Here is a 72,089-nt window from a genome sequence, read left to right as displayed (position 1 = left end):
ACTGTAACTTAACATCCCACCCCAAACCCATATGGAGAAATCAAAGGCAAATAATTAAGACCAAAATTAAGAAAATAGATCATATTAACCGCAAGAAAGATGGTATCATATACAAGAAATCCTATGATTCTCAGATACTGCAGCTGTTCAACTCACATAGAACCAGAAGATATCACTTTAAGACATGAAGAACGACTATTAAGGGGAAATATATGTGTTGGCTCCATCATCATTGGCACAAACCAAAGAAACAAGTTAGAAATAAAGCTTACTGTTCGTAAGGAACATCTGCAAGCCCCACAATAAGTCCAACGAACCACTGTACCGGTTCCTCTTTTGATCAGTGAACAACAGGGGAGCAAACATGAGCGTCCACGCGATGACAAAATTGAACAATCCCTCAGACATCTAATGAGAAAGAAAATTCTATCATGACAATGGTGGCATTGAGTGAAGAAAAATGAAGTACTGAGGTCAACAATTTGAAAATAATTCTTACAGGGTGAAGAACAGGAGCATCGATCAGACGAATGCCCACTGTCCTGCCAGAAAGTTTATTGCCAAAAATCACAAAGGAATCAAAATTGTAAAGTGCATTCCCAAGTAAGAACTATATTGAGGCCAAAGGGAGCCTAATTAAGCAGTAATCAACATGCACTCCTTTCCTTAAGATTGGAGGTTCAATCCCCCATCTCCACAATTATTGTACTTAAAAAGAACTATATTAAGGCAAGTATTCTATCAGTGTAAATAGGTTTTGCCAACTTGAGATTTGAGTATAATTAGACAAAAGAAACAGGAGTTTTAAAAGGGGTGTTTGGCCCACTAACTACATAAGTTGGTGTTAAACAAGTTAAACTATTGAAGTTTGCACATTTATCGAGGAACTCTATTCTTTCCTTTTTCTCTATTTTGCATATTTATCGAAAAACTCCATCTTATAACTCGACACCCTAAACACAAATTTCCTAACTCTAACATATTAACTCCAGACCTCAAAATTCAATTCAATGCCCCCAAACACAATCTAAGAATTTAAGATATCGAACTATTAAGTGGGTTCAAACTTGGTATCTTTGAAGATATACCAAATGAACCCATAGCAACCCCCTAGAACCTCTGTACCTTATCTCCTCACCACAGCTCTATCCATTGCTAGAGGAGGGATTCCCTTCCTTCATTTTAGTTTTCAAAAAAAGAAAAGGAATATTTGAGGAGAGACAGTTCCAAATACCAAGACAAGTAACTGTACAAAACATAAGACATACATTTTTTAATCGATTAACAGCGAAGTAATAACAAAAAGAAGTAGTTATAAAGTGAAGGAAACAACAAATCAAGCGTACCAGAGTTCATAGCAGGCAATATAAGGAAGAAATTCAGAGAAAGACCCAGAAGAGAATTCACAGTTTCTGAACTTATTGCCCATACAGGATCTCCCTGTAATTATGAAAAACCAAGAGAAATGAACTTTTTAATCGACGGAAACTGTAATCTACTAGAACAATCTTAATCTACTAGAACAATCTGAGTGTTCGTTTGTCAACAAGAGCTTAACAAAGTAAAACCTCAATACCCAACACAGAATTAAACTTAATTATACATGAAATAGCGATTAAAACAAACCGGGGCATAAGGAAGGATAAACAGCCACAAAATGTAAACGGCCTCAGTAGCCCAGAGCAGAATTCGAAGCAACCGTCGGACATCGGAATCACCCTCGTCGGATAAGCCCGCAGAATCCATCAATGTGGGTTTCCGGCGAGCGGCGGGGCGACTGAGAGAACAAAATCGGCGATTGGGTGAGGGTGAGAAGGGAGTGGGGGTGGAGATTGAAGGAGAGAGCAATGGTTGTTGTGGTCTGCAGAATCGGAAAGGAGAGACGGAGGATGTTAGAGTATAGGGTTTAATCACTGGAAAAGAGTGGTTGCAGAGTAATGCTTGTGATGCAATCATGGCCGTCGCCATTTTCTCTCCGAAGAGCGGTGCGTGGCAAAGTTATGGCTGCTAACTTGGATTTCGAATCTTGAGGCTTTCTTTTTGTAGGGAGGAATATATATATAGATATTATTTGAAAAAAAAATGAAATTTAATCGCCCTTTTCAAAATAGAACTATCTAATTTCTTGCTAGTTGCTACTGAGGTCTCATACTGACATTAAAGGGTTCTTTGGTGCACTTAGATGATATAAAATGTAGGGAGTTTTGATGTCTGAAGAGTTCTGATCGAGTATGTTCAAACACTGAGATGATATACGATACACAGAAAGAAAATGACGTTGACATATGAAAGACATTTCGAAAATGGGTCCATAAACCATTAAAATCGATGAGATAGGATAATGGCTTCCAAACATTAAGATGATATAGAATGTGGGGATATATCATCTCATGTTGGGTCCCCAAACAACCTAAAGAAACAACTCTACTCGTTGTCGTTGCTAAATATGAAATATAGAGAAGAGATCTAGAGGAAGAAGACAAGGTGTTTTAGAGAACGAAATAGAACAAGAGTTGGCAAAACAAACATAACTCAACTGACATATAAAATATGTTAGTGACCAAGAATTTTGTCGTGCAATCCCTCTTCCTCTAATTACCTAGATTCCTAATTGAGTATGAACTTAATGGGTAGAAACTTAGAACCTAGTATATATATAGAGATATTAGGGTTATGGTCACTAATATACCAAAATAATACACACTCAGTCTTTCTCGAATCCTGTCTAGTGAGAGATCGGGCATTTAGAAGACAATAGTCATCTTAAAACTATCCTAATCTCGAAGCCATTACCAATCTCTCAAACAGAATCCGATATGTTATTCATTATTGGCAATTTGACATGAATGATGCTAAGATTAATCTATTCTATATAAATTTAAAGTAATTATGCTAAATTATTTGAAAAGGTTATTTTTCAAATTGATGTTTAAAGAATTTATTAAAAAAAAATTAGTTTTTCTTTTTCAGTTTGCATGCTTCTTCTTCATGCTGCGAAGGTCTCTGCTGGTCGACAAAGGTCGCGGCGAGCCGTTTTAGATGCGTTGGATCTGAGCAGTCGAACGGTTCTTGCGCCGTCCATATAGTCGGTCCATTTCTGGTGTTGTCGGCGGAAGATGGGTGTGATACAGTTGCTGAAGATGAATACAAAACAAATTTTTGGTTCTTTTGTTTTATCATTTTTTTTTTTGATAATTTGATAAAACCAATCTAAATTCAAATTCAAATTTGATTGATAATATGGTAAATTTAAATTTAAGTTTGATTGATATTTTGGTAAATTTAAATTTAAATTCGATTGATGATTTTTTTGGTGATATTAGATTAATCATATTGTGAATTTAGGTTTAAATATGATTAATCATTTGTAGATTAAGTTTAAATTTGATTAATCATGTTGTGGATTAAACTTGAATTTGATTGATAGTTTTTGGTGATATACAAATGTTTATGTTACTTTAATTGTATTCTATGTACTCAATTATTGATTGAATTTTGGTAAAGACTATTTGGTGGTATTCTCCCATTATTTATGTATAATAATATATTCAAGAGTATTATATTATTGTGTCTTATATTTTGAATTGAATTATATTGGTCAAAATAATATGTTACTAAAGTAGCCTATGTTATCTGGATTAATTTAATTCTAAAATATAATATGTGCATATTCATGGGTTTATGCGGATAATTATCAGCCAAAAGAAAGATAGTTATTTGGCCAAATTGTGGTTATGCACGTGCTAATGAGTATGTGACAATTATAAGGATTGCTCATATGAAAAATACTTTGATTATTACGTTGAAAAGTATCATTTACAGTTGCTATTTTTGCCCAAAGGCTAGACGTCAATGTTGTACTAGGTATCACTACAAAAATTTTCACCTTTTCCTGTGCAAAAAAAAAATCAAGGCAAAGTACTTAAAACGTTGGGATAGATTATGTCAACACATTTTTTTTTGCCTCGGCATAATCATCATTGTATCCATGTCGAGAGAAGTGCCTCCCAACAAAACTATTTTTGTCGGCATAAATACAACTTTTGACAACACAATTGTTTCCATCGACAATCGACATATGTATTTTCCTAACAAAATACAATTTGCGTCAGTAAAAGCATATTTTTAAACAACAAAAATTTTCAGTTCAATAGACTGATTTCTGTCATCGTTATTTACATCGACATAAGTTGTTTATAATTTTATATATTTTTTTTGTAACAAACAAATTACCAAATTTTTATTTCCCGAATACTTAATTATGCACAAACAAAAATTAATCTTCAAACAAATCAATTGGGGACAAATATAACAAAAGTAAGCTTATATATTTAAAAATAAGATTAATATTCAATACACAAGTTATAAAATTCTACAAAAAAAAAAAAAAAAATTGTGTATGTAATTAAATTTGAACTTTTCTAGTTTCTTACAAATCACCTACAAAAAAAAAAAAAAAAAAAAAAAAAAAATTTAATCTTTCCTAAGCAAAAATACAAACCCAAATAAGTGAGATACTAAACCAAACTAAGTAATCATCCCAAAATCTTCTCACAATTTCCAAAAAATTATCTTTGAGAATTTACATGAACGACCTGAAATAGGAAAAACAAATATTATGAAAGATTTTTTTAAAATCAACAAAGAAAAATACACAAAAAGATCTTAACAATCACACAAAGACTTAAACAAAATGTTTAAAATGGTTATGAGGAATGGATCCTCTCTCAAACTACAAATATGTCGTGAATATAGCAAAAGAATAAAAAAGATTTCTACAAAACTACAAACTTGCCTTAAACACACCTAAAACGTAGAGAATGTTGGAATAAAAGTATCTATTCTATAGCTGCAGGATAGCCACATAACAATGTAACAAGTTCCTAAATCTACTAAAACACACATATTTAACATAAATTTACACATGTATAATATAATACAACATATATATGTATCTTTGGCGGCTTTGCTTACCCACCCATATTTCTTTGAGAAGTGACTTTCGTGAAACAATTCCACGAAGCCGACATCTTTATCATTTTTTGATGTCTATAGTTCAATAAAAAAAATTATTAGTTTGATATAATAAGATAATGAATAAAACAATAATGAATTTGCATCATATTAGTTCATTTTGCACTTATAGAAAGGATTTTGATCCACAACAATGATTGAAGTTGAGACATTTTCTACTCTTCTTTTTCGTCTCCTTTTTTTGGTACACAAATTTAAAATTTATTATTACCTAAGTGAAACTTTGACTCTAAAAAAAACTCAAAAGTTTCTAAAAGTCACTTTAACTCTCAAAGCCAACTAAAAAAGCTTCTAAGGAGTGTCTAAAAAGCATTTTCACTCTTAAAATAATCCAAAAATGGTTAAGTGCCACCTTGATTCTCAAACACAAACTAAAAAGTTCCCAAGTGTCACTTTCACTCTCCAACTAAAACTAAAGGGCTCCTAAAATTTGTCTAAGTGATACTTTGACTCTAAAGAAAAAACATCAAAAGTTCCTTTAAGTCACCTTGACTCTCAAAACTAACTTAAAAGCTCATACATAGTATCTAAGTGGCACTTTCACTCTCAAAACCAAACTAAAAAACTCTTAAAAAGTAGTCAAATGACACTTTGACTCTTAAAGCAACCTAAAAAGTTCCTAAAAAGTATGAATAACAAACATATTACCCAAAGAAACTAGATAACAATTGAAATCTATCTTGTAACTCCATGTCCACAAGAATAGTTTTTGACATACTTTTTATATACGATATTTTTTTACAAGCTTTTTGAACTTACAAATACTCGTGGAGTCCCTCTAGCCACAATCTAAAAACAAATTAAGTTCCAAAACATACACTTTTACATTTAGTTAAATAAGTAATTTAGTTTCTATCTCTAACTTTATAAATCTTACTTTTTATTTTTTCCATCAACATAAATCACATAATAATGGAATGTCAAAATTCTAATCATCATCCATGTAGTTCAAATCTTTTCACTCCATTTTTTTCCAACTATTTGTAGAAAAACAATAATTACAAGACAAGTGTTTAAAATTGATGCTACAAATATAAGTAAGATAGAGAAAAAAGAGTATATTCAACTACAAGTTACAACCTTTAGTTAAAACTCATTAATGTACTGTAAAAAAGTGTGTTCTCTTTTTCATTTCATTTCTAATGCATTCATTTTAATCATTTGAAAATAACATTTGAAAAAGCGGAGAAAAAAGTTGTTGGAAATGATCTAATGTACCATTTAGAAGTTTCAATTAGATCTTTATTTTAGTCAATGACACTTTAATACCTACCATTTAACTTTTTTTTAACAAGAAAAATAAATGTTAATAAAAAAAAAAGCATCGTGTTAACACAATAGGTAACTTACAATGTGCAACTGTCGGAGTTGGAGTAGCGTGTGACGCCAGTGTCGGAGGAGTGTGTGGCTGCCGACACTAGAAGAGCAGCCATCGGACCTCTAAGCTTGTAAGGAAAAAAGTGAATGGGGGAGGTGGAGAAAAAACGTGGGGGGAGGGGAGGAGTGGAAGGAAAAAATGAGGGGAAAGGAAAATGGAGGGAAAAGGAAAAATAATTTTTTTAAAAACTTTGGCCGAATCATTGTGCGTGGGATAAGTGTCTAGTTATGTTGACATAAATATGTTAAAAAAATATAGGTCTTGCTTCATTTTGGCCGACAATTAAAATTATGTCGGGAGAAACCAGTCTATGTCGAAGAAAATTGATGCATCGGGAAAAAAAAGATCGAAATAGGTAAAAATTCTAGTAGTGTATCTTGTTAAAGGGGGCCCATCATATATGTGAAATTATTTTGTCATAATTTAATTTATGACATATTGTATTAATTGTAAGTCTATGCTTTATTGTTTATTGTTTCAATGGTCTTACTCAAATATCTGGAAATCTTAGTTCAATTCCTAAGTTGAATGGATCGAACTTCAAGATTTGGAAGGAAAGCCTGGAGATATTTTTCGGATGTATGGATTTGGACCTTGCATTAAGGATCAATGAACTTACTTCTACTGAGGACTGAGGAACAACCGAATATGGCTAATATTGAGAAGTGGGAATGATCAAATCGCATATATCTGATAATCATTAGACACTCCATTCCGGAGTCTTTTTGGATTCTATCATGGAAAGTGAAAATGCCAATAAGTTTGATCTTGCATTATCAACTGTCAAAGTCATTACCCTTTCAATGCCCCAATCCTTCAAATTCTTTTCAATGGTTTTACCAATAGTATCACCTTTATGATTCTCAGTTGGACAAAAACTAAGTATCATTTTATGTAATCTCCAATCAATTGGCATTTAGTACCATGTAATTTATATTTTGTCACGATGTCAAACAATCCATAGTGAGAGAAACTCTATACTTCTTGTTTGCAAACATGTCTTTCAAATATTTTTTTTCTCATTAACATACAACTTAAGTACATCTCTAGCCATAGTAAACCGAGACAGAACAACAAATCTAGGTTGACTTGCACATGTTAATCTATCGAAAAATTTCAACAATTACCATTTCAACCAACGCTTCCCGAAAACTCTCTAAACTATATGACTCACATATAAGTTGTGAAGTATTATCCCCAACATTGTCTTTGTCTTTAGTTTTGAAAACTAATATTATTTGGGTTGGATCTCTCTTTTTCTGGTAAGGGTACTTTTTACAATTTTCCAAATGATTCTTCATAGTCCTAGTAGAATTATGTTTAGAAACATGCATAGACAACTCCACATTATTTACATTGAGCATGAGGGTCTTTAGGATCACCTTTTAGTCTCTCAAAATGATCCCAAAACATGGATTTTTTTCACAACCTTCCTTCTTTTCGGTGGATCTGGAATATCTGATGTCTCATTTGATGAATCAACCTCAACGATATTTGTATTGGCATTCGTTTCTACATCTTGTTCATTTTTTGAAGTATCAGTTACAGTTCCATCAAACTCCATATTTGTTGAATCCATGTAAGTCAACAGAATAAAAACTTATTTGAAAGTTTATTGTTATCAACTGATAGGAAAGCAACTGCATTAACTAAAGGCAACTTCTCCCCAGAAAGAGTATTAGCTTAAAAGTTTGAAGCTGAACCACACCATGTCAGTATCACACAATAATTTTCTTCTCAAGTTAATAAAAGCTATGTTAAATATTGATTCTTTTTCATATACAGAGTATTGTTGAAACCAATGAGGCAAAACTAGACCCAACAAGATCTTCATAATTGGTTCCCTTCAAATTTTTGGATCATCTTCTTCTAAAAACATTTGAATGATGGAAGTAATAATACATGTAATTCGTAAATGTAATCTCTAAGATACCTATTTTTCTAGAAATCAATAATCCAGAACATAAAATCTTCCATAATAGAAATTTTCTTGCTTAATTAGTATTTCAGTCAACCTTGATTCCAATCTTACAGAAAATTGATTACGTAAACCCAAAATAAGAAGAGATTATCAAAAGACCGAACAAGGGATTGCCTAGAAAAATCCATAATATATAATCCATGAACGAATGATTCGATTGTATCAGCTCAGAATTAAAAATAGAAAAAAACCCAAACAAATTCCTATTGCTCTAATAATATTCATTTTTGCAACCATAACAACTCTTTTAATTAAAAAATAGCATGAATAAGTTCCCCCAACTACTAATAAAACCAATCCGTTGACTATCACAGAGAGGAAAAAAACTCAAAGTAATAAAACGAGGGAGAAAAAAAATTATCAAGTTCTTCAAGTTCAATGGACGGATCAATGGAGGGGAGGCCGACAGTGACCGAGGGTAGGCTGATGGTGAACAGATGGTGAACGAGGGGAGATGACGGTGAACAGGCTGAAGATGAACGAGGGTAGGTGGACAGATCATTAGGGCTGGGCTGCAACGATGGACGCTGGACGGATCGATGGATGGAGTCACTGTGGCTGAAGACCCTACACGGACAGATCGATGGTCTTCACGGCTCATGTTGTCGCTGGCTGAAGAGTCGAAGACGAAGAGTCTAAGAAGTAAGAAAAAACCTTACGCACGTGTGAACTCCAATTCAAAAATCCTACGCGTGAAGAATTTCATTTTAAAAATTATATCAGTTGGGTCGGTTGAGACCCAACTGACCATCTTCACCAACCTACGTGAAGGTTGGTTCAAAAAACTCTAAACCGCCTCCGATAAAAGTTTATTAATTATCGATTGTTCGACTTAATTTCGGCTGGTTTGGGTCAGCTGGATCGGTTTTTCGGTTTACCATGCTCACCCCTAATCTTAGCAGAATAAGAGCAAGAAACATGTTACTGAAAATCTTTGTTTTTTCTGCAAAAAGGAAGGCCACTTCAAGAAAGATTGTCCCAAGTACGCCAAGTGGCATGAAAAGAAGGGTAAACTTCTTGCTTTGTTTTGTTCTGAAATTAATTTAGTTTTATACCTATAGATACTTGGTGGATAAATTATGGTGCTACTACTCACATAAGTATATATATCTATGTAGGGTTGCATGTGGAGCCGAACGCTAAATGGTACTGAAAGATTCATCTATATGGGCAATAACAAAGCAGTTCATGTTGAAGCTATTGAGAATTTTAGATTACTTTTAAAATCTGGTTGTTATTTGGATTTGAAAGATACTTTTGTTGTACCGTCTTTAGACGAAATTTAGTTTCTATTTCTAGTTTGGACAAATTTGGTTTTTCTTATTCTTTTGGAAATAATAAAGTTAGTCTCTTTCTAAATTCCAAGCTTATCGGCATTGGTTCTTTAATTGATAATCCATGTATGCTTGATTCCTTTGCTTCATCTAATAAGATCCTATTATTTAGTTCATGTAGTACAAAGCATAAATTAAATGAGAATTTTGCTATTTTATGCCACAAGTGTTTAGGTTACATTTCTAACTAGAGAATTCAGATACTTGTGTCAAATGGAATTCTTTATTCCCTTGATTTAGGTAACTTTGAAGTTTGCGTGGAATATATTAAGGAAAAACAAACAAACATAAGAAAATCAGGTGTCAGATGCTCATACGTATTAGAACTGATATATATAGACATTTGTGGTCCATTCCCTATAGCTTCTTGGAATAGACAACAATATTTTATTACGTTTATAGATGATTATTCAAGATATGAATACACTGAGAATACATTATCGTCATGGAAATCGCCACAAAAGACAATTTAGCTGATTCGTTTACAAAGACCCTCATGGCTAAAGTGTTGGAGGGTTACTTAGTTAGGCTAGCACTATGAGACTTATAAATCTAGGGCAAGTGGGAGAATTTATGGGTATCTGATGCCCTAGTTTATTGTATTTATATTTTATTCTCTCAAACTCAACACTGTATATATATGTAAACTCATTGGAGTTTTAGTCCAAGTGGGAGTTTGGTGGGTTGTATGTCCTAAAACTTGTAGTTGGTAAACATTAAATATATTTTATTTGCAATAAAGATGTTATTAAGGTTTGTTCGGTAAAATTATTATTGAATATGTAAATTGCACATGTTAAAGCCTAAATCCAATAAACTAATGAACCCCTAGCTACAACATGAATACTTGAACTTTTTGTGGAGACATAAAAGTTGATCAAATTTAAGTATATAGCCAAAACAGTCTATAAGTATAAGGATAGGGTTTGGTACTTTATCCTAGGGATACTATGGATGCGTCACGCTTTGTATTTGATACAAATGATGTGATCCTGAAATTGTTCATGTAGAGACATGCGAGTGGGGACATCTTATGCAAAAGATGTTTGCATAAAACCGGACCACGAAATAGTCACTTTTCTTTATAATACCGTTTACTGTTAAAACTGACTGTTTCACTTCGATGACCTAAGGTAACTCGATCTTAATCTTGAGCTAATTATGAACTCCTGTTTATTTAGGATTATCCTTTAATCTGCATGGGTGAAAGTGGCTCAACAATGCCGACTCAATAAGCCTCACATTTTAGTGGTAAGACCGGGTAGATAGCTAGGGACATAGTCATGCAAGATGGAATTCACTCCTACATGATTTCAAGGTTAGTAGATAGGTTGTACTCTTAAGTATTAACTCTTAGTCTTGAGCAAGGGGCCCTGCCCTCTCTATGATTGAGAGGGACTCAGTTTAGTGGCAGGACAAATATAACTAATGGTCATGACAAATATATGTTTTTGCTAAATTGATTGGATTATTAAGTAATAGTTTAATTAGGGTTCTATGGTTACATTTGTTTTTGCTAAATTGATTGGATTATTAGGTTATGACAAATTTTTCTCATTCAAGATTATGCCAATTTGTCGGTTACCCTAAGGAAACGAGAGGTGGTCTGTTCTATGACCCTTAAGAATATAAGGTGTTTGTATCGATAAATGCTATATTTTTGGAGGAAGACCACATAAGAGATCATAACCATGAAGCAAAATAGTATTAAGTGAAGCTACTGAAGAATCAATAAGAGTTGTTGATGTAGCTGGTTCTTCATCAAGAATTAATGAAGATGCCAACATTTTAGGTTAGTATCATTCTTCTCAATTGTTAAGATGCCTTGACGCAGTGGGAGGGTTGTGATACAACCTGACCGTTACTTAGGTTTAACTGAAACTCAGGTTGCCAAACTAGATGAAGGTGTTGAGGATCCATTGTCCTAGAAACAGGCAATAAATGACGTAGACAAGAACCAATAGGTCAAAGACATGGACCTGAAAATGGAGTCTATATATTTTAGTTCAGTATGGGATCTTGTAGATCCACCTGCAGGGATAAAACCCATAGGGTGCAAATAGATCTATAAAAGAAAGAGAGATAAAGGTACAAACTTTTAAAAATAGACTTGTAGCAAAGGGTTATACTCAGAGGGAAGGGGTTGACTATGAGGAAACTTTTTCCCTTGTTGCTATGCTTAAGTCTATAAGAATTTTCTTGTCCAGCCATATATTATAACTATGAGATATGGTAGATGGATGTCAAAACTGCTTTTCTAAATGACAATCTTGAAAAGAACATCTTTATATCTCAGCCCGAGGGGTTCATAACCCGAGGTTAAGAGAAAAATTTTTGTAAGTTGAATCGATCCATTTATGGGTTAAAATAGGCATCCAAATCTTAGAACATTAAATTTGATACAATGATCAAATCTTTTGGTTTTTATTAAAACGTTGATGAATCTTGTATCTACAAGAAAATCATCAACAATAAAGTAGCTTTTCTAGTAATTTATGTGGATGATATTCTACTTATTGGGAATGATGTAGAGTACCTTACTGACATTATAGTTAGTAGGTACCGATCGAATCTAAGGTTAGACTACTGGACTACGGTTAAGAACATCCTCAAATATCTTAAGAGAACAAGGGACTATAAGCTGGTTTATAGACCAAAGGATTTGATCCTTACAGGATATACTGACTCTGATTTCTAAATAAAATGGATTCTAGGAAATCCACGTCAGGATCAGTGTTTTCTCTAACAGGGGAGCTGTAGTGTGGAATAGCATCAAACAAGGATGTATTGCAGATTTCACTATGGAAGTTGAGTGGAGGAACTCTTATCCAAGAGAACCCATGAGCGGAAGCAAGATCTTTCCAAGTCCATTGTGAAAGAATTAAATGCATTCACAATCATACAGAATAGTTATGCATCTTTGAACAAATTACAACATGATTTAATAATTAAATACATAAGGAATGAGAGACATACCTTTGAAGAACTCTTCTTCTGTGAATCTCTTGCTCTATTGAAGAACTGGACAACAATCTCTCGCTCTCGCTCAGATCGCCTAGCTAATCGCCTAGCAATCACGAATAATCTTCTCCTTGAACAAGCACCCTTCGACACTACCACTTGGCAACCTTGGTATTCTTGGAGTGAGAATCCAAGAGGTGTGGATAAGTTGAATCCATTGAGCTACCAAGAGGACCTTATGGACCTGTAGTTTGAAGCTCCAACGGTACGTGAATAACTGATTAAACTCTTTAATCACGAAATCCACCATCCATTAACTGTCGGGCACTCCATGAAAGACCGACAACTGCACTCTTCTAACTACATATATATTTCTGTGTCCATTGGATATAACCAATCAATAGTATGATAACCCTTCACAGATCGTTCGTAAGTACAGTTGGACCAATTTACCGTTTTTCCCTTGTAGTTACATCTAACTTCTTAAGTACCACTGATTCCTCTAATGAACAATACATCATAGTTCTACTATGAGTGAACACCTCTCAAGCCATGAGAAAGTGTGTGGCTCCACATCGTTCAAGTCCCGGAATCAGCCTTTAAAGGAGCAATCTATCTACTTATCCCTGCTTCAAGGAAAGAGTGAATTCCATCTTGTGTAGCTGAGTTCCCAGCTCCCTAATCAGGCAAATCCCTAAAGTGGTACATTTAAGTCGGCAATCTGACCACTTGCACCCATGCAAATCAAAGGACTACCTTAATAGGCAAGAGTTCCCAACTCACTCAGGATTAAGGTCATGTTACATATGGTCATCTTAGTGAAATGAAAGTCTCTGTCATGAACGACATTATATAATGAGACTAAATATTTTGTGGTCCGATCTTATACAAACTTCTTTGTATAGGACACCCCGCTTGCATGTCTCCACAAGAATGATCAGGATCAGACCAGTTGTAGTACTTTATAACACTTGTAACATCTATAGAGCGGGTCGTATCCGTATGTCACTAGGAGAAGGTTTCCCTCCTTTATCCATATACTACAGGCCATTTAGGTTATCATTTAAGGCATGATCCACTTGTATGTCTCCATATACGTGCTTAAGTTACAATGATAACCAGGGATCTTAGTTTATTGGTTTGTGGTTAATACAAATAAAATATCTCATATTTTATAGACAACAATGAAGAAAATATCTCATGTTATTACATCACAATCGTTTTTTCATACAGGTGTTTAAAAGCTATAGGACCCTACGAGATTTAGGGCATCAACCCAAACATTGAGTATGTAGCTATTTGTAAATCAACAAAGGAAGCAGTTTGGCTCAGGAAGTTCCTAAGTGATTTGGAAGTGGTTCCAAATCTGGACTTGCCCGTCACCCTATATTGTAACAATAATGGGGCAGTAGTCATTGCTGATCTATTTACGAAGGGTCTCTCTCGGCTAGAGTGTTTGAGAGTCATCTAGAGAGTCCAGGTCTCATTGTATAATTTAAGGGCAAGTGGGAGATATGTAATGGGTATATGGATTGCCTAGTTTATTGTATTTTAGCATTATTTCGCCTTTTGGATTATGATATTATGTACAACCCACTGACAAGAGTTTTAGTCGAGTGAAATTTTTTTGGGTTTTATGTCCTAAAACTTGTAGATAGTAAATGCTATTAATTGACCATCATCAATAAAGAGTTATAGATGTTAATTCAATAAATGTTATTGTTTATGTTGTTTGTCTATTTTTGTCTTAATAACCCTAAATTCAATAAACTAACATCCAAGGATGCGTTATGAGTTTTGAACTGTATGTGGAGACATACATGGATCAATGTTCAAGATACAGCCTGAACGGTTTATAGTATATGGATAAGGCTGGGTATCATATCCTGGTAAAACTATGGATACAACTCACTTTGTATTTGATACAAACACAATGATCCAATGTGTTCGTGTAGTTGACATGCGAGTGGAGGTATTCTATGCAATGAGTTTGCATAAGACTGGACTGCGAAATACTAATCACTAGATGTAACATCGTTAACTAGTTAGGTTCCTATGTCAATAGGATGACCTAAGCAACTTAGTCCTAATCCTGAGTATTATAAACTCCTGTTGACGAGGGATTGTCCTTTGATTTGTATGAGTGAGAGTGGCCAGTTCACCGACCCAATATATCTACCATTTTGGGGACAAGACTGAGTGAGGAGTTGGGAACATAATAGTACAAGATGGCTTGAGAGGATAATAGTATAAGGGTAAGTAGATGAGTGTTCTCTTAAGTAGTGTCTCCAGGACTTGAACAAAAGGCTCTACCCTCTTATTGGCTTGAGAGGATTTCTATTTATTGGTTGGACCATAAACATGTTGTTCATTAGAGAAGCACCAATAGTTTAGGAACCAGAGGTAACCCAAGAGTAAAACGGTAATTTGAACCAATAGAGTTACGAACACTCGTGAAGGACTAACTTGCTGTTATTGGTTTATATCTATGGACACAAAAATATATCTATAGTGGGAAGAGTATAGTTGTGGGTCTTTAGTGGAGTGTACCCATAATTAAATATTGATTAACTTAGTTAATGAGTTTAGCCAATTAATCTCATATCGTTGAAACTTCTTATCTACAGGTCCACAAGGTCCCCTTGTTAGCTCACTAGAAGATAATTAAGAGGGATGATTTGAATTGTTCAAATTTATTTGAGGAAACCATATATTAATATGATTAATATATAATTGATTATAGATATAATCTATAATTCAAATTAAATTGAAAAAGTAATATTTGAATAAGATTCAATTAATTAATTCAAGTGAATTAGATTTACAAGAAATTAATTAATAGAGAGGTATTGCACATATACATACGATGTTTATGATAATTATATATACACACATTAAATTGGATTTAATATATAAATAGTTATTTAATTAATGTGCAAATTAAATTAAATAAATATTATTTAATTGTGCTAATTAATTAAATAAGTGTTATTTAATTAGTTGGGCTAATTAATTAAATAAATGTTATTTAATTAATTAACTGTGGAAAAAGGAATTAGGAAAAATATTAGGAAATGGGCTTGGCCCTTCTCTATATAAAGACCTCCTTATGGTCCCTTTGGGAGACACTGATACGACACTGACAATACACAACATACAAGTGTTATTGTGTAAAATTTTCCCTAAGCCACAAAGAGAATTCTTTCTACTCTCCAAAACTCTTTTCTCTTCTCCCTTTCCCAATAGTTTGATACCACCTATCCCGCTATGGGAATCCTAAAGAATGACGAGGTTACTCTTGTGATAATGTTCGAGATTGTTCAAGAAATCGTTCGTGATCAAGATTGTTGGAGGTCCCATTCGTTGAAACTTCGAGAGGATTATTCGTAAAGCTTGGGAATCTATAAAGGTAAGAATAGTTCTAATCTTTTCCTAAAGCATGCTAATTTACATGTTTATATTCTGTTTTAGTATAATGAATTTGTTTATGTAAAAATCGAATTGCGGGATGCAAGGCATTCAAACAAAACGCTTCCAATGTAGGATTTGATCCCTTCAATGTACTAAGTTGGATATTTGCTTTGCAGTGGGAATAGTCAGTAGATATCAATCCAATCCAAGATTTTATCACTAGACGATAGTTAAAACTATTCTCAAGTATCTTAGGAGAACGAGAAACTATATGCTTATGTATGGTGCTAAGGATTTTATCCTTACAGGATATATTGGCTCTGATTTTCAGATTGCTAAAGAATCCAAGAAGTCCACATCAGGTTCATTGTTCACTCTTAAGGGAAGGGCTATAGTATGATGTAGCATCAAGCAAGACTGTATTGTTGACTCTATCATGGAGGCAAAGTATGTAGCTGCTACAGAAGCTGTTTGGTATAGGAAGTTTTTGACAGATTTGGAAGTTGTTCCAAATATTTCAATGCCCATCACCCTATATTATGATAATAGTGGTGATATGGCAAACTCCAAGGAGCCTCAAAGCCACAAACGAAGAAAGTACATCGAGTGCAAGTATCATCTCATTAGAGAGATTGTGCAACAGGGAGATGTGATCATACAAAGATCGCTTCGGAGTATAACATTGCTAATCCTTTTACAAAGACTCTCATGGGTAAGGTTTTGAGGGTCACCTAGAGAGTCTAGGTCTACGGGATATGCGTCATCTTGTCTAGAGCAAGTAGAAGATTTTAGGGTATAGAGGATGCCCTAGTTTATTATATTGTACTTTACATTGTATCTTGTATTATACTCCTCACTCGCTTCAGCACAAGTGGGAGATTGTTGGATTTAGTGTCTTAAATCTCATTCATCTTGTTGTTTTTACTTTTGTAAATATAAATTATTTATTTTATTAAATAAGAAGTATTTTTTGAATTTTAGATAACATTAACTCAATCCAATAAACTAAGATCGAAGGTAGTTTTATGAAACTTGAGTTGTATGTGGTAGACATACGAGTGGATCGTGTTCAAGTAATGACCTACAAGATCTCTAGTATATGGTTTAGGTTGGGTGTTTTATCCTGGTGACATTGTGGATACAACCCAAATTATTTATGGGAATTTAAGTAATTAGTTATATTAATATGATTACTATAATGTATAATGTATATTGATGCATTATAATATACAGTTAATTATAAATATGATTTATATTTAAAACTATATGAAATGTGCGAGAAATATTTGAATAAGATTCAAATATTTTAAATAGATTCATAATTAAAACTATAGGTTAAAAGAGGAGATTGCATTTTAATATGATTATAAATGCATATAAGATAGTTATTAATGATTATTTAACCATATTGTAAAAATTATATTAATATTATTTATTATAGTTAATATAATATTAACATATAAGTAAATAACTCCCAATTAGGGGAGTTATTTCCGTAAAAACGTGGGCAGTGGGGAGTTAAAGTAACTCTCTCCTATTCCCTTTCTTATTCCTTCTCTATGTAAAACACAGTACATAAGATAAAAAAGAACATCTCTCTATAATTGGTTCTCTCTCAGACTCTCACATTCTTGCTCTAAAATTCCAGATAAGAAAAATTCCCTCTCTTAAAATCTGTTTGAAGCCCACACTTCAATTCCTTGTGTCCTGAGAATAACAAGGACTCTAATGTGGTGTTTTTATTGATGAAAGATTTCTTGGGATTTCACAGTAACTTCGTTCGTTACCTTGGAGGAATTTCTTAAAGCTTTTGGTTCTACAAAGATATATTTTTTTAATTCTCTGATTTTTCTAGATTGAAAAATCTCTATGCTTAGCCTAATTTATGTTTTGTAAAAATCATTTTTGATCTTCCCAATTGATGTGAATTCAACCATTGAACCACTGCATGTACCTAAAGGACCAATTACAAGAAGCAAGGAAAAGAAGCTTCAAGAACCATTCACATTACATTTTAAAAAACTAGCAAATTCACTAGAACCGACAAATAATTTTGAGACCAAAGTTTTATATAACGTTAGTTCAATGAGTCAAGAAGAGAATGGTATAAAGATGACACGGGAAAAGTCCTATAGTTTGAAGATGACACGACAGGAAAAAAAAATGTGTAGATTTTGTGAAGAAAAGGCTATCAAGTGTGCACTGCAGGGAAAATGTAATGTTAAACTTTGTCAAACGTGTACATCTACTTTGTCGCCTTCTAGAGGAGATATTTAAGGAAATTTGAAGACTTTCTACATTTCTAGTTTTGCATTTTGACTTATAATTTAGTATGCAATTAAGTTTCAAGTTTCTAGGTGTTATTTTCTACAATTTGCAATTAATTGTATTTGAATGACTTTTGAGTTTCTTGGTCTATCCACGACCATTTGGCCTATAAAATGGCTTATAATGATCTTCAAAACTTAGATTATCCATAGTAAAACAACTTGTGCTAAACTCTTTGGTGTTGTTTTTTTCTTTCAAATCTTGCTTTAGATTTGATAATTAAATCAATTCATTGGATTAGTCTTGATCAAGCTAATTCTGGAGTGAGTTGTCATAGGATCTAAAAGTGACCATCATAGATTCTAAGGTGTGAGTGTTTGCAAGGATCGTGGAAGGACCTCTAGCTTTCCATCAAACAAACATCATGGGCGCTTATCACCAATCCCAATTTAAAGATAGAACGATCAATTGCTTCTGCATTGGGATTCAGTCTCTGCAGATATTAGTGTGATGGAGGATGATCCGATCAATTTTCAACAAGCTTTACAAAATTATAACTCTCAAAAGTGGATAAATGCTGTGGAAGAAGAAATAAAATTCATGAAAGACAATGACGTTTAGGAACTTGTCAAATTACCATAAGGAGTGAAACTTATAGGTTGTAAATGGATATATAAATAAAAAAGGGATTTACATGACAATACTAAAAAGATATAAGGCTCGTCTTGTTGCAAAGAGTTTTACTCAAAAGGAAGGCATTGATTACGAAGAGACTCTCTCTCCCGTTTCATCAAAAGACTCTTCTAGGGTAATCAAGGCATTGGTAGCTCATTTTGATTTAGAGCTACACCAGATGGATATAAAAACTGATTTTCTCAATAGGAACATTAATGAGACGATTTATATGGTGTAACTAGAAAACTTTGTGTCTGGTAATTCAAAGTCTATAGTGTTGAAATAAAAGAAATCCATCTACGGTCTCAAGTAAGCCTAATTGTATCACAAATTCTATGAAGTAATAACCTCATTTGATTTTGAGGTGAATATAATGGAAGATTGTGTATGTCACAAGTTCAATGGGAGTAAATCAATCTTTCTGGTGTTATATGTCGATGACATACTCATAGCAAGTAATGATGTAGGTTTATTGCATGACACTAAGAGGTATCTTAAAAATAATTTTTAGATGAACGATCTTGGTTACGAATTGAAATATTGCAAAAATGTTCTCAAGGTATTTTGGGATTATAAAAAAAAAAACTACATTGAAAATATTTTGAATAGATTGGGCATGAAAGATTGTGCACCAGGGATGCTCCTATTTCTAGAGGTGATAAATTTCATTTATGTCAATGCCCAAAAACCATACACGAGACTAAGAAAATGCAAAAGGTTCCCTATGTATCGGCTGTTGGAAGTAATGTACACTCAAGTATGTACGCATCCAGATATTGCTTTCATAGTTGAAGTGTTAGGCAAATATTTGAGCAATCCGGGGATGAATCATTGAAAAGTAGCCAAATGGGTTATGAAGTATTTACAGAGAATAAAAGATTATATGCTTACTTATCGGAGATAAGAAATTTTAGCGATCATTGGGTATTCTGATTCCGATTATGCTGGATGCCAAGGCACTTTACGATTCACTTTAGGCTATAAGAAATGTTGGTTATTGAAGTTGTATCCTGGAAAAGTGTTAAACAAAACTTATGATTTCTTCTACCATGGTTGTAGAATTTATAACATGTTATGAGGCATCCAATAATGAAACATGGTTGCGAACTTTTGTCACAGGGCTGCGGATAGTAGTTGGCATAGAAAGACCATTAAAATTATTTTATGACAATAAGTCGACAGTGATGTATTCCAACAATAGCAGAAGTAATATGAAGGCAAAACATGTAGACTTGAAGTTTCTAGTTGTGGAAGAAAGAGTTTAAAATGGTCAAATTTTGATAAAACATATAGAAATAAACTCTATGGTGGCAAACCCATTGACTAAAGGATTACTATCTAAAGTATTTCATGAGCATGATGCTCACATAGGTGTTAGTCACTTTTTTGATTCCATGGTTTAGTGGGAGTTTTTTATTGAGGATATTCTTTAACTTTAATTTGTTTATTTTCTATATAGAATAAAGTTAACGGTTTATGTTTATTATCTGAACTTGTTTATCATGCATGTGGTTTAGCAGAAAGTTTATTTATTTTTTCTTTTTTCCTTTTAATGAGCGATCTCACTAAAGAATTTGGATAAGTTGGAAATAGACATAATCTAGATCACTTTGCATGTAGTTTTCATGTTATCCATCCGTACTTGATCTACGTTATTGAATGTGTTGGAATTGGTGATCAAGGAAGCTTTAGTTATAAGGATAGTGACAAAAGCCGCTTTGATTCCATGTTGATACAGGAGATTAACCAAATTAAATTAAAGGGGAATTTTATTATTGAAATATCCTGATTATGCGCGCTTAAGACTTATGTGATTTAGTTACATCAGGCATACATACATAACTAAAATGGGAGATTATTAGACGTATTTTAAATAATAATATGTATAATTAATATGTGGGCTATGTTTGTAAATTAATATTTTATCACATTGGGTTATTTTATTAGATTGAGCCCTATGTGATCTAATTAATTAATACCCTAGATTCCTAATTGAGTTTGAACTTAATGGATAGAAGCTCATTCCTAGTTAATTAGGGTTTAGTGAAGACCTTAAGACTATGATCTCCAATATACCAAAACTATATACACTGTCTTTCTTGAATCTCATTTAGAGAGAGATCCCACTAAGAGCATTTAAGATTTTGGTTGAGGAAGACAATAGCTATCTTAAAACTATCATCAATCTCTCAATGGAATATCATATGTTATTTATTCTTGGCAATTTGACATGAATGATCCTAGGGCTAATCTATTCTATATAGATTTAAAGTAATTATGCTAACATTATACACTACAATTGAGTTCATTTGCCCTCTCTAGTTTCTCTCTTCTACTTTTCTCTTTAGTTGTTTTTTTTTTTGTTTGCGTATTGTCTTTATTATTCTTGTGTTATAACAAGAAAAATATTTTTGGATACATTTGATCTTTGTTTAATTTACTAATTTAAAAATGTCATTAAAAGTTAATTATAAATATTATTAATTAATGAATAATTAAATATTAATAATAAATGTATATGATTTTCTGAAAGGTAAGTTTTCTTACATTTTTCTTTCGATTTAATTTTAGAAATTATAGAACTCAAAAGATTTTGTAACTTTTATATTATTATACTATTTAAAATGAGCAATTTATCACCATTTTCTTCACCAATATTTGGAGTTTCATCTTTTATTTATCTTTTATCTTTTTGTGTTTTCTTCTCTCTTAAAGTTTTTCAATCTTCAAAACATCTCAAAATGTTGGTACTATATTAAAAATTCAAGAGTTACACGTATTTTAATAGTATATTAAAATTACATGAGATGCATGTGTAAAATCTATAACCTGAATATTAGACTTATGACACTACAATAGTCTACTTTTAAATATGAAGTTGATCAATAATGAGATTTTTCTATAAATATTTCTTAAGTAAGCATATCTATTTTGGATTTTTATTTTGTTATTGTTCGTTTATAATTAGCACATTTTTTTTGTATTTTTGAAAACAATAAAAAATTATTGATCCATTACAAGCTTAAACTTGTGTTTTCTTTGTTGAGTAAAATAAATCATATCCAATTTAATACCTCATAAATTTTCAATTAATTATAGATATTAAATTAATTGATTAATGACATATATCAATAATAGATTATAAATAAATTATAAATTGTAAATTAAAAAAAAATTAATTATCAACAATAAATTTTATGCCATCTAAAGAGTTGGAATGCAAAGAGATACGTTATTTCATTTCGGAGAAGTTAAATAATTTTCCTTTAATTATAATATGAAATCAAACCAGCTTTTAATTTCATTAAGAGACATAATGGTTAATTTAATATTTATTAAGGTTGAACATACTGTACATATAATAAAAGGTTAGGTTCAAAATATTAATTAGTTTATTAATTAATTATTAAATAGAGAAATTTTCATAGATAGAAAAAATGCTAAACTATTTATAAAAGTAAGAAAAAAATATTGACTGACACTGATACTTCTATCAACCTCTATGAATGATAGACTTGTATCAATTTCTATGACTGACAGTATTAATGATAGACTTCTATCAGTTTCTATCACTGATAAACACTGATAGACTTCTATTAACCTTTATTAATGATAGACTTCTATTAATTTTATCGCTGATAGATTTCTATCGGCGTCTATCTGTGTCTATCACAATTATAATTAAATTTTATTATTTGTGTAAATATTTTCTTTTATTTTTCTATTTTTGAAAATTCTCCTATTAAATAAACAATATTAAATTATTCACTAACAAATAAAAATCCAAGGTTATTATATGTAATGTTGAATAGTAGGTAGTTGACATACATGTGGATGAGGTTGAGTGTCTTATCTTGGTGACACTATGGATACGACTCACTTTGTAATAATTACAAATGCTTTGATCCAAATCGTTCATGTAGAGATATGCGAGTGGAGTATCCTATACAAAGAGTTTGTATAAGAACCAAACCGCAAAATAATTAATCTCTTTTTATAAATTTGTTAACTGTAGAAATTTATATTTCATAGGATGATCATGTGTGATTCAATCTTAAGCTTGAGTGAATTATGAACTCTTGTTTGTGAGAGCTTGCCCTTTGATTTGCCTAGGTTAGAGTGGCCTGAGTCGACGACTCATTACGCCTACTATTTTGGGACTTGACCAAATAGGGATCTGGAAATATAACTTCAAAGATGGACTTCACTCCTTCCTATGGAGGGTAATCTGTAGGTTCATTAAAACCCTTTGCTAATCTGTACGTCCATTAGAGCCCCTTGCTAATCCAACACGGACCAACAAGGATAAAATATGTTAAAAGAAAATTTAAAGCATTAAAATTTATGAGGAAAATTATTAGTTGTATTAGATACAATTTAAACATATTTTATTATAAAATTTATTTGAATGAGATTCAAACCACAACTATATAATATGGAAAAGTAATTTATTTGAATGAGATTAAAATAATTAAATTATTTAATTTGTGTTACAAAAAGACTCAAAATCAAGAAGAACATCATTGCAGGTAGTTGAACCATTGTCGACATCTTTCTGTTATGTGTTATAACCACCAGAGCTTCATCGTTGACCATTGCGCTTGTAATAAAGAAAAACAAATATAAGAATCATATAGAGGGAAATCAAGAGAGGGCAAGACATTCGTTCTGTAATACTTTGAAGAAGAAGTAATAAAAGAGACCCTCCTGATTTGCACAGTGGACGTAGGCCTTCGGTCGAACTACTTAAACTCCTGTGTTCTTTCTTTCTAACTCTACAATCGTTTAACATTTACTAAAGTATCGTTTACACGATCGTGTAGTTCCTATCGCATCGTGTACTCGATCATTTAGCTCTGCATCCAATCGTTTATACAATTGTTTAGCTCTTCAGCTATCGTCTACACGATCACCTAGCTCCAGTCAACTATCATCTACACGATCATCTAGCACAACAACCTATCGTTTACATAATTGAACTATCGTTTAGTTCTTGGAGCTTCGTCTACATGATTGAGCTGTCATTTGGTAAACGACGGAAGAATTTCAAGCCTTAGCATACTACCTCCCTGACTCTTGAGTTGTATTTGACCGTTAAATCTAAGTAATTTGTGATTGTGAACATGAAGATCATAGTTATCTGGGACAACAAGTGGTATCAGAGTTCAGTGAACAGTTCAAGACAGATCCAAGATTTGAATTCTTGCATACTTCGAATCAGATTATTCAATCTTGAAGAAGAAGAATGGCAACTACCAGATGTGAAATTGAGAAGTTCGATGGTAAGACAAGCTTCAAACTATGGAAAGTGAAGATTAAAGCAGTCTTGGGATAGCAGAAGACTTTATTGGCCATTACGGACCCTGCAAAGTACCCTAAAACACCCACTGAGGCAAAGAAAGATACAATTGAGGTAAACGCGTATGGAACCATTGTCTTAAATGTCACAGACAGTGTTTTAAAGCAGATTGTAGACCAGCCTACTGCCTATGTCCTATGGAATAAACTAAATGAGATATATCTCAACAAAGACCTGCCTAACAAAGCTTTCTTGAGGGAAAGATTCTTCACCTACAAGATAGATGCAACAAAGTTCCTCACGGATAATTTGAACGAGTTCAAGAGATTGTCTTCTGAATTCAGATCAATAGGAGACAATATTGGGGAAGAGAATGAGGCGTTCATATTACTAAACTCTCTACTAGAATCTTTTAAAGATGTCAAGACAGCCATGAAGTACGGTAGAGAAAGAATAACCACATAAGTAATTATATCAGCTGTGAGAGTCAGAGAACTTGAGTTACAAATGAGTAAGAAGGATCAACAAGGAGGTGAGGGCTTATTTTCAAAGGGGAAAAACAAGAACACGGGAAGGGAAAACATAATGGAGTAGATAAGTCCAAGATTAAGTGCCATTTTTGTCACAAAATAGAGCACATGAAAAAGGACTGCTATGCCTTGAAAAGGAAATTAAACCAATAGAACAAGGGTAGAAAACAGATTGAGGTTGCTGTAGGGGAAAATTCTCTTGTCTATTCAGATGCATTGGCTGCTACTGAAGAAGGCGGAGACCAGAATACTATGAAGACTCAGGATTGAATGTTAGATTTTGGTTGTTCAGTCCATATGACACCATCCAAGGGATGGTTTTGCACCTACAAGAAGTGGGATGGTGGACTGATCTATATGGAAAACAATAACACCTACAGAGCTGTTGGAATAGGGTCTGTGTCCTTGAAAATGCAAGATGGTTTAGTGAATTGATTAGGAATGTGAGACATGTTCCTACTTTGAAGAGAAATCTCCTATTTTTTGGGATGTTCGATACTATTGGCTGTGAGTATAGGGGTGTGGGGGCACCTTTGAAATAATTAAAGACTCTAAGCTAGTATTGGTGGCAACCAAGGTGAATGGATTATATGTCATCAAAGATGTGCAAATAGCACACTCGGCCTTAATGGCAATTGATGAAGAACCTACAGAAGATGAGTTATGGCACAAAAGGCTTTCTCATATTAGTGTGAGGGGGTTGCAAGTACTCTCTAAATAGGGGATTCTTCCAAGGGGTGTTAGAGACAGCTTAAAATTCTGTGAACACTGCATATTAGGCAAAGCAACAAGACAAGGGTTCCCCAAAGGACAACACACTTTAAAAGAAATCTTAGAATATGTGCATTCAGACTTGTAGGGGCTATCTCACTCTCCATCTCTAAGTGGAGCAAGGTTCTTTCTTTCCTTTCTAGATGATTACTCAAGAAAGAGTTGGGTTTAGTTTTTAAAATCCAAAGATGAAATGTTTAGTAGATTCAAAGAATGGAAGACCTTGATTGAAAAGCATACCTCTAAGTAAATTAAACATTTGAGAACTGATAATAGTTTAGAGTTTTGTGGAGAAGAGTTCAACTTGTTTTGCAGGGAGCATGGCATAGTAAGGCATAGAATAGTGAGGTATACACCTCAACAAAATGGAGTAGCTGAAAGATTGAATAGAACATGTTAGAAAGAGTTAGATGTCAGCTGTCCAATGCCTTATTGTCTGAAAAATATTGGGTTGAAGCTGTTTCCTACACAATATATACTCTCAATAGGTGCCCACATCAATCCATAGAGCTGAAAACTCTTGAAGAGAGGTGGATAGGGCAGCCACCTAAGTTGGAACACTTGAAAGTGTTTGGATGTGTAGGCTATGCGCATTAAAGCCAAGGGAAGTTGAAACCTAGGGCTGTAAAATGCATGTTCTTAGGCTTTACACTGGGAGTGAAGGATTATAGTTTGTGGCATCCTGTTGAAAAGAGATGTGTGAATAGTAGAGATGTGATTTTTATAGAGAATGAGATGTTTATGATGTTTGAACAACCAACTACTTCAATGACAAAGACAAGTAGCACAAGATTTAAGGTGGAGCCTCAAAATGATCATAAAGCTTCTACTTCTTCTCAAAATCTAGAGTTAGAAGGTGATGAGACTATTGAAACCAGTGAACATGTGTCAAGTGAACAAGTTGAGACATATGGAGACTTACACAATTATTCATTAGTAAGAGACAGACCTAGAAGAACTATTGTGCCACTGGGTAGATACCAAGAGCCTGATTTTGCTAGTGTAGCATTAAGTGCTGCCATTTCGCTGAGTAACAATGAACCTACCAGCTTTGAAGAAGCAACAAATAGCCCGGATGTTAGACAATGGATTGAGTCAATGAATGATGAAATGAAGTCCTTCAACCAAAATGACACTTGGAGACTAGTACCTTTGCTTAAAGGGTACAAGTCTATCTCATGTAAGTGGATTTACAAATTTAAAGAACAGATTCCAGGTGTGCAAAAGTTTAGGTTCAAGGCAAGGTTATATTTGCTAAGGGTTTCACTAAAAAAGAAGGTATTGACTACACTGAGGTATTTTCTCCAGTAGTGAAGCATACATCCATTAGGCTACTCATTTTCTTAGTTGTGCAAAAGGACTTGGAGCTAGACCAATTGGATGTAAAGACAACCTTTCTACATGGGCTGTTGAATGAGACCATTTACATGAGGCAACCTCAAGGTTATGTGAAAAAGAGAGAAGAAGAATTAGTATGTTTGCTAAATAGGTCTATATATGGCCTCAAACAGTCATCGACATGTTGGTATGAGAGGTTTGATGAAGTGATCTCCAAGATGGGGTTCAAGAGAAGCTCATATGATTGGTGTGTCTACACAAACTCTAGTAACTTCAAGGAACCAATCTATCTACTTCTCTATGTAGATAACATGCTGTTGGTCGGGAGTTCCAAAGAAGAATTAAGGCAAGTTAAAATTCTTCTTAAGAGAGAGTTTGATATGAAAGACCTATGTGAGTCAAGAAGAATCTTAGGCATTGAGATTGAAAGAGACAGAAAACAGGGCAGATTGCAAGTTAGTCAGTTTGAATACTGTTCCAAGATATTGCAGAGATTCAAAATGGAGAGTGCTAAACTAGTTGGCACTCCTCTTGCACCTCACTTCTGAAGGAATGATATATCATGCAACGGAAGACTTCAAAATCAATAAGCACTTAAACTATATTTAATTTGAGTTTTAAGCATGTTGTTCATATGATATTCATAAGAGGGTTTGAAACACATATTACCTTTGAAGATTTCCTTCACGAATTTAGTTGAAATCCACCAAGATAGAGTTTGAATCTTCAAGAGGACTACCACCGAGATCTTCTCCACTATGCTCAAGCTGGAACGTGTGGTGGAAACACTTAAATCAAGTTGAATTGATGAAGAACAAGTGAGGGATGTGTAAGGTTTTCAGGTTTTCACTTCAGCAAGTAAAACTCAGATTTCTTAATGATTTTCATGCATGAAGCTTATATATATAGGTAGAATTCATGCAAATATACAGGGTTGCATGGTTGGTAGCTCCAGCTTGAAGATCATTACAATATAAAATTGAAATTTGGTGATAATTCATCAACTATGTTAGTGGGTTTTTCCCAAAATGGAAAAACCCATTAACTTAAAATGATTTAAAAAATCATTTTATTTTTTGTAATTTAAATTAGTTTTATAAAATTAATTCAAATATAATTATTTTAAATAAAATCTAATTTTAATTAATTAATTTTTTAGTTAAACTTTTTAATTAAAATAATATTAATTTAATATCTAAATATTAAATTAATAAAGTATCAATATAAAAAATAAATAAATTTTATATTTAAATCATAATTTAAATATTAATTGATTTTTCAATTTCATTTAATTTCGATTAAACGTTTTTAATTGTATCCCATATAATCAATCGAAAACCCTAAAATTGAATTTGAACATTTCAAATTCATAACCCTAATTTCATACATCAATACTCGATTTGTTATTCCAATTTAATGAGCTAGTAGAGGGACCTATGGACCTATAGATCATGAGCTCCAACGATATGTAGTTAATTCGTTAAACTCTTTAATCGAATTAATTATATTCGTTAAATATCAAGACACAACTATAGCTCGATAATTGCACTCTTCTCACTGTAGACATATTTCTGTCCATATAAGCAATAATCAGTAAGTCGATCCTTCACAAATCGTTCATAATTACAGCTAGGTCAAAATTACCGTTTTATCTCTGTAAATACATTTTGTTCCTTAAGTTCCCACTGACCCTCCAATGAATAATTTGATTCATAATACTACCTATGAATCATGTTCTTCTCTATCTTGAGAAGGCGGGGCCACGATTGTTTAAGACCTAGAATCAGCACTTAAGAGAACAACCTATCTGCTAACCCTAAAATGGGTAAGAGTGAATTCCATCTTGCAAGGCTATGTCCCCAGCTATCCATCCGGTCTTATCGCTAAAATGGAAGGCTTATTGAGCAGTGCTATTGGACTACTTTCACCCGTGCAGATTAAAGGATAATCTCGAATAAACAGGAGTTCATAAGTAGCTTGGCATTAAAATCGAGTTATCCTAGGTTACTATAATATGAAAGAGTCAGTTTTAAAAATAAACGTTATAAAGAAAAGTGATTATTTCATTGTCTAGTCTATATGCAAACTCATTGCATAGGATGCCCCCACTCACATGTCTCTACATGAATGATCCATGGATCACATCATTTTTTTTACCTATACAAAATGGGCCACATCTAATTGTGTTAACAGGATGAGATATCCAATTTCATCTATATACTTATAGACCATTTAGGCTATATACTATTAATTTGATCTTGTTTATGTCACCACATAAAGTTAAAGTATTCATACTATAGTCATGGATATGTTTATTGGATTTTCATGATAGAGTGAAAAATCAACAACTTTATTGAATAATGTACTCAACAATATTTTATTGATAAATAGAATGTTTAACACAAAATTTACGAACTGCGAGTTCTTGGACATTCCCAACAACTCCAAGCTTTCAACTACAAATAGTCCACAAAGTATAGATGAAGAGCATTTAAACCATATAAAGGTTGTTCCCTATTCCCAAGCAGTGGGTTCTCTGATGTATTTTATGACTTCTACCAAACCAGACCCGTTCCCTATTCTCAAGTAGGTACATGGCAAACCCTGGTAAAAGACATTGGGAGGCGGTCAAGTGGATAATGAGGTATCTATGTTCATTCAAGGATGCAAGAGTCTTATATAGACAAAATGAGCCATCTAATGGTGAAGTATATGGTTATGTAGATGTAGATTATGCAGGGGACTTGGAAAAAAGACGTTCTCTATCAGGCAATATTTTCCTATGGGGGAACAATTTGATAAGCTGGAAAGCAAGTTTGTAGCTTGTTGTGGCCCTTTCCACAACAGAGGTTGAGTTCATCGCACTGTCTGAGGCTGTGAAGGAAAGTTTGTAGCTGAAAGGTTTACTAAACGATTTCGGCATAACACAAACAAAGGTCAGAATCTATTGTGATAACCAGAGCATAATTTACCAATTTAAAAACCAACAACTTCACAACAGAACCAAGCACATTGACATTAAATATCATTTCATCAGACAGGAGATTGAGAAAGAGGAAGTCGAGGTAGTGAAGATTCATACCTCAGACAATGCAGCTGATATGCTAACCAAATCTGTTCCATTAAACAAGCTTGGTCGATGCTTGGACCTTCTCGGGTTTGAGTTACCTGAAAAAAGTTAGCTCAAGTCAGCTTAATAAGCAAAGAGGGAAAGGTAATTTGGATGCTTACAAAGGTGGAGATTGTTACAGAAAGACTCGAAATCAAGAAGAACATCGTTGTAGGCAGTTGAACCATTGTTGACATCTTTCTATTATGTGTTGTAACCACCAGAGCTTCATTGTTGACCATTGTGCCTGTGTATATAAAGAAACATGAATGTAAGAATAATATAGAGTGAAATCAAGAGAGAGCAAGGCATTTGTTTTGTAATACTTTGAAGAAGAAGTAATAAAAGAGACCCTCCCGATTTGCATAGTGGACGTAGGCCTTTAGCTGAACCATTTAAACTTCTGTGTTCTTTCTTTCTAACTGTAGATCATTTAGCATTTATTAAAGTATCGTTTACACAATCATGTAGTTCCTCGCATCGTGTACTCGATCGTTTAGCTCTGTGTCCAATTGTTTATACGATCATTTAACTCTTCCCCTGTTGTCTACACAATCGTCTAGCTCCAGTCAATTGTCGTCTACATGATTGTCTAGTGCTTCATCCTATCGTTTACATAATTGAACTATCGTTTAGTTTTTGGAGCTTTGTGTACACGATTGAGCTGCCATTTGGTAAACGACAGAAGAATTTCAAACCTCAGCATATTACCTCTCCTGACTCTTGAGTTGTACTTGACTGTTAAATCTGAGTAATTTGTGATTGTGAACGTGAAAATCATAGTCATCTAGGACAACAATTTGAGTGAGATTGAAATCAAATGGATAATGAGAGAACTAATGCGTATTGGAATATGATTCAAATATTTAAATCATTTTAATATGAGATATTAAAATGGATAATTATGATTATATTTTTAATATGGGATATTAAAATGAGATAATTATAATTAAATAGGCTATTCTAATAGGATTAGGATTAACCTATTAGAGTCATATATCAAGGCCCATAGGGAGTCCTCATAGGAGAAACTACAAACATAATATCTACAATTATTCTGTAGAGATTTTCTCTAGAAAACCTTATCCCAAACTTAAAGAAAGGTTCTCTAACATTCTCATTCCCTATTCCCTTCGTATCTTTCAAGAGAGCTTCCCATAAATTGGATCCTCACTAGAGTCATAGCAAGGAAGAGCTAATGGAAAAGAAAGATCTCAAAGAGGAGAACGACGATTCAAGAGAAGTTTTGCTCCAGTTACGTATCGAAAAAGGTATGGTGCTTAACCTCTTTTATATTTATTTTATTTTTAATTCTTTTAAGAAATCAAACAACGCGATTCTATCGCTTCCCCTATGGGATGAACACTAGGATTATCATTCGTCACACACTCAATGTTACAACAAGACCAATAATAAGTAATAAAACAAACAGTAAAAATAATTAATAAAAAGAGTTACAAGGTTTGGTGACCCAGTTCAATGTAATATCATCTACATCTGGATAGTGGTGTGCTCAAGGAAAGATAATTTCACTAATACATAGTTACGAAATTGTATTATTGTACTTATAAGTTCATTTACAGTGACAAAAGAACAACCTATTTTAGAAATTTTAGGCTCTCCTTAAATGCAAGACTCCATCTCAATTGTAATTTTGATCTTTTCTTATTTCATACGAAGTATTCTTCACTTGAGAAATTAACACTCCTTTAGTATGAATCCAAAGTAACAAATAAGGACTAAAACAACCCAACACCTATAGAAGGAAAGAATCCATAAAAATAAGATTCACAGACAAAACTTTACAAAAGAAAAAGTATTTCTAGACATAAATGGCATCGAGAGAGACAACTTATGTAACATCATAGAGGACAATCTGAAAGATATGGTCACCAACGTTCAAGCTAGTAGAAACAAAACATATGGCCAACGCCAAAACACTAATAAGTATTAATATAAAATACATTGTATTAACAATTCAATTTATAAATAACGCAACACTAAGTAACACATTAGTATTGATTGAGCCCCTTGAGAAATTCATAGAGCGTTAAACCTCAAAATAGATAGACTATTAATATTACAAAAATATAGTAATTCCATAAATATATCAACGTCTGTGTTTGCGACTTGAGCTGCGGGTTTGATAGGAGTTTGTGGCCAAAGTCTCACTTCGGTTTTGTTGCCTGCTTCGCTTTCTAGTTTGAATCGAACTACATAGTGCATCCTGTTTCAAGAAAAAAAGATGGAAAAGAATGATTTAAGTAATACTGATAGATGTTTATCAGAATCTATCACTGTCTATCAATGATAAACAATTATATTTTACTATATTTGAAAATTTTTCAACAGTTTTATCAGATTTTGAAGAACAATGATTAGGTACAATCTAAATTGTAGATTGTACCTACTATATGTTCCTTTTCTATTTACCATACACAAAAAAAAAAATAATAAATAAAAAAAGTGATTAAAAAATATATATATTATCACATGGCAATATTTCATTGGATGCAGCTTGAACTACACACAAGATAAGTATAGCACAACACCTAAGTTTTTTTCCTATTTAAAATTAAAAACGAATATCGAGGAGCTTTAGAATTTATTGGCTCAATTTCTAGATAAGAATATTTGTTCTTTAATTATCCTTAAAAAGTGGTTTACCTCTTCGTTGAGTTGCAAAGTAATACCATTATCAGAAGCAATGACTTTAAGAAGATTCATTTTACTATCCATATTTGGCTTCCTTGTAGATAACTTTTGCATTATCTATCCAATAAAAATTGAATATATTAGTACAACAAACTAGAAAGAAGACATTTTTTTTACGGATAATTAAAAACGAAATTATTACTAAACAGAATTAAACTATTGTCAAACGAGTCTTACCGAATCATTTACACTATTGTTGTTGCGTAATTCAACAGCACGACCAGTAAATTCTTTGCCAAATTGAGACGTCAATATTGATTTAATGTCTTCAAGTTCGGAAAAATCCTTCCATCTTGAAGATGCAAATACTACACTTGACACTGCCTCCTTCAATTCATCTGGACATTCTCTTTATAAAATAAAAATAGAAACCTTTGTCAAACGCTATGGAAGTTCAAATTTCTGACTTTTATGATTGAAAACTTTAATTCAATTTTGTTTCAAAAATAGTTTTTATTTTCTAATTTGGTTTTAATCGATATAATTGATTTGGGGAACTTAGTATTATCTCGAAAATTGAAATCATTATTAACAAAATATGTGATAAAAGGTGAAAAACAATTTTTTGTTTTTTTACCACATAATGTTGAAATTGTATTTTGAAAAAGAGAAATTTGATTATGAAAATTGTCGTGGGTGAATTTTAGCCTGACATAATAAAACAAATAATCAAGATAAGATAGAATCAAAATTAAGATAAAATAAGATAGGACAAGATTTGATCCTAGCTTATCTAGGATTAGAAAATTCATATCTAAATCCTAGTAGGGCTAAGATAAACCCTAGAACAAATCTCCTCTAAATACATCCTTATAGCTCCATAGAGGTATTTAAGAACTTATGACTTCCATTTTCTTTGTTTTGTAGACCCTCTTTTTCCTAAATTACAAATTTACTGTTGTTGTCACATGTAAGTCAAGTGCGTTTTTTCTTAGCTAAAATTTGACATCTACAGTTGGCACCATTGTAGGAATGATCAATAGTTGGTACCTTTTGTGGGGATGAGAGTGATCTACCTTTACAAAATTTGAAATCTTTGCAAAATTAAGAAAATCAAGGCCACAATGACTCACAATGACTCTGTTCTCGTGATCTTAGGAAGAAGTTTTAGTAGTAGAAGTCATAGGCAAATTGGATTCCTGTGACAAAAATAGTAAGGAAGCCATGGGCACATTAGATCCCCACGTCTCTAGTCCAAGTAAAAGAGTGCAAATTATGACAAAGGAATAAGATTCTATGAAGAATGGGGGCTTTATCATTAAGGAAAAAAATAGGAAAAAGAACAAAAGATGAAAACCCTAAATTTCATCTTCATCTTCTTCCCCATGTTACAGCCGCTAAAAGGAAAAAAAATTCTCTTTTTAGGTTTGGCTTCTTCATGCGATCTCCCTCTCATCATTCTACAACTCTCATGCCGACAGTCATCCACACTAGTAGCCACGTGTCAGCCTCAACCCAGAAGCCACCATGATCGCCGCAGTTCATACCATCCAGTCGTGGATTTGTTCCTTTTGTTCGTGCAACTCTCTTTATCTAAGCATTCTCTCTCCATTTGTGGATCCAGCGCTGTCATCCACCTTCGACGGGTCATCTGAGCGTGTCACCGGTGAGTTGTTCTTTTTTTTTTTTTGGTCTCTCTTATAAATCTTATCTTTAGATCTGTTTGCTGGCACCCATCAGTCCACTGTTCAACAACCATCCCATTGCTAGAATCTGTTGCAACTGTCGAAATAGTTGCCACCAACATGATCCATCCAATTGTGATCAGTGCAGGTTTACGATATTTCAGATATGCGTAGTGGATTTTAGATCTGGTCCATTTTCCGCTCAAGTTCTAGATCTGTGTTTGTTTATGCTTTCGCCGTTGATAGTTAGATCCGCTATCGTTCATCAGCCACCATCTCTACCCGCACATCCAATTCTTGCAGCAGGTCCACCATCGTCTTGCCACTTATCTGCTGTTGGCCGCTACGATCGCTCACCACTATCGCTGTTAGAAGCCGCTAGAAATACCACTCGTCCACTGTTGTCTAGATTCGTCGTTGCTTTCTTAGATCAGAGTTCAGTCCCATATGCTTCAGATTAGATCTGCTCGTTCATCCAGATCATCCATACAAATTCGTTCTTGATTGCTCTTCATCACTGTCCATATCCGTCGTGATGCCTAGATCTATCGTTGTTGCTTAGATCCGCCTCCATTGGTGATGGCTTCTCGTTACCTTTCACTCAGATCCATTCGTAATTGTTCACGAGGGATCTTTTCTTTGATGTTCTTGTTGAATAGGGGTCTATGAATTCATGGGTTCACCGTTTGTACAGATCTTTTCTTACCACTTCAAGATAGTTACTACAATTGAAAAAAAACGGCAGCAAATTTCAACGATTTTCATCTAAACTTGTAGTTGGAAAGCTCACACAAACTCATGCAAGATCTTAAGTGAAAGACTCATCCAACGATGAAAATGTGTGGCATGACTACTACTGCACGTGGATAACAACAACTATCACGAGTGGCAAATTCTTCTTCAGACTCAATTTATGGGCACAAATGCCAGAAAGTTCATCTTCCCCTTTATACTTATTGTTGTATCAATGAGTGATTAGGAATGGGATATGATGAATGTGTTAAGTGTACGTCAACCTAAAATATATTGATGCACTCACTGACCCACACCATAAAAATGGGGGGTGGGGGGAAATAGTTCACCTTCTCCTTTGTGCTTATTGTTATATTAAAGAGTGATTGGGAGTGGAATATGATGAGGATGCTAAGTGTGTGTCAACATAGTTAAGATATACTGGTGCACCTGTTGACCCAAACCATACAAAAAAAGAGGCAAAGAGTTTGTTAGAAGGATGAGGTTCTCTAGTCCTCAACCTATTAATTTCTACCCTAAATGGTTTAACATAATCACAATGTGGATTAAGGGTCTTACCCATGAGCATCAACAAAGTCTGTTTTGACTTGGAGGTTCTTAATGTAGCATGGAGATTATCCTAAAATTGTCCTCGAGGAAAAATAAATTGAAAGGGAAAATCAGTACCTCAGAACTCTTCCTTGATAAAGCTTGAGGCCATAACAAGTATGACACAAGATTCAAATATAGGAGAGAATGAAAACTCCTTTAGAGCTCCTAACCACAATTAAAATCTAAGACGATTGGATCGCAAAGAATTTAGAGTCTAGATGAAGCACCAACTATGATGTGAAGATAAAGTTTGTCATCATGTAAAAAAAGCTACATAGAATTAGAGCAAATTTAAAATCTCAACCTATAAAGATACAAAATACAATATAAGTTTTACATTGATGCCACTTTACAAATATCTTAAGTTATTATTTGAAGTGTCACAAAAAATTTGCAAATGAATATTTGTGAAGAATTTTGGAAGCAATGCAACTATTTATAATTATTTGGATGTATAATTTTATGAAACTAGTTAAAGAACCTCAATAGAAGATTTAAGAACTCACAAAATAAGAAAATTTTCATGAGAAACCTAATTGGGACTCAAATAATTTTCTGAGTATAGTTATTTGGTGAAAAATGGGGCTGGCCACCCCACAGTCAACTAACTAAATTCAAAGTCCAAAATCTGAGGACCTCGGACGGACTAAAGTTTATCACAAAAGATAGACAAATTAACCTCACTTAAGCAAAGATAAGCAAATAAGCGACGGGACGGATAATTAAGCTACATGATTATTGAAGATAAGCAAAGAAGCTACGAAACTGATGATCAAGCTACAGGATTATTGAAGATAAGTAAAAGTGACAACCCATAAGGGGAAATGATGGGTGAAGTAACCATAACTTCACCCACAGGGCAGAGAAGGATATCAAGAAGCTGGTCGAGCTTAATAGGTTTGGTAAAGTAATATTCCAGATCAGCTCATGATCCAAGGCCTACCTTAGATTAGGAGAGCAATGTTTTGTTGCCTTAGCCTATCCTTGGGGTGAGTCTAACATAATTTGGCGCATTAACTTCGCTCTGAGATGAAGAAGCACGTTGAAAAATCGATTGAACCTCAAAAGGTTTGGCTTGATAAGCTCAATACCCCCAATGTTGGAGATAAGTCTCGTGATGGGACATACGATAATAGAAGGAAGATTGTACTCCCAAGTTGATTTCTCAAAAGATTGACCCCATAGAAACACAGTCAACCACGAACCCCAACTTAGGGAGTGGAGGCTAATTTTGTGGCTGAATTTTAGCGCAATAGAACAAACCCAAAAATCAAGATAAGATAGAATCAAGATTAAGATAAAATAGGATAGGATAAGATTCGATCCTAGCTTATCTGAGATTAAGAATCCCTAGATCGAATCTCCTATAAATACATCCTTATGGCTCCATATGAGGTATCTAAGAACTTTTGATTTCTTATTTATTATTTAATTCTCTTACTAATTTAGACATCAAAGCCTTTTTTCTTTATTTCGTAGGTACTCTCTTCTCTAAATTACAAATTTACTATTTTTATCACGTGAAGGTCAAATGCATTTTCTCTTTGCCAAAATTTGATATCAACAAAAATGGGTATAAACTAATAATGCAAAGAATCAAAACCTTCCACGTCCAAGGAGGTAGATGCTTTCCATCAAGAGATTGAGATATCCTTCAATCATACCATAAGCATCCAAAAGATTTTGATGTTCAATCATTTCCTCGCACTGCAAACATCATAAAAAAGTGAAAAAAATTCCTCCTGAAAACAAAACTTGGAATTTCTAAAAATTCAAATTGTGAAAATTTCAACCTTCTGAAAGTTGACATGTGTGTAAATATTAGTGGTGATCTTTGAAACAGTATAAAATATCATAGTTATGACTTATTTCTGTAAAAAATTATTTTTTTATTTAAAAATTTAAAATAAATAATTGGATGCATTTATTTATTTATTTATTGTATATAACTAACAAAAATATAGTCCGTAGAAAATTTGTTGAATTTTTTCTCTCTATTTAACTCTAGATTTTCGATTTCATTAATTTAAACTTTAATTAAGTTTTCAAATTAATCATCATTAGAAAGAGTTTGCACACATACACAAAGTCCCATATGTTACTTTATAATGGGTACTTCTTTTATTTTATTTTTTTTTTTTGTGAAAAGAGTATTTGTTATCCAAAGAAAATAAAATTGTTGAAGAAATTTATAGTAAAACAGCTCGAGTGTGTTTTTAAATTTTAGAGTAGGGCTTTAGTTTTTTTTTTTTTTTTTTTTTTTCTTTCTTTTTTTTTTTCATTTCTCATCTTCCATGTTCCTTTTCTCATTTCATTAATGAAGTGCAAAGTTCCTCAATGAAGTATTTCCCTTTCCCGAATCGCTTGCGTGGGAGTATAGGTTTGTTGCTCTTTTTTATTTCTAAGTTTTGTGTTTTGTCTTCTTAGAAATCTTTATTTAGACAGAGAATGGAAAAAGGAGTGGGAAAGTAAATTTCCCGCGAGTTAGAACGGGGATGGAAAACACATTCTCCATCCTCATTCTTTGCCCCATTTAATTATTTTCACTATCATTTTTTTAAAAAAAAAATTACACAAGCACAAAGGAGTGTGGGATGAAAATTTTTCAAGAGCTAAACAAAGATGGATACGGGGAGTGCATGTGTGCACGTGCACGTACACAACTGCACACACATACACATATAATATGAACTGAATAGAGAATTTTGCTCTGATCTCCCAAATACACCCAAAAACACTCTAAATATGAGATTGAACTAAACAAAGATTATTTTTCTCGATCTTCACAAACTCAAATAGAGAATTATGTGAGGATGGATGATGAAATGGGGGTCGGGATGGGAACGGAAAAGCCCCCATCCTTACCCCCATGGACATCTTTAGTGGTAAGTGGAAGACTAAGAATCGCCATCACCTAAATCTCTATCCCCTTCCTCTCTGGCATTGATGTCACTTTCATCTTTCGTTTTTATTGTATTTTTTAATTATCATACATCAAATTTATGTAAAAAAAAAAAAAAAAAAAAAAAAAAAAAAGTTAGTAAACACAACACAAATTATTGATATCCGGAAGTAAACGGGAAAAAGAAAAGGGATGAGAGGCGTACACGAGAGAGAGCAAGGCCGGAAAGGCCATCTTGAAGGAGACGAACGACGTCGTCACGACCTTCGGAGTATCTCCGATGGTGATGGTTTTTCAGCGCTCGGAGGCGAGTAAAAGCGGATTGGACCAGACGTCTGAAATCAGAGGACTTGAAGCTTCTTCCCACAAGAGGATTCAAAATTCTTCTCATAATTCTTTTGAACCAGAAGCTCCACACACAGAAGAAAGAAGGAGAAGAAGCTCCTTAATTGGAGAGAAAAAAAGAAGATTCAAGAAGAAGATTATCTATACACACAAAACCAAGGTTGACTTCTTTTTAGGTAGTGTTTCTCTTTTCTTTTAAAAATTTAAAGTTTTGGGATTCTTTTATTTTTCTCTATAAATTTTTATATTTATATTATTTTGGTTGTTAAACCTTCAAATCTTTGCGTATGACCCTGAAAAAAATATATATATTTTTGTTATTCATTGTATAATGGATAGATAATGCGGCTTTAAATTTATATAATAATATTTATGTTTCTGAAATTAATGTATTTGATAACTATTTCGATTTTTTTATGAAACAAAAAGAAACAACATAATCTTTTTTGGTAATGGTTTATTGTTTCTAGTTTCTTATATTTTTTTTCCTTATTTTTCTTTTTATTTTATAGTTTAAAAATAATTTAATTATGTAACTCCCTCTCCTCTACTCTCCCACTCCTCTTTATAAAGGCTAGTGATTTTATTTAATTAAATTAAATTAAATTAAATTAAATTGTTAAGATATTTAATATTTAATTAAATATTTGCATTATATTTAAATATATATTTCTCTCATAACTTATAGTTTAATTATGAGTCTTATTAATATTAACTTTTAATCTATAGTTTTAATATCAATCTCATTCAAATCTTCCATATTGTATAGTTTAATTAAAACATATATAATTAACATATATTCCTAAAATTAATTTGAACAACAAATTATTCTTTCGAAACATTGGTCCTTGTTAATTCATTGTGAGCTAGCAGGGGACCTAATGAACCTACATATTATAAGCTCTAATGATCCAAAATTAATTAATTAATGAATATTTATTAACTATGGGACAGATTACTATAGACCTGTAGTTGCACTCTTATATACTGTAAAACATGTTGCATCCATGGATATAACCATTATACATAAGTCGATCATTTACAAGTTATTTGTAATTAAAGCTCGATCAAATGTCTATTTTACCTCTGTAATTACCTCTTTATCCTTAAGTATCATTGATCCTCTAATGAACAATTTGTTTATGGAAGGAAATGGCTCATCTACTTACGTAGGATGAGAAGAAGTGAATTCCATCTTGTGAAGTTATGTTCATAGTTTTCCACTCGACCAAGTCTCCAAAATGGTAGACTTATTTAGTCGGAGACTCAGGCCACTCTCATTCATACAAATCAAAAGACGAGGTCTCACAGACACGAGTTAATAACTCACTTAGGATTGAGATCAAGTTACATATGATCATCCTATGAAATATTAATCTCTTCAGTCAATGACATTACAAAGAGAAACTAATAATTTTGCAGTCTTATACGAACTCTTTGTATAAGATATCCCCACTTGCATGTCTTTGCAAGAACAATTTGAATCATGTCATTTGTAACAACTATAAAGTAGGTCATATTCATAGTGTCACAAGGATAAGGCACCCAACCTTCTCCATATACTATAAACCATTTTGATTGTTACTTGAACCTGATCTACCTGAATGTCAACTATATACTGTTAAGTTTCATTTAAATAACCTTGGATTTTCATTATTGGATTTGAGTTATGAAATTCTAAGAAAACTAAATAAAATAACAAAAATTTATTAATAAATAAATCGTTTACCAAATTAAAAACCACGAGTTTAGGGCATAAAACCCAATAGAAAATACATATTCATTCATGAAACAATACAACTCTACACGAATGATCACATACCATTTATTCTAACAATCTCCCTATAAATGAGAATCTGGATCAGGATAGGTAGTAAAAAAATTTAACTTTCCCTTGTGAACATTAATTGAGTTTATTTGGTTAATCAGTAGACTTGATGTCTTGAACTGTTAACAATTTTAGAGTAAGCTAAGACAATAGAAGTCACACAGTTTTTCATTCTAATAAAGTCAATTCTCATAATTGTGTTTATTTTGGCCTTGAATATCATCTGGTCTTATGAGTGTTTTAGAGAAATCGCCTTAAAATTCTCATAGAAGCGACCCCTTCATACTCACATAAGTGATTTCTATAAAGAACATGGTATATGCTTTTTTCATAAATAATTATTCAATAACTTATAGACATCATTAAAGTATAGTGTTTGCCTTAAAAACTAAACTTGAACTGTCTCATCATTCTAGCACTACAAGAAATTTTCCCTTTTTCGATGGCCAAAACCGTCGGAAAAAGCCACAAAACCATCAAGAAAGGCTTTCTTGATTTTTTTTTTTTTTGTTTTTATTGTTGGCAAGGGGAAATCCTTACCTTGACGAAAAATAGTGACATTTCGTCGAGAATAAAAGATTTTGCGATAGCAAAAGTGGAGAGGCTTTCTCCTGACGCCTATAGATTGGCGTCAAGAGAAATTACTTCCCCCGATCCCAAAAACCAAATTTTTGGCATTGGGCAAAGTGACTTCTCTCGATGGCCATATGATGGCAGTGGGAGAAGTGTCTTCTCTTGATGCGAATATATGGGCATCGAGAGAAATTGAAATTATGTGCATGATATTTATCCCAACACTAAAATCCTTAAGTTTTCATCGGGAAAGGCCATATTTCCCAATGCAAATAAATTTGGGTATTGGGAGAGGTTATGTTTCCCGACGATATAAAATAATTTATGCTAATGTTGTTTTTCCCGATGCCCTTGAATCTGGGGTCGGGAGAGGTTTTTTTCAAATTAAATTTTTTATAATTTTCTAAATATCAAACCTATTAAAAATGTAGTCAAATAAACTAAAATCTTCAATATTTAATTAATTTTCTTCCATAATTGACATTGAAATAGCATCACATATTATCTTCAATATTACAATATAATTAAGACATTAATACCAAAATAACATTGTAGATTATTTTCAACATTACATAATATACATAAAACATTAACACCACAATAATATTATATATCTAGAAAACACAAATCTACAAACTAACTTTACTCGTTCAGAGATGCATCTTGAAACTAGTCCTTCAAGCTACCTACAAAATACAAATTTAAATAATTTTAATGTCACCCAAACTTAAACATAACTATGCATTTATCTATATACTAATCTCAAACTAAATATAAAATTGAAACTTAAGTTTAATAACATTATTTCATATACCAATCACAAACTCAATGCATTAATGTTTCGAGAGGTGCACAACATCTTCTTTTTTAAATAGTATTCCTTATTCATTTTTTTACGTTCATGGAATCATAAAAATATTGGCCAAAGTTTGATATAATTACTCAAACTCGTGTTCTTCAGTGTTCAGCCCCCATCGATGGAAAATTAAAATCCAATCATAATTTAATAGAAAAACATCCACCCAAGTATCACAAAATCAATAATTCTCTATAATGATGGTGATTAAGAAGGGGCATTATTTGGCTTTTCAATTGTTGAAAGAATCATACTCCCAAAGCTTCCATTATGTAAAGCAATTAATCTAGTTGGATGATAATTAACCAAAATGAAAATCAACGAGAATGAATTACAAAATCATTAAAATGTTGTCTAAATGAAATGTCAATCATGACAGCAAAAAGTTTTTGTGTACGGTAAAATCCCAAATGGCAGCCTCTCAATCAGAAAAAGAAACACAGTTGATGGAGCTTTGAGCAAAATTAAGAGAAAATCAAGTTACATAAAATCACAAAATTAGGGCTTTTAAAAAAATCTAAGAACTAAACAAGAGACTACAATAACCATGGAAAGAAAACAAGAAAACACCATCACAAAGGCTGAAAAGGAAGATAAATATAGAGAAATATAGAGTGTAGGATCTTCTTGTTTTACCTTAGAAAGATCTGAAGAGAGAAATCGTTGCAGAGGTGGAGGACTGGGCGGCGACATCCAATAAAGAAGAATACGATCGCGGCATCCAAAACACGCAAGAGAGGGTGCATGGACGGGGATGTGGCGCAACCGACAACGACGAAAGATAACGGTGGTCAGTAATGAAAGTGGGCGGCTGGCCTCAGGAGAGAGTAGCACCATCGTCTGGCGAAAAATTAGGGAGAGAGGCACGAAGAAGAAGATTAGAGCTGCAACAAAAAATCAGGGAGGGGAAATAGGGCCGCAAGCTGATGTCTTTCGCACATGGGAAAGGTGATCGTGCGACACTTGCTCTAATCCGACGAATAAGTCAGTCGTGTAAAAATCGAAAGTTGTGGATAGCGTCAGTATATGAAGTAGCCTCCACTCACATTTTGAGAGAAAATTGTTTTATAAAACATGAGAGAGGAAAAATATTAAAAACATTATTAAATAGTGCATTGAAGATTGACACTTGCAAGAAAGTTTTGATTGCAAAAAGTACATCAACACATCGGCACTACTACAAAATCTACATTACTTGACATTTGTAGTTTTAACTACTTGATGTTTCTTTGGAACAAAAAGTCAAGTAATGACCTTTTAGAAAAGAAAATGTCAAGTAAAAGAGTTACAAAAACGGAGATTGATGGAATATTTAGGATATTTTTACGCGATCCATTACTTACATTTTTTTGTGTCATATAATATAAGATCTTACTTGACATGTTTTTCGTGTCAAGTATAAGAAGCTCTTACTTGACACATTTTTCATGTCAAGTAAAATATAAAAAATAATTGACTTATTATTTTAAAGAAATAAAAGAGTTAAATGCATTAGATTTAGTTGATCGAACTTCAACCTCTTACGCGCGACCGATGCGTCCATTTGACCTTTCGTCCCTTTATTGAAAAGAAAAAAGAAAAAAGTAAAAAGTAAAAAGGGAGAGAAAAGAAGAAACCCTAATCCCCAAATCCCTTTATTTTCCTTTTATTTTCTCTCCATTTTTACTTTATTCTTGTTATAAGGGAGATTTGTAGAAAATAACAAGTTATTTAAGTGGCATTTTATTAGAAAATTGGTGGAATTAAAGGACCAAAGGCAAACTTGTAAATATGGACTGCTGGCATTTTTTTTGTAATTAATCTCATCTTCTTTTTATTAGGGCACCCATCGTGTACCACATAAAATAAGAGATTGGGCTGTCAATTTTGAGCAAGAGAGAACACACGAAGCCGCCCGAAGCCATCTGAAGTCGTTCATCGTTGATGTTGGCGTTCGAGGCGGGTAAATCGTGTACCACCCACCTGAAGTCCTCCGTCGTCGATGTTGGTGTTCGAGGCGTGGAGTTTCCAGTCGCTTTAGTGCAGCCACGTGGGTTCTGGTTCGCGTCCGGCGAGTGGGTTTCTAATGTGGGTGTTTTACGGGCAGATTGATTCCAGTTTCAGGGGCTGTCTTCCGTGGGTATGTCTCGCTTTTAGAGGCACTATTGTCCGTGGATTTCTCGGTATCAGTAGGTGTTTTTAGCCGGCGGTAGGGTTTGGTTTACCTCGTTTTTTTTTATCTTAAACATCATTTTATTCCCTATAATTTAGGATTTTTCCAATTCTAGTTCCGTACTTTCAAATATTTAATTTGTGATTTGGGCTACAATGTAACATCTTTTGTAATGATTTGCTTGTTTAAATGTTTGATGATGAGAATGATTTTGAAGCGTTGGAAGGAGTTGAGTTTCTGTCCAATAGTTTTGAGACCGATCTTCGCAATGTTTTGGTAAGTTTGGAGGTTAGTATTAATAGTTCTTTGTTACCTATTGAAGTATTGGTTTAATAATTGAGTTATTTATTGAGTTATTTTCAATTTTTTATTTTCAATTCAAAGATTTCAAGGGATTGGAGCCACTGTCTAGCAAAGTTAACAATGTTTGGACGTTTTTTTAAACTCTTTTGGAATTGTTACATAGTTGCTGGAATTTGCGTTTTGTAACCATTATTATTGAACTTTTCGTAGGTTGGATTATTTTGTTGTAGTTTTGAAGTGACATTCCGAATCAAGCCATACTTTGAGTAATCTATTTGGAGTTAATTGGTTATTTTGGTAAATGAAATTTTGAAGAAATTTTTTATTGCTTGTAGATAAGATTGGGCTTCCAATATTTTCTCATACTCATGATTCCTGTATTAGTTTTCCATTAAATATGCACCAAGCAAGATTTCACACCATACTTGACAGTCAAATACTCACGCTTTTATAAGCGTCAAGTATACCCTTTACTTGCATTGGAAAAACGTCAAGTACGTCAAGTAATCTAATTTCTGTAATAGTGTGATCGGGGGGGTTGACTAGTGGGTATCCCCTATAATGCATTCTGAGCAATTTTTGAAATGTCTAGCTTGCATATCAAAAGTGGCGAGTGGTCACTCGTTGAAAAACAACTTGAAATAAAAAAAAAAAAAAAGAAACAACTTACTAAACTAATTACAAGACTCAAAGATAGGATGGTTTGGACATGCAACCATAAGCTAACATTACCCTAGATGAGCATGCCCAAGACATTCTCCCCCACTTACAGGAGACTCAAAGGGTCTCTTGACGCCCTTAAGGCATAAGTGTAACGATCCGACCCCTTAGGATTCAAGCTAGGTCGTTACTAACGTATGCATGCATGTAAGTTAAAATGACATTAATTTATAATGAAATGAATGCTAAATAAATGAGATAACTAAAAAGATTTGCATTAATTTCAAATACTTAAAGTTAAAGGATAGGGTACCCATAAATCATGAAAAGAAACAAATAAGTCTAAAAACAAAACTGAAGTGGTAGTCTTGAATCTTAAAACTGAAAATTTAAAACATAATATAAATATTAAAATATGAGCGGAATCATGTAAACTAGTCCCTGGTGGCTCGATCAATGATTCCTTTTGTCAGTCGTCGGAGCATCTCTACCTTTACCTGAAACAACAACATGAGAAAAAATGAATATAAAAATACTCAGTAAGTAACCCCACTACTGGGGTTAAGCTAGGTATCTATGTCCTCTAGATGCCTATCTCTTAGATGTCTACCTCTGGTGGAACATAAATACTCCTCTAGTCCTCATGAAACTCATACATGAAAAATTGATTCTTTATCCTACTGTTGTTAAGTATGCCCACTATCTCTAGTAAGTCTCGTAGGACCCACAACCTCTGGTGAATCCCGAAGGAAAGCACTATCTTTAGTGAATCCCAAAGGAAACACGACCTCTAGTGGACCCCAAAGGAAGCCATCACCTCTAGTGATTCCCGAAGGAAACACAACCTCTGGTGAATCCCGAAGGATAACACCACCTCTAATGAATCTCGATGAAAACACAATATCTGGTAGATCCCGAAAGAAACACAACATCTGTTGGATCCCATCTCTAGTGAATCCCAAAGGAAGCACAACATCTAGTGGACATCTAACTAATCAGTGAGGACACTATCACAAGTATCACAACATGGTTCTATAATATACATATACATCTCAACATCATAGTTTTACGACATATATATACATCTCAACATCATGGCTCTACAACATACATATACTTCTCAACATCCTTAGATCAAATACAATTTCATGGAATCAAATATTATCTCATGCTAGCATTCAAGTATCTATGTGCACAGTTAATCTTTCATATCCTCATACAAAAACATACATCGGTTATACTAATACTATCAGTCTATCATGTTATCGTTTTGTCAAAATATCAATCTATCATGCTAGCATAACCCGTGGACAGTTTCCAGTAGTAAGATTATTTACCTGAAATTCTCGAACCCTTAATCAAGCCTAAACATAAACCAAGCTTTAAAATTAATAACTCAATCCTAATTCCAAACACCCCAAGATTACCAAATATTTCCAAACAAACTTACCTAAGGTGTGGTCCAATTCGAATTCACCTTCAAAAGCCCAAACAATTATTCGAGTAACCAACACCCTTCTAATCTTCACAATCTTGGAATTTAATCCTAGTATATAAACATAAATAAATTTTAACCTTTAGGTTCACACTCCTAAGAGTAAAATCCCGCCAAAATCAACAACAAAACTTAATAACTTAATTTGTATAAATTATAAATTACACTCGAACCAAACAAGTAACAAAGCCTCAAATCATATCAAAATCCTTGCCGAAATCACCTTTAACTTTGCTTGCCAACAAGCCAAAAGTCTCTTAAACTCCTTCAAACTATCATGTCCAACCTCCAAAATCCGATTGAAGGGATAATTAAACACATTATTTATTGGATATTCAAGATTCTCGATAAATCCATGAAAATCATTTAGATCTTACCCAAAACTCAAGATCCAGCGAAACGGGAACGGCGGTGACGGTTGATGGCAGGGCTGGAACCGACAGAGGCGAAGTCGGAAAAATCGCGATTGGAACGAGCCGATCTGAAACTCAGCTACAGTGCGATCGGACCTCGACAGCGGCGGGGCGGCTGTACGAGCAGAAGGCACAGCGCGGAGAAAAGTTGGGCGAGCGGCTCACACGGCGGACATTCGGCATCCGATTCATGTGGCGCTCGGCTTCAGCGCGCGGGTCATGGACGAGCGGAGGGTGCACGAAGGAGATCGGCTTCACAGCTGGCGAGGCACGCAACGACTAAGAGCGGCTGAGGTGGCGGTGCGAAGGGGACGACAGCGAGGGTTTTCGGGGGGGGGGGGTCTGCACGAGAAAGAAGAAGGGAAGGGAAGGAGAAAAAGAAAGAGAAAAAGAAGGAAAGAATAAAAATAAAAATAAAAATAAAAAATATTTTATTTTATTTTATTCTTTTCTTAATCCACATAAATTCTTTAAATTTCAAAAAGAATTAACTCCTATTTCAACCTAAATAATTTCCAATGTGAATAATTAAATTCTTGCAATTACACTTTCCAAAATTCTAAAAATGTCCCCAATTAAAAGAAATTACTGAAATTACAAAATTTGGGGTGTTACATCAAGAGATGAAACCTTTCTCGACGTTCCTCTTAATAGGATCGGGAATTCCCGAGGAGATTCTCTAACCTTGATACCTATGCCTACGACAATTCAAATTAGTGTTGGGAAAATTGTCTATGTCGATGGTTTTTCAACGTAGCATCAGGAAAGTGTATTTTTCCCGAAGATTTTTTTATGTGTCAGAAATCCTACTTATGCCAATGAACTTTTTGGTGTCATGAAATATTTCATTGAGAGGCCAAAATTCTTGTAGTGTAGAATGAGAAAGAGACCAAAATTTTAATATAGTGCTCATTTTCCAAAGGTCTTTTTGCCCATTGAACCTAGATCTTGGGATCTCTAGTCAACTAAGTTGGCCCATTGAACCTAGATCTTGGGATCTCTAGTCAACTAAGTTGGGTTGCTTCTCTTGTTAACTGTTTAAAACTATAGGCTATAATCTCATTCTCCTTGGTGAACTTTCAACCAACTCTCTAGTTTGGGCCTTTTGTGAGAGGATCCACAATATTATCTTTTGACTTTACAAAGTTAATTGTGAAAATTGCACTAGAAAGCAGTTGTTTGATTGTATTAAGTCGTTGTCATATATATCGAGATTTATTATTATTCATTAAAGAGATATAGGTTGTATTCACACTTTAGGAATACCGTACAAAAATTTTGTAGTCAACTCAAACATATCTCAACCTCTTTTTAAATTGTTATCCAATATTCTAAAACTTGGATTATCAATTGAAAATAGTCACTTTTTATAAATACCTCCAAAATAACATAAAAACTTTCGAAAAGTTTTTTACTTTTCCATAATTCCCAAGGAATTTTCTATGTAATATATAAAATTTTATATAAAATCATAATTAACCTTCAAATATGATGAGACATATAACGGACTGTGTCTTATCAAGGTATTGGAATCAATCATTTTATAGATAAAAAAAATTTCACCAAATCCACCACTATAATCATTATATAATGTGTTTTTTAATCCATTCAAAATGTAGTTTTTTCATAAATACTTTGCAAGTTTCTATGCCTCAAGTGTAAGCAACTTCTCTTTGTCTGCTTCTTCTTCAACATTACAATGTTACGTTTTTTAAAAATCTTGCCAAAAACCAAAGAATTGCATTTTTTTCTTGCCATCTTTAAAATATTGACATTAAATTTCTCATAAATTTCTCCATGATTTCCACCAATAATATGTGGTATAACAATTTGATATTGTTTATGATATCTATGTGAAATCGATTATCAAATATTTGCGAAACAAAGTAAATAATCTTTTTGAACAAGTTCTCACAAAATAAAACCAATAAGTCAAGAAGTAAACTTGAGACACAATTCATTAAACTTGAAACGTAAAACAATATGGGAGCGTTATGCTTGATATCTATTGTTCATAATAATGAAAGCATACCAAAATAAACCAACAAAAAAATAATAACAAAAAAAGTGCAATACTCAAATCATTATTATCATACATATAACTATAGAATGACATTAGTGCGGAATAGAAAAATAGCCCAATGCACATATACCAAACAGTGAACTTTATGCCAATAGAGTATGGTTTTCAATCTAAGAAAAAATACGATAAAAAGATGATCATTTCTTCTAAAACAGAAAATGAAATATCACACTCTCAATACCAAAAAAATTGTGTAAAAAAATCAACAAAAAATTATACATACATATGATGGAAAGAAAAGATCATACATACATATATATTGGTTCATTGTTCATATCAATGATTATCATTGGCAGACTTTCATTAATAACGATCAATTTTGAAAGATTGATATTTTAAGCTATCAATGATAGAAAGATGTTGGAAATGCGACCAAAGTCCCACATTGGTTAAATAAGAGGAGAATCATGGGTATATAAGTAAGAATGATTTTCTCCATTGGCATGAGTCCTTTTGGGGTGAAACCAAAAACAAAGGAGATAATTTGAGGGTCATTGTAACTATCAAGTGGGATGTTAAGGTATTGAACAGTTTTAGTTTTGAAAAAAAAAAAAAGAAGAAGAAATATGACGGGTCTTTAAAATGTAAACTTATGAGCCCATAGATTTTTTTTAGTAGTTTGTTTTTTCAATATTATAAGAAAAATTTTATGAAAAGTAATAAGTATATTATTTTATATTTTAAATTTAATTTCATTAAAAACTAAATTAATACATACCAATATTATAATATATTATAAAAATCAATGTATTGAGAAAGAAAAAACTTTCACAAAGAAAACACATAAAACCAGATGCACTAAAATCATGTTCACCAATTTAATGAAAATTGGTGTAATCGTTATGGAATTTCATTGATAGCCCAATCTTAATGGACCACAATTACAAAGGTAATTGGGTTGCTGTTTACTTAAAATTATGAATTTTGTCAAATTTACTGTTACCATTATTGTTACCTTTATCTTTGAGGGTGAAACGGTAATGGTAATAATAGAAGTATCAAAATTCATAATTTTTTCCTTGGAACAATAAGAATAATGGTCACCATAATAGTAGCTGTTACGATAATGGTATCGATGCGACGTAACTTCAGACGAAATTAGATTGACCACCCTTTGTTCATTAATCAATTTGCATTATGTTTATTATAGATTTGGAAATGGACCCATGTATTAGTACGAATGTAGAACACAAGTGAACAACACCAAAAGTAATTAAATAGGACCTACTTTTTACATTACCATTGGTTTATTACAATTTCAATGGAGTAAATGTGGTCGGCCTAAATTTCAGCTTACTTTCATGCATATAGAACAACTACTTGATTCCAATAGTTTTATGGACTTACATGCATGATAGGACAACCATGAATATGTATAGTAAAAAGAAATCATTAGGATAAATAGGAAATCAAATCTAAAATTGTTTTAAGATTGTTATATGAATAGTATCACAAAATATCATAAAATATATAACCTCATATGCGATTCGAAGAAGAGACATTATATACTACTAGTGGCTATTTGAATAGACATGTCACTTTTTATTTGTCGGTGTGTGATTGGGGTGGATTGCACAAGAAAAGACGCAATCTAAGATGCATCCCAATATTGCTCAAGGCGGTATATTAGCTTTTGTGGCTTGAACTACGAGTTGGATAACGCCTTGTGGTCAAAGGCACTTGTTTAGTTTGTGGAACAAAGTTGGTTGGAGTAGGGCTTGTATATAAAGGCACAACTTTGTTCCTTTGTATTTTTGGCTTTGAACTCAATAGATTGCTAACACCAGTTGGTTTAGGGGTGATCTTGTTGTTTTGTGTAGTGTGAGTAGGACTTGATGGCTTCTTAACATTAGTTTGTGCAAAACTAAATGAGTCAAAGCTGGTTCCAATAGGATTTGAGCTCAAACCCACAAGACCTTTGCTCTTTCTTGTGGTTTGCAATATAGAAGTAGATGGTTCAAAGTTGGTTTCATAAGGGTTTGTGTTCAAAGCCACACCTTTGTTTTTCCTTTTTCTACTACTTGTAGAATTGGATGAGTCTTCTGATCCAAAAATGGCAGTTGAATTCTCTATCATTTCACTTCCTCTCTTGCTCCACCTTTTTGATCTTTTCTTTCCAATCATTTCTTCCTATATATTTTGTAACAAAAAATAAAGAGTCAAGTGTCAGCACATATTACAACAAAACAAAAGTAATATTTTGAGAAAAAATATGTATGATTTTGTTAGATTTATTTGAATCTCCAGAGCAGATTGATGAAATAAAAATACAATACATAAAAATAAAACCGAAAATTGTGATATTTATGATTAATTTTAGGTTTTTAATACTTTTGGACCCTAAGTTTCATAAATCTTAACAATTTAATTGGTAAATGAGGCTGAGGCAGTCCCTATACTTTTAAAATTCAGAGACTTGTAATTTATTAAAAAAAAAAAAAAAAAAAAATAACAATAAGAAGAAAACAGAAAAAGGAAAAAGAAAAAACGGGATTTTCAGAAATAGAAAAATAAGAAAAAATATTTACACAAATAGTAAAATTTAACTTATAGTTGTAATAGATATTGTTATTAATGTTTATCACAGATACAAGCTAAAAAAGTCTGTCAGCGTCTATCAATGATAAAAATTGATACAAGTTTATCATCGATAGAGGTTGATGGAAGTCTATCAATGTTTATCAGTGATAGAAACAGATACAAGTCTATCATAGATAGACGCTGATAGATGTCTATTAGTGATAGAAACAGATACAAGTCTATCACAGATAGACGCTGATAGATGTCTATTAGTGATAGAAACTTATACATTTTATCATCGATAGAGATTGATAGAAGTCTATCAGTGTCTATCAATGATAGAAACTGATACAAGTTTATCATTGATAGACGTTGATAGAAGTCTGTCATTGATAGAGATTGATAGAAGTCTATTAGTGTCTATCAGAGATAGAAACGAATACAAGTCTATCACTTATAGATGCTAATAAAAGTTTATTAATGTCTATCAGTGATGAAAACTGATACAAGTTTATCATCGATAGAGATTGATAGAAATCTATTAATATTTATTGGTGATAGAAACTAATACAAGTCTATCATTGATAGTATCGGGGATAGAAACTAACACAAGTCTATCATTGAGAAAGGTTGATAGAAGTCTATCAATATCTATTAATATTTCTTTTTACTATTTATATATTTAGTTTGACATTTTTCCTATGAAAAATTAAAAAAAGAAAAAAGAAAAACATGTTTTCTCAAACATATTTTTTGTTATCAAGGGTCCATACCTGGTTAGGAAGAGGAGGTTCTTGGGTTTTCTGAGAAGCAATAGCATTCAAAAGATTCATTTTACTCTCTGGACTTGGTTTCATTTCTGACAATTTTTCCCCTAGCTATCAAATTAAAACACAAGATCAAGGATTTTAAAACAACTATAATGCTACTTCAAAAGGGAAAAAAATGAATCAACCATACTGCAAGTAAAGTAAAAATAGAGAGAGATTTAAATTACACTTCTAGTGTTTTGGTTGTGCATAAAATTTGAATTTTTCTTGGGGCTTGGCCCATGTTCCCAGCCCAACTAGCCCAAGTAGCCAAAAAACTGGGTTCCTCATAACCAAGAGTTCAATTTGGTTTTATTTTTGGGTGGGTTGTACAAATAATAATCACGCCCAAAATAATAAAAGGTGTAACACAAGAACATTTTAGGGACATGACCCAAATTAGCACCATATATCACTGATAGTAGCTACCAGTGATAGCCATATTGGTAAATGGCTAAAAAGTTCACATGCAGCCTACCGTTTCGCGCTTCTTCTTTCGATCTTTTTAAATCGAAAGCTATCACTGATAGCAGCTATGGGTGATAGCAACTTAGCTAAAGTTGCTATGACCGATAGTTGCTATCAATGATAGCTTTCAATTTGATAAATATTTAATACAACCTTGAAATAATAACACTTGAAATATTAGCTTTCGATTTTCTATAGTTTTCATTGGCTATTATTGATACAATTTTATCAAATGGAATCAAACTTGAAATATTAACACTTAATGCTATCAGTGACTATCAATGATAGATTTTTATAAATAATTATCAACTTTGAAAGGAAACAATCAATTGTAAAAAAATGAACATTTAAAGCTATAAGTGATAGAAGTCTATCAATGAGAAGTCTACAAGTGACTATCACAGATGTCTACCTAAGTCATATTACCAATATCATTACTGATATATACCTAAGTCATATCACTGAAATACATATATCATTGTAACTTTTATTAGTGTATATCACTAATAGCCTTTATCAGTGGCTATCATCGATAGCTTTTAGCAGTGGTTATCAATGATAGACTTTTGTCAAATGGAATCAACATTTTATATTATTGATATTATCAATATATGGATATCATCTAAGTTCTATTACTGATATCACTTATATCATGATTATCGGTGATAGATTATATCACTAATAATATACCATTAGAGATAACTTTTGTCATTCCTTTTTATCATCAAATATCATGTTGACGTTGATGCCTTTTATCACTGATAATATGCTATTATTGATAACTTTTAGGAATCCCACTTATGCTTTAGTTCAAGAATTCTCAACTTTATTAATTAATTAAATTCATTAAGTTAACTATCAATGATAGAATTCTATAAGTGGCGATTAATTGTGAAAGCAAATCATAAAAAATTAAGCTATCAATGATAGAAAATATTAGTGGTTATCACTGATAGACTTTTTATTGGTCCATTTGATAACGTTCTCATTTCTCATTTCTTGAGAAATGAACTGGTTTAATAACTATGCAAATTTCAGGGCTAAAAAAAGTAGCTTCTTTCAAATCCTTTTTCATTTGCTATTTATATTTAATATTTCGTCTTAATAATCAAACTCGTTGATTGGTTTGTTGGTGTTAAGTTACTTATGAATTAGGCATTTTTAAGTCTTGGTTTTGAAACTCAGTCTCGTATATATATATATATTTAATGTTTCTAGTGGGGAATGGGAAGATGAGGGTAACAGAGAATATTTGGATAGATGGGAGATTGAAGAGATGAAAAAAAAATCGGAAAAAGGAAATAAAATAAAAAAACTAAGAAAGAAAAGAAAAATAAAATAGAGAAAGGAAAGAAAATAAAAAAGAAACGAAAGGGAAATAAGGAAAGAAAAAATAGAAGAAAAGGACTGAAAATAAAAAAAGAAAGAGAAGAAGAAGACACTCAACATAACAAGGGAGGACAAAATTGAAGATTAAAAAAATTTAAAGGTTGATTGGTCAACATTTTCATATTTGCAAATATTTTAAAGATGTGCTATATTTTTAGATTTTTTTTCTTATTTTACTATATATTACAAATATCCTTTATTTTTTAGTACGATAATCGTGGGGTTGCAGATTGAACTTCCGACCTCTAGATATAAAGATCATGTCAATATGATTGAACTAAGCTCACTTTGACATTCAATTTGGTTCTTAAATGATGCCTCATTTAATTAAGTAGTTAATGAACATGCTAACGTTTAGAAGAATTTTTGTAAGTAAAACTTTTATAGTCATATTAACGAAACCTCCGACCTCGAGAGAAGACATACCCGCTGTTGTGGAGCATTATTGTTGTGCAATTCAACAGCTTGACCAATAAATTGTCTACCAAAATGAGAAGTCAAAATTGACTTAATATCTTCAAGTTCTCGAATTTCCTTACATCTTGTTGCTGCAAATACTACACCTGATGCTGCCTCCTTCAGTTCATCTGGACAATCTCTTCATTACCCAAGAAAAAATAAAATAAATTAAAATAAACTCTTGTTTTTAAAAATTAAAGTAATAATTAACATCCGTTCAATAACCATTTATTTATTTATTTTTAAATTAAGGATATGGACATTGCTTTCACTTCTAAATTTCTTCATTTCTTAATTAGTTTTCACCAATGATTTAAAATTCAAAAAGTTGTTTTTGTTTTTGGAATTTGACTAAGAATTTAACCATTGTATAGACACGAATTAGAGGCGTTCATGGATTGGGTTGGGTTAGGTTGGGTTGGGAGACTTTTTAGACCCAACACAATTGTTTGGGTTGTAAACTTTTCAATCCAAATAACCCTTATTAAAAAATGAACCCAACCCAACCCAACCATGAAATATTTGAGTTTGATTGGTTCGGGTTAATTGGATCATCTATTTAAAATTTTATTCTAAAAAGAAGCAAAACGTAAATATGTAAAAATTTAATTTAATTATTTTTATATATTGAATTAAGATTATCAATTCAATTTCAATTTATATAGTGAAATTTTTGTTTCTAAAGTGTAAAGAAACTACTCTTAAGAAATAAATTATTAAAAAAACATATTGGAATGAAATAAAATTAAAATCAATATATGTATAAATAATTGTGTTATAAGTAATAAAAAATATATATTTTAAAGTTAATAATAAATTTGTGTTGGTTTGGGTTATTTTAGGTGAACCCATGAACCAACTTAAAAGAGTTATAAACTAACCAAAACCACACGGGTTGGATTGGGTTGATTGGCTCGGGTCATCGGGTTTTTTGATAGAAAATGTGCATAGAATAGACTTAATTTTCAAAAATAAAAACAAAAAATCAAATAATTACCAAACGGGGCTAACATATTGGGAAAATTTCAATCAACTTTTAACAAATATATATATATATATATATGCCAAATTAGAGTACAAATTGAATAATCATTATTAACATATATATCTCAAGAAATTAAACATGTTTTATCTTGAAATTTTCCTTCCTTTTTTTTAACCATTGACCATTATGAAGCAAACCTTCCATGTCCAAAGAGGTGGATCCTTTCCAACAAGAGATTAAGATATCCTTCAATAATAATATAAGCATCCAAACGATTTTGATTCTTAATCAAGTCCCCACACTGCAAACATCAGTACAAAAAATGAAATAACAATATTGCAAATTAGATCCAATTTGTATCTATTTAATAATATAAATAATTTCTATCAAATTATTCACCTAATTCTATAATATTTATATATATATTATATTTTCTAGTATTTAATTTAAAAAATAAGCCATTTCGGAACAAATTTGAATATTTGGCAACCACTCAAAATAGCTTTTGAAATTATATTTTAAACATTTTTTTTATAAAAAAATGTTTAAATAAAAATGAACCTTTCAAAATTTATCATTGGTTTCTCAAGTATATTATTTTATACGTTCAAAATCAATATTTTAACCTGTTCAAGGTTTTGAGTCCAAATTCCATTTCATCGCCGAGTTTCAAAATGTTGCACTTTTACTCATAAATCGTGAGTTTTAATTTTCATTTGCTCTCCAGATTTTCAAATGTCACGTTTTTTACTTGAATTTTGAGTTAGGTTTTCATTGAGTCCCTTAAATTTTTGTATTTTAAACCTTTATTCTTAAGTTTTTATAAAGAGATGGTAGCAATCAAATTCAAAATATTTGTAGATATAGTACAATAAAAAAAAATTGTAGATATGACAAAATTTAGATCAAGTTCTTGAAATCAACGAGCTGTAATAGACTATATCACAAATAGTACTCTACTAGTGCTAGACAATATCACTAGCTAGAAGACATCAACGATAGAGTCTATCACAGATAGATTTTACTATAAAATAAAATACACCGATCGTATTTTATCGGTGAAAAATAAATCAATAAATAAGAGAGAAAGATTAGAAGTATACTCGACGGAGGGCAGGTTTAATGAAGGGTTTTCCATATGGAATGAACAATTGGATGGCTCGGAGATTGGCGGAGCAGTTGTTAGAGCGTTCCTCCTTTAGGGTTGCGATGCGAGAAAGCCCCAAATTCACTGCTTCTCTAAATTTTGATGCTGCAAACCTTCTTCCACTTCCCTTCTTCACACCTTTCAGAACTGTCCTCATTCTGAGTCTTCGATTTTAATTCGAACAAATTAAACAACCACCTAACAATGAGAGCTTTCTATATATTATATGTATCTATGATTAGAGTTGACTCTCTCCATGTCCTCCTCCTTCTTCGTCTTCTTCTGGTCTTTCTATACTGCTTTAAGCCAGCAGAGAGATGAGGTAACCCGAACTATACGACAAACATTTTGTATAAACAAACCTATTAACTGTTCACACAACTTGACTCTCTTCTACCCATTTTTGTTGACTTTACTTACAACCCTTCGTTGTTCCTAATCTAACTGTATCCAAAGAAAAATATCTTGTTTTTAATAATTGTTTGTGATCCATGAAATGAAATAGTATTGTGTTGTCATTTAATGACGTCTCAGATTATGTATATGTACCATGTTGTATTATTGGAATAAATGGTATGTGACCATATTCGTGTAGAGTTCGTTGCATTATTTTGTGAATGAATGTATTTTCGTAATTAACCAACTTGAAGAAAAAAACATGACTATTTGAATGGTTACGAAGAGTCTATAAATATGTCTCTTCTTCAAATTGCAAAAAGAAGAATTTTTTCATTAGCACTTTTCTTCCATAAAACTTTTCTCCCTTTTATAAAAGTTTGTTCAAGTTCAATTTATTTCTACAAAATATATATAGTTCGTCGGGTCTTGTGAATAAGATGTCTGCTTCAATAAAAATGGTAATCAGTTCAATCTTATGAGATAATTACTCATGAAACTTAAATACTAGAGTGAGTAAAATTATCTTAAAGAGACAACATGAAGTTATTGGACTTAAATTCTTTCATGTATGCAAGGTTATGTATTTTGTTGTAGTACTAAAAACTTTTTCAACCAAACCTCAACGTGTAAAAGCATTACTTGTTATATCATTGATAATATTCGGTCACTTGTACTTCTTGTTGAACTTTGAGTGTATATATATATATATCTTAAGTTCGAAAAATCTTCTTCTTAGAGTAAAGGATATTTTACAGAACTATAATTTTCAAAATTATAATGATTAACCCATTATTTAAAGTCATAATTAATCTTCAATAATATATAACTACACGATAGCACCGAGTTTACTATACGATAGTGCTCTTATCTAAACGATCGAGTATCCAGTCTATGCGATAGACTTTCATCTCCTACACAATACTGTCATCGTCTACTCGATCGTCTCCTCCTCCTCTCTAAATCTTCCTCATTCCCTCAAACCAAAATAAGTCAGAGCACACAACTCCTGGATTCTCACACTGAGAATACCAAGGCAATCTAGTGGTAGTGTTCGTATTTGTTCGAGGATCAAGTTGATACTCGTTGTTGTTCGAGGAAGTTCAAGTTTCTTGTTGCGTTCGAGTTTGATCGAGGGATACACTTGAAAAAAGGTTCTTCAAAGGTATTGTTTCTTGATCCCTTGTATTTCATTCAAAGCATGTTGTAATTTATGATTTAATGTATAATCTGTTTAGTATGACTGTGAATGTATGAGTTCTTTCACAATGGAGTTTGGATGATCCGCTTCCGCTCATAGGTCCTCTATAATTCAAGTTTCTTCAAGAGTTGCATGCAAACCTTAGGCTATAATCATTGTTTAAAATTGTTTTAAAATATGATTGAGATAGACCTAAGATCACATTTCTAATGAGATTAGAAATCTAAGTTTAATTTTTTAATCGATTTAATAGGATTAAATTGATTCTTAAAAAATGATTAAATATGTACAAATGTATCTATAAGGGACCTTTACCTGGGAACTTAAGTCGATAGAAACGTCGTACCTCTGTCTAGGAACCTATCTGGAAAGGTGAATTAGATAAATTTGTTACATGCATGCAACTTTGATCAAAGTCTATTAAAGAGTTTAAAGAGACTTCAATCAAAATTATTTAATCATCAAAGACAAGAATTGTTTTGTAGCAAATTAAACAAACACTTAGATAAAATCAGTGACCGAATTTTTCCTAAATTAATTAACCCTAGGTAGAATACTCAGTGGGAGGAAAATGGGGTATATAATACTCCATTTTAGCCTCCACACGTTTCTCCCTATAAGTTCACACAATGAGATCTACTCTCGACCTCGAGGCACCATGGGTGTCCCCCCTATGGGTGACATTTGGGTAGGTCAATAACAAGGTGAATGGAGAGAGTGTTTATAGTAAGTGGGAGTGAGACATGTGACAACACATCCCTCAGTCTCTCTCATTAGGTTAAATAAAGTTTCATGTATCGCCTCGTGGCATCGTGGGTGTCCCCCTAAAAGATGTCTGTATTTCATGATGCTTTATTTGATCTCCAGAAATGGATAGGGTTGTTTTAGTTTCATGTCCAAATCGATTTTTCCCTACGGTTTGCTCATTGGGGCGGAACTCTAGAACCTATAATAAGGGGTTACACTTATACAAAATTGTTAAGGATGTTAACAAATTCTGGACCGAACAATGATGATTATTAGTTACAGTGACAATGAGTTGTTTCTGTCTAATGGTTGAGAATGTTTCATTTCAACGAAGGAATACTTGATCACCCTACGGTGACTTTTGTCTTGCCTCACTGAAACATCGTTGCAAAATAGATGTCACTTAGGGTAGACTATTTTGCTAAAATATAATTGGTCTTTTTAAGTGGTTTAATGTAAGTAGACTAAAATAATTTGTTCTTTTTCAGTAAAATCATTAAAATGGCTACTGCAACTTTAAGTTTACTAGCTCTCGATAAGTTAATGGGAGAAAACTACGCTAGTTGGAAAAACACAATCAATACTATTCTGATCATCGGTTATCTTCTATTTTTCCTGATGGAGGATCGTCCTCCCATTCCATTTGCCAATGCTCCTTGAAATGTTCGAAAAGCATATGAGCGTTGGACACAGACAAATGAAAAGGCCCGAGCATACATCTTGGCAAGCCTTAATGAAGTCTTGGCCAAGAAGTATGAGCCCATACTCACAACTCGAGAGATCGTGGAGTCCCTAAGGGGAATGTTCGGACAACCGTCTGTACAGCTCAGGCATGACGCTCTTAAATACATCTTCAATGCTTATATGTAAGAAGGGGCATCTATTCGAGAACATGTTCTCAACATGATGATCCACTTCAATGTGGCAGAGATGAATGGGTCAAGCATCGATAAAGCCAGCCAGGTTAGTATAATACTAGAATCTTTACCTGAAAGTTTCCTGCATTTCCGTAGTAATGCTGTTTTGAATAGAATTGACTACAACCTGACCACCCTGCTCAACGAGCTATAGACCTTCCAATCCTTGTTGAAAGAAAGGAGAAGAAAGGTGAAGCAAATGTTGCTTCATCTTCCAAAAAGTTGCATAAAGTTCGACCTCTGAAACAAAGTCTATACCTTCTTCCTCCGATACCAAAAAGTGAAGAGAAGAAGAAGAATGGTGGAAAAGGGAAGGCTAATCCGGTAGTTACTACTCAAAGGGGTAGACGACCCATCAAAGCTAACAAAGAAAAATGTTTCTATTGCAACCAAGATGGGCACTAGAAGAGGAACTGCCCCAAATATTTGGCAGAAAAGAAGAAGGCCAAACAAGGGAATTAGTTCCTGGCGGCAACTAGATGCTGGTGAGATGACAATGCAAGTTGAAACCAGGCACGCCGTCTCAGTTGTGGTAGTGAGAGGTCTCTGGTTGACTTTACGGAACAGATTTCTTGTTTTAAAAGATATATATGTAGTTCCTGACGTATAAAGAAACTTAATTTTTGTAAAGTATTTGCTATAACAATTTTATAATATCAACTTTCTTTCCAATAAAGTGTTTATTACTAAGAATGGTGTTGATATTTATTCTGCAAAACTGGAAAATAATTTGTATGTGCTAAGACTGTTAGCAACTAACGCTCTCCATAACACTGAGTTGTTTAAAACTACTGTAACTCAACATAAAAGACATAAAATGTCTCTTAAAGAAAATGCCCACCTTTGGCACCTAAAACTAGGACACATCAATCTCGATGGGATTGAGAGGTCAATGAAGAATGAATTTCTAAGCGAGTTAGAAGAAAATTCTTTACCTGTGTGTGAGTCATGTCTTGAAGGCAAGATTGATAAGAGACCTTTTACTAGAAAAGGTCATGGGGCCAAAGAACCTTTAAAGCTAGTACATTCAGACCTCTGTAGACCGATGAATGTAAAAGATAGGGGAGGTTATGAATATTTCGTCACTTTTACTGATGATTAGTCAAGATATGGGTACTTTTATTTAATGCAACATAAGTCTAAATCTTTTGAAAAGTTCAAAGAATTCAATGCTAAAGTTGAAAATGCACTAAATAGACGATTAAAACATTTCAATCTGATCGAGGTAGAGAGTTTATGGATTTAACATTCCAGAACTATATGAGAGATCGTAGAATAGTATCCCAACTTTTAGCACCCGGTACACCTCAGCGTGTATCAGAAAGAAGGAATCGAACCCTACTAGACATGGTTCGGTCTATAATGAGTTATGCTTCCTTACCTGACTTGTTTTCGGGTTATGCAGTAGAGACTGCAACGTACATCCTGAACTGCATTTCATCCAAAAGTGTTGCTAGAACACCTTTGGAGTTATGAAATGGTCGTAAAACTAGTTTACATCATTTCAGAATCTGGAGTTACCCAGCATATGTGCTTGAGGCTAATCCTAAGAAATTGGAACCATGTTCAATGTTGTGCCTATTTGTAGGCTACCTCAAAGGAACGAAAGGTGGTTACTTTGATTCTAAAGAAAACAAAGTATTTGAATCGACATATGCTACTTTTCTTGAAGAAAACCACATAAAGAAGCACAGGACCAGAAGTAATATTGTGTTGAATGAGATTTCCAAAGAAACTACTGAATCTTTAACAAGAGTTGTTGAAGAACCTAATACCTCAACAAGAGTTGTTGAAGTAGGATCATCTAGTAGATCAACTCCACCTTAAGTGTTGAGGGAACCTCAACGTAGTGGGAGGGTTGCAAACCCACCTATTCACTATATGGGTTTAACTGAAATCCTGACTATGGTAGCTGATGGCGAAGTTGAGGATCCATTGTATTACAAAAAGGCAATGGTGGATTTTGAGAAAGATGAATGGATCAAAGCGATGGATCTTGAAATGGAGCTATGTACTTCAATTTCGTATGGGATCTTGTAGATCAACTTGATGAGGTTAAACCTAAAGGTTGTAAATGGATCTACAAAAGGAAATGGGGTGTTGATAGGAATGTGCAAACCTTCAAAGCTAGATTGATGAAAAAGGGTTATACCCAGGTTGAGGGAGTTGACTATGAGGAAACTTTCTCACCTGTTGCCATGCTTAAGTCTATTCGGATCCTTCTATCTATTGTCTCATATTATGACTATGAGATTTGACAAGTTGATGTCAAGACTGCTTTTTCTGAATGGCAATCTTGAGGAAACCATTTACATGGTGCAACCCGAGGGATTCATAAACCAAGGTCAAGAGAAAAAGGTTTGCAACCTTAATCGGTCCATTCATGGACTGAAGCAAGCTTCTTGATCTTGGAACATAAGGTTTGAACTATGATAAAATCTTATAGCTTTGATCAAAACATTGATGAGCCTTGTGTATACAAGAAGATCATTAATAGTTCAGTAGTTTTTGTAGTGTTATATGTAGATTATATCCTATTCATTAGAAGTGATGTAGGTTTACTGACTACAGTTAAGAACTGGCTAGCGACCCAATTTCAAATGAAAGATTTGGGAGAGAGTCAGTTTATTTTGGGTATTCAGATCTTTAGAGATCGAAAGAAAAAAATGCGTGCATTATCTCAAGCATCTTATATTGACAAGATGCTTGTCAAATATTCGATACAGAACTCTAAGAGGGGCTTATTGCCTTTCAGACACGAACTTACATTGTCTAAAGAATAGTGTCCTAAGATACCTTAAGAGGTTGAGGAGATGAAACGGATCTCTTATGCATCTGTTGTGGGCAGCTTGATGTATGTGATGTTATGTACTAGACCTGAAATTTGCTATATAGTGGGGATAGTCAGTAGATATCAATCTAATCCAGGATTAGTTCACTAACTGCCATTAAAACATCCTCAAGTATCTATGGAGAACGAGGGACTACATGCTTATGTATGAACTAAGGATTTAATCCCTACAGAATACATGGACTCTGATTTTCAGACTGATAAGGATTCTAGGAAATCCAAATTAGGATCAGCGTTCACTCTTATGGAGGAGCAATAGTATAGCGAAGAACCAAGCAAGAGTGCATTGTTGACTCCACCATGGAGACTGAGTATGTAACAGCTTGTGAAGCTGCTAAGGAAGCCGTTTGGCTCAGGAAATTCTTTATTGATCTAGAAGTTGTTCCACATGTCAAAGCTCATCACACTTTATTGTGATAATAGTGGTGTTGTGGCTAATTCCCGAGAGCCTAGAAGTCACAAGCGCGACAAACATATAGAGCGGAAGTATCATCTCATCTGAGAAATTGTGCATCGAAGGGATGTGATTGTCAAGCAGATAGCTTCGACGCACAGCGTTGCTGATCCGTTTACAAAGGCCCTTACGGCTATAGTGTTTGAGGGTTACCGGTAGAGTATGGGTCTATGGAACAAGCCACATCTGGACTAGGACAAGTGGGAGATTTTTACTGGGCACATCTTATGCCCTAGTTTATTTTTTGTGTACTTTGTATTTTGACTATATTGTACACCCCACTAGCTTTAGGTCAAATGAGAGATTGTTGGGGTTGATGCCTTAAACCTCGTAGGGTCCTATAATTTGTAAACATTGTTGAACAAACTCATTATGTTTTAATAAAATATATGATATTTTATTCATTGTCTATAAAATATATGATATTTTAGTTGCATTAACCACAAACCAATAAACTAACATCCAAGGTTATCTTTGTAACTTAAACATGTATGTAGAGACATACGGGCGGATCATGTTTAAGTGATAACCTAAATGGTCTATTGTAAAACCCAACCTTAATTACCTTAAGTAAGTAAGTGTAAGTTATGTGATGTCTTCCAATGAGTTGTAATGAGATATGTTTTGGTTAGGACTGATGGAGAAAGAAAGTAAACTAAAGAACAAGAGAACTCTCGGATGACTATGTAGGAAAGAATGGTCAAATTTTAGCTAAGTATGGGAAACCAAGAGGAGACCATGCTATCCTATGAGATTTAATGCTGAATTGTGCTGTGATAGAGTGGGAAGAAAATGGCTTAATCAAATCTCAGCCATTAATCTTCATTAGTGGTCTAAGTGACCCAAGGAGATTTCATGCAGGATTTTTTGCGGTGGTAAGCAAGAAGGCCGACTTCATTTAATTGGTTTGAACAAATTACTTTGGCTATTCATATAATTCCAGTGGCATTCAAAATCTCCATGTGTCTATTTTCTGTGGTTGTGCTGCTGGAGGGAAAACTCGTTGAAATAGGGTCGGAGGAGTAAAATAAATACGAAGGTTTTGTTTCTCGGGTGAATCTAGGCCATCAGTGAAGAATTGAAGCTCTAGGACGAATTAAGAAGATTTTTTAGCTAAACTTTTGAGGTAATATTGTAACTCAGTTATAAAAAACTTTGTAGAACGAAAATTTTTAAGATGAGGCCTGGAAATCGAGTTATCTATTTTTGAAATTTGAATTGGAAATTGTTGAACAAGCAAGTAGCTGCTTGAATTGGGGTCAGTGATGAAGTTTTGAATCTCCAGATAAAACGACGAGGTATTTCGAGCTGAAATTTTTAAGGTAATGTTTCTAACTTGATTTTAAGCAAGTTTGTAGAAGGAATTTCTTTGAGATAAGTTCTGGAAATTTAGTTATGAATTGTTGGAATTGAATCTGCAGTTTGATGCTCCAAAAATTTTCTAAGTGTGGGGAGTGTGGGCGATCAAAGGGTGCATTCTTTTGACACCCAATCCCTCCAAATTGGCTAAATGTTCGACTTCCAAAGTGACTGGTAGGAGGCACAATGTGATGGTTTGGCATGTGAGCTTGATTTATTGAGTAGGCCTAAAAGGAAGGCTAATGTAAACATTAAGTAGTATGCTTATATGTGTAGGTTCAACTTTCATTGGAAAAGCCTATCAAGCCTTAAGGAAGCAAATTTGAAGGACCTGTGAGTGACTATAAATGATTTATAAATATTTTAATAATCCATACTTTATTGATAGTTACTTTTATGTTGGTTATTTTACAAGAAGTTCCAAGCAATGCATTTCTCTAAAGTTTATAAACACATGCTAGTTACAAAGTTTATGAAATATGCTTTGGTACAATGGTTGAACCACGGTTTCAGGTGTCGGGAGTTCCCCAGGAACTCTCGATAGGCATTTATATCATCGGGAGAGACCGTCTCTCTCGACGACCTAACTCCCGACGCTCTATTTAGGCATCGGGAGAATTCCTTTTTCTTGTAGTGAAGCATATGTGCTCTTAATGTTGTTGAGCATGAGTTAGCAAATGATGTTCTTTTGAAAACTATGATTTATAAGATCAAGATTGCAGTAAGCATGTTTTATGAAAATGAATGTTTTCCTATCAGGTATTTTTAGCTCAATACTGAAGTACAAGGAGAAGATATTCAAGCTGTACTACCTAGTTTTAATTATGTTATGATTTTGGTACTGAAGTACGTAAAGAAGCTATTAGAATAATTCACTCAGTTCATTGATAAGCAGTGGTACTCTGCTTCAGTTATGATCCTTGCCATCGGGATGCAGTTTGCTCTACCTGCACGTATGACAGTTAATCAGTTCAGTAGGATTGAACAAAAGGGTTCTTTTCTAGCATTGGCTGTAAGGTGTTGAACAAAAGGGTGCTCACCCCAGCGTAGGCTTATGTTTGAGAGATTGAACAAAAGGGTTCTCTCTTAAACATGATACCCGACGATAAGATTGAACCACGAGGTTTCTTTCTTAGCATTGGCTAGAAGGTATTGAACAAAAGGGTTCTCACCCCAGGCCAGGCTATGTTTGAGAGCTTGAACAAAAAGGTTCTCTCTCAGGTGTTAAACAAAAGGGTTCTCACCTCTGCCCAGGCTTATGTTTGAGAGATCGAACAAAAGGGTTCTCTCTTAAACATGATACCCGACATTGAGAGATCGAGCAAAAGAGTTTTCTTTCAATCGGGAATCAGTTTAGCTATTTTTTCAGATACAATGGTTTTAAAAGTTTTATGTACACGTTGCTTGGCATGTTTTAGTTCTAGTATTATGTTTTCTAGCTTTCAGTTTAAGCATGATATTTATGTTTTATTAAGTCACTCATTGGGCGAGTAGCTCATTCTTTCAAATGTTTTTCTTTTTCCAGGTAGTGGTCATCTCCCCAGAGGTTAGCTGTCATTCTGCTCTGCCACTTAAGGACTCCAGTTAAAAGTCCAAAGTCTAGAAAGAAGTTTTAGGTGTTTACTCTGTAAATGTCTGTACATATGTATTGCTCATATTTGGGACTAGTAAAGTATATTGGGACTCTTGAACTCTGTATGCGTTATTATGGTGTAATTATGTTGTTGTTGATCCCTGGTGTTCTGAGGTTATTTTTAAAGTTTCATTAGTTGGTGAATGTTATATATGTATTCCAGGGATCTAAGCAGGTTAAGAATGTTAGTTAGGCAATAAGTGCCACAAAAGGATTGGTAACTACTGTCGTCACATTCACTTCTGGATTAAGAAGGGTAATCTGGGAAGGCTTGTGACATCTATAGTAGATGGATAAGGCTGGGTACCTTATCTTGGTGACACTACGAGTATGGCCCACTTTGTAGGTGTTACAATTATTGTAAAGTGCTACAAATGATCTGATCCTAATCATTCATGTATAGACATGTGAGGGAGGATATTCTATACAAAAGAGTTTGTATAAGACTGAACCATGAAATGTTTAGTCTCATTATATAATGTCGTTCATAATAGAGACTTACATTTCATTAGGATGACCATAGGTAACATGACCTGAATCTTGAGTTACTTGTGAACTCCTACCTATGAGGGCGGTTCTTTGATTTGTATGGGTGAGTGGCTAAATCGCCGACTCAACAAGTCTACCATTTTGGGGATTCGTCTGATTGGGGAGCTGGGAACATAGCTACACAAGATGGAATTCACTCCTTCCCCAAGGCAGAGGTAAGTAGATAAATTGCTCCCTTAAAGGCATCATGCCCTCTCCTTACTGGAGAGGGGTTTAGTCATAGTTGGACTATGATCTATTGTTCATTAGAGGGATCAATGGTACTTAAGGAATTAGATGTAACTACAGGGGCAAAATAGTAATTTGGCCTAGCTGTACTTACGAGCAATTTATGAAGGGTCGTCATACTGTTGATTGGTTATATCCAATGAACACAGAAATATATCTACAGTGTGAAGAGTGCAGCTATCGGTCTTTAGTGGAGTGTTCGACAGTTAATGGATGGTGAATAATGTAATATTAAATTTAATTAATTATTCATGTACCGTTTGAGCTTCAAGCTACAGGTTCATGAGGTCCCCTTGGTAGCTCAATAGGATTAATTGAGAATCAGTTTTTAGATTAATTTGAATTGTTCAAATTAATAGAGGGATTTAATCATATATGATATAATTAAGTTGATTCAATTATATGTGATATAATTGTTATAATATATTTGATACATTATAGCTTAATGGGAGGAAATAAATATTTGAATGAGATTCAAATATATCTTCTATGAATTGGATTCATAGTTGTTAAATTTAATATAAATATGATTTATATTAAATATCATATAATAGAGATAGAAACTATAGCTTATATTGTATGTGATACAATATTAAAACTATAGGTTATATGTTATATTTGATATAACATATAATTTTATATATATATACAAAATATGATAAGTTAGTTATCATATTTATATTTATATGATTATTATTTTAATAATAAAGGAGGGAGTTACAACTCCCTTCTCTTTCTTTTCTCTCCATCCACGTAAGTGGGCGGTGGTTATTTTTGGCAAGTAGAAAAGAAAAAGTCTCTTCTTTTACTTGCAAGGTTATTGAACGATTGAGATAGTGAAGAGAAAACAACAGAAGTGTTCTGGTGATTTTGAGTTTCTTTTTAGAGAGTTCTCAATCTTTCCTCCCTTTCCATTAAGTTTTTCCTCAACCAAAATAGCCAAAGGCCATCGCTATTGGGTTCTCACCTTGAGAATATCGAGGAAATATTTGTGGTAGTGTTCAATCTTATTCGAGGTTAATCTTGAAGAAAGTCTTCAAGTTGTTCATGGTCTGTTCGAGGGAAAATGTGAAGAAAGGTCTTCAAAGGTGAGGTTTCTTGAAATCTTTTTTTAAAGCATGTTATAATTCATAATTAAATACATATCTTATTTATTGTTTACTGTAAAATTTTATATTCAATGAAAATGGAGTTTGGTCGATCCGCTTCCGATCAAGGTTCTCTTCCTCATAGAGTTCCTTCAATGTCTCCACAAGAAAGATTAGGATCACATCATTTGTAACATTTTACAACTGTTATAACAATTACGAAGTGGATCATATCCGTAGTGTCATCAAGATAACGCACCCAAACTTATCCATATACTATAGACCATGTAGGTTATTATTTAAATATGATCCACTTGTATGTCAACCACATACATGTTTAAGTTACATAAAATAACCTTAAAACTTAGTTTATTGGATTGAGTTAATGCACAAACAAAATAAATTTTATTTTATTAATAACAACTCATTTATACAAGTTTACAAACTAATATAACCATAAGATTTAGGACACCAATCCCAAAAATCTCTCACTTGCCCTAAAGCTAGTGGGGTGTACAATACAAAGTATATTACAAGTAAAGTACACAATACAATAAACTAGGGATACATTATACCCAGTGACATTTTGTTTGTCAATTATCTTGTTAGAAATATCGTGTTTGACTTTTGTATTTTGTGTTAGATCTACATTAATTTCTCAAGGAGCGTTCCCGTTTGCACTCATTGTCGGCTAAATGGATTTCTTTGGCATTATAATAAAAAGGGAATCTACTCTGTGAAAAGTAGGTATATGCTGGCCTAGCTTGTCCTTGGAAGTTTCGTCTTCCTCAAATCAAGACACGGGAAAATTCTACAAGATGTTATAGGCTCTTTCTATTCCTCAAAAGACAAAAATATTTTGGTGGTGTGCTCTTCCAACATGTAATGCTTTAGCTAATCGTTCGATCATTGCATGTAGAGGTTGTGCTTTATGTCACTAAACTCCTGAATCAAGCATCCATGTCTTGTGGTCCTATAATGGAAGTAAACATATACTGTCTCTTTGGCCCCTTAATCATGTTTTATCTGATATTTGTTTCTCTAATGTCACTTTTCTTTTTTGTAAGGCTTGTGAAATTTTGAACCTAAGGGAGATTTGAATTTGCTCTCTCATTACTTCTAAAATATGACATAGGTGCAATATTCTTTTCTTCAACAAGTACATCTTCTTCAAATTATGATCCTATTGCATGAGCGTTAAACATGGTGGACTTTATTGATTGTCAGTAGCTCCCTCATGATGCTTTGCGTGCTCATCTTTAGCGTTCTCGTCCTTTTCAGGCTACCGAGGACGTCCATCGTTGGTTTGTCCCCTCATGGATCCTTTAAGTTGAATTATGATGTGGTTGTTTTGAATGGTGAGATGAGTGTTGGGGCTATATAAGACTAGTGTAAAATCCTCTTTCGTCCTACCAAATAAATTTATAACTTCAGAACCAAAATAAGATAATAATAATACTTGGTCGGATCGATCTACAAGAAACTCTTGTGTTTCTCTTTGATTATAAGTCAAATTTCTTATGTAACCAATGGGAGTGGAGGATTGATGTGATTGAGATGAAAATTAACTTGTAAGTAACTCTACCAATTCAATTGGCTAATCATAGAACACATGAGGTAATTGCTTGCAATTATTAGGCTTAGCCTACTTGTCTAGACAACCAAGTCTAACCATAATTAATTAGCTAATCTCTCAATTAAACTAAATGCTCGATTGATTGGGTTCATTAGTGTCCATAAAAATCTTACATCCGATAAAGCCTAGGGGATTTCACTAAGTCAATTAATTTCTTGGATAGCCTAAGTTATTAATTGATTTTGTTTTGAATTAAATCAATCATGCAATTGTTGCAAAAGGGTTATTCTAAATAACCAATCAATTTAGCACAATCTTGCTTTTGACCTTTGCTACTTTTAAGTTTAACACATAAATTATATATGACATATCATATCTAGCAATGAAAGGATGAAGATTGGCTAAATCGTTCATAAATTCAAAGCATAGAAATTAAATTGCGTTAAGAAACCTAATAAAACAGCAAGCAAAGTTAGTAAAACAAGTTCTCACATCCAATTCAATGGGTTTCTAACCTAACTAGATACTAGAAAGAATACCTTAGCCACTCATGATGTTGACTAATCTTCCCATGGCCAAGAATAATCTCCAAAGATGAAATACATAGTGAAAAGTAAAAGAAAGTGGAAGAAAAGTGTAGAGGATGCTGGAATTCGATGAATCTTTGGCCTAGAAATCGTATCTCATACTTATCAGGATTATCACAATACTGTAGACAGCGCTGCAATGCTACATCTTCAATTGTCCATGCATATAAGTGATAGCGCCACAGGGGAGCATCGCAACATTGTACGTTTTTTGTGTCTTCTATGGGAAGAGCTGTGTGGCAGCGTCGAAGGGAATTGCAGCGCTCTTGCCTTGGCATCGTGCGCCAGCACTACGTGACGCCCTGCCTCAAGGGCCTTTTCATAATTTTGTCAATCTTTTTCCAGTTGATGCTTTGAGGCTCTGTTTTGTTCCATTTTAGCCCAATTTTCGTTTTGATAGTCAATTCTACCTCTTTGATGCTCAAGACTTATAAAATCACGAAATAAAAAAGTAAAATCACAAATGAGTCCGAATTAAGTAGAGATAGATAGCACCTTTCGGGCGCTATCATGTTCCTTGTGAGAATTTGCCTACTTTGGAGAACTATTTTTCATTGTTAGGATCCGTTGACCTCGCCAAGGCTATGGCCATGTTTAAGGAAATTACTAGATCCATTGAAGTTGGTATTCTTCCTTTTTAGACCAAAGTAAACTCTTTATTCCTTTGGAATCTCTTGGTTGAGAAAGCTAGATATGCTAACGAGAGTAAAGCTTTCATGAATTCCATTCGTGATTTCCATTATAGTGGTTCTATCCTTGGATTCCTTATAGTCAACTATAGACAAAACTTTATCATTCATGTTTTAGCTTCTCATGCCCGTCAACTTGGCTTTCCTGCAATTTGGATTGATGCTCATCCTTCTTGGGTGGATTCGACTCTCCTTGCTGATTTGTCTTCCCTTTCAGTTTCTTTGTTTTTCTTTGTTGTTCTAAAGGAAAAAAAAAGAAGATAAAACTCCTAAACTTCCATAAAAATAATTAATTTAAACACTCCATTATAATTTATTTTCAAAATCATTAAGCCATAATTTTATATAAAACTATTTAAATTGAATGATTAATGTATTTAGAGAGAAAAATGAGAATCAAATAGATAGTAATAATTTTTATCTACTCGTCTTCTAACCACTCAGGCTGCACCTGAGATTGATTCTGGATTCTTCCTATATTTTATTTTAACTTTAATTTTATCATTAAAAGTAAGATTTATTTTATATATTTACTCTAAACAATTATTTAATAATTATAAATTATAAAAAAATGATATTAGGTACGTTTTAATTATTATATCTAAAAAATGATTGTTTAATATGTATTTACCAAACATTTATAACCGACTTATT

The 72,089-nt window shown here is 33.2% G+C and overlaps 3 protein-coding genes and 3 long non-coding RNA genes across 8 annotated transcripts in view; 1 reads left to right on the top strand and 5 right to left on the bottom strand.

The window, feature by feature from the left end:
• Positions 1-2,130, bottom strand: part of LOC120075963 (uncharacterized) — a 2,673-nt gene extending 543 nt beyond the window's left edge. The window contains exons 1-4 of the mRNA XM_039029726.2: positions 1,627-2,130; positions 1,347-1,440; positions 500-537; positions 273-408 (exon numbers count right to left, since the gene is read on the bottom strand). Of these exons, the coding sequence (XP_038885654.1) occupies positions 273-408; positions 500-537; positions 1,347-1,440; positions 1,627-1,968 (610 nt within the window). The 5' untranslated portion in view covers positions 1,969-2,130. The remainder of the gene's footprint in view (positions 1-272; positions 409-499; positions 538-1,346; positions 1,441-1,626) is intronic.
• Positions 2,131-32,010: 29,880 nt separating this feature from the next.
• On the bottom strand, positions 32,011-39,350 carry LOC120075284 (uncharacterized). Its single transcript, XM_039028508.2, has 5 exons — positions 38,881-39,350; positions 37,377-37,480; positions 32,982-33,153; positions 32,757-32,861; positions 32,011-32,316 (listed from the first exon to the last, which is right to left on the bottom strand). The coding sequence occupies exons 1-5, from the start codon at positions 39,064-39,066 to the stop codon at positions 32,200-32,202; spliced, it is 684 nt and encodes a 227-aa protein (XP_038884436.1). The 5' UTR covers positions 39,067-39,350; the 3' UTR covers positions 32,011-32,199.
• Positions 34,006-35,514, top strand: LOC150036794 (uncharacterized). 2 transcript variants are annotated; one of them, XR_016529363.1, is made up of 2 exons: positions 34,006-34,410; positions 34,578-35,514. It is a non-coding gene; the product is annotated as an uncharacterized LOC150036794 (long non-coding RNA). The 2 variants fall into 2 exon arrangements; XR_016529364.1 differs by having other exon boundaries at positions 34,033-34,410; positions 34,573-35,514.
• A 2,560-nt stretch (positions 39,351-41,910) lies between the features above and the next one.
• Positions 41,911-43,242, bottom strand: LOC150036793 (uncharacterized). The gene is made up of 2 exons (XR_016529362.1): positions 42,914-43,242; positions 41,911-42,107 (listed from the first exon to the last, which is right to left on the bottom strand). It is a non-coding gene; the product is annotated as an uncharacterized LOC150036793 (long non-coding RNA).
• Positions 43,243-45,646: 2,404 nt separating this feature from the next.
• LOC150036792 (uncharacterized) lies at positions 45,647-47,715 on the bottom strand. Its single transcript, XR_016529361.1, has 2 exons — positions 47,265-47,715; positions 45,647-45,889 (listed from the first exon to the last, which is right to left on the bottom strand). It is a non-coding gene; the product is annotated as an uncharacterized LOC150036792 (long non-coding RNA).
• Positions 47,716-50,781: 3,066 nt separating this feature from the next.
• On the bottom strand, positions 50,782-57,602 carry LOC120076425 (uncharacterized). 2 transcript variants are annotated; one of them, XM_039030246.2, is made up of 5 exons: positions 57,117-57,591; positions 56,211-56,314; positions 54,996-55,167; positions 52,677-52,781; positions 50,782-51,513 (listed from the first exon to the last, which is right to left on the bottom strand). In XM_039030246.2, the coding sequence occupies exons 1-5, from the start codon at positions 57,315-57,317 to the stop codon at positions 51,010-51,012; spliced, it is 1,086 nt and encodes a 361-aa protein (XP_038886174.1). In that variant the 5' UTR covers positions 57,318-57,591; the 3' UTR covers positions 50,782-51,009. The 2 variants fall into 2 exon arrangements, with proteins under 2 accessions (XP_038886174.1, XP_038886175.1); XM_039030247.2 differs by lacking the exon at positions 52,677-52,781 and having other exon boundaries at positions 57,117-57,602.
• Positions 57,603-72,089: the final 14,487 nt, after the last annotated feature.

Source organism: Benincasa hispida, chromosome 4, assembly GCF_027475165.1.
Source record: "Benincasa hispida cultivar pf3 chromosome 4, pf3_genome.v1.1, whole genome shotgun sequence".
In the NCBI taxonomy this organism is placed as follows: domain Eukaryota; kingdom Viridiplantae; phylum Streptophyta; class Magnoliopsida; order Cucurbitales; family Cucurbitaceae; genus Benincasa; species Benincasa hispida.
This window is presented reverse-complemented; position numbering and strand designations above follow the sequence as displayed.

Excerpts from the sequence above, each read along its gene's own strand:
- LOC120075284 (XM_039028508.2), bottom strand. The coding sequence starts at position 39,066 with ATGAGAAGAATTTTGAATCCTCTTGTGGGAAGAAGCTTCAAGTCCTCT. Across the intron at positions 32,862-32,981 it reads ACAATAGTGTAAATGATTCG|ATAATGCAAAAGTTATCTAC; the intron begins GTAAGACTCGTT and ends TTTATTGGATAG. Across the intron at positions 32,317-32,756 it reads CTTTGCAACTCAACGAAGAG|GATGCACTATGTAGTTCGAT; the intron begins GTAAACCACTTT and ends TTCTTGAAACAG.
- LOC120076425 (XM_039030246.2), bottom strand. The coding sequence starts at position 57,317 with ATGAGGACAGTTCTGAAAGGTGTGAAGAAGGGAAGTGGAAGAAGGTTT. Across the intron at positions 56,315-57,116 it reads TTAAACCTGCCCTCCGTCGA|TGTGGGGACTTGATTAAGAA; the intron begins GTATACTTCTAA and ends TGATGTTTGCAG. Across the intron at positions 52,782-54,995 it reads ATAATGCTCCACAACAGCGG|CTAGGGGAAAAATTGTCAGA; the intron begins GTATGTCTTCTC and ends TTAATTTGATAG.